This window comes from Ptychodera flava, chromosome 3 (assembly GCF_041260155.1).
Source record: "Ptychodera flava strain L36383 chromosome 3, AS_Pfla_20210202, whole genome shotgun sequence".
Classification (NCBI taxonomy): Eukaryota; Metazoa; Hemichordata; class Enteropneusta; family Ptychoderidae; genus Ptychodera; species Ptychodera flava.
The window spans coordinates 15,853,555-15,925,643 of NC_091930.1; the positions used below are offsets into that span (position 1 = coordinate 15,853,555).

Genomic DNA, 72,089 nt, shown 5'->3' on the forward strand with positions numbered 1-72,089 from the left:
CCATACTGCAAAGTGCCCAGTGTTGTCTGCACCAGATTTCACTTTGCCATTCAAATTAGCTGTAGATGCTAGTGATACGGCTGCTGGTGCTGTTTTATTGCAAGAGGATAGTCATGGTATAGATCATCCTGTTTGCTATTTTTCACGCAAATTTAACAAATCCCAGAGAAACTACTCTACAATTGAAAAGAGTGTTTATCTTTGATATTAGCTTTACAGCATTTTGAAGTTTATGTTACTTCTTCAAATCAGCCAATAGTGGTTTATATTGATCACAACCCTCTTGTTTTTCTGCAGAAATTCAAAGGCAAAAATCGAGATTGCTAAGATGGAGTTTAATGTTACAGGAGTTTAATCTTGACATTAGACATATCAAAGGCAGAGACAATTTAATTGCAGACTGTCTCTCTCGTATTTAGAACTTATTGTTGTTCACACTTTTAAGATTACATTTGTAAAAGAAAGATTTTTCATTGAAAAATTTTCTTTTTTTGAAGAGGGGGTGTGTTATGTAGGTCATTTCCCCACACTCATCATGACCTGAGTTCAATTAGTCTAGAACATTCTCAAGGTCACTGCCCTTGATGACCTCACAACCTTGAATTCAATTAGTCATGTTTGGAATGTTCTGGAAAGTTGATTAGTTGTGTAAGGGAGATAATTTTAGAACAGTAATTAGCATGTCAATAAAAGTTCTAGATTGTTCTTATATGCCTTTATAAAAGGGACGTGCACAGCTTCCAGTCAGACTTTTGGGATCGTGTCTCTTGTGTGTTACTATAAACTCCAGCAGTAGTCATTCTCAAGACTTTTCAAGACCTTCACTGTCAACGCTGGATTTATACTGTGGACTTTGTGTAGCTTCAAGCCTGCAAACCAAAGGACTGTTCATTCATCCGACTGACTGTTACAACTCTGAGACTGGAGCTTTGCCGTCCCAGCTGAGATAAGTAGTCTGTACACTTTAAAGCTTGTATTCTATCCCTAACTTAGCAATTAGTTTTATTTTCGTAATAAATTTTGTTTAAACGTTAACTGCTGAGTTCACCCTTTTGTTCGTTTTCTCTGCACGTAACAACATATATACATACATACATACATACATACATACATACATACATACATACATACATACATACATACATACATACATACATACATACATACATACATACATACATACATACATACATACATACATACATACATACATACATACATACATACATACATACATACATACATACATACATACATACATACAAAGCGACAGAGTTACCTTAAACTGATACTAAAATTGATGTATATTTTCATAAGGGCAACTCAAACTACTACTCCTCATCTATACTTGTAACTGGTATACTCTGATTTGGTTACCACCTGACTCTGTAACAGCTATAGTGAGGTGATCATCGGCTGTTGTAGCATCTCTGACTGCAATACAGTCTACCGAAAAATCTAAATATTCAAACAAGCTACAAACAAATTCTCCATCAGTATTAAACTTCACGATTCGTCTCCAATCACATATGTAAACATTGCCAAGCGAATCAACATCAATATCCTGTATATAATACAACTTACCTCTTACGCTAAAGCACTTTAGAACATTCAGATCAGTATCAAACTCACGAACGACGAGTTCATTACAATATACCACTAAGAGATGATTTTGGGCAGTGGCAACTAAAGGGTACTTCATCCCAAATTTATACTCCATGGTAGCAACAAGTTTTCCATCTTTCGTATCATATTTGTATAAACTACTACTACCATTACAATAGATAAACCCGGACATATACGTCATACCTTTGACATACCAAAATTTAGTATCATGGAAGGTGTGTAGTATTTGTTTCTTTGCATTGCAAATTATAATTTGATAGTTACCATTGTCTCCAATAATGTAATGACCTTCAGGTGTTACTACCACGCTGGCAGGTTTAAATGGTTTAGGAAACTTGCCAACAAACGTTATGACGCTAATGACCTTCATTTTACTACCAAATATTTGTATGCGGTGATTTTTTGGGTCGCAAACCAAAAGCTTTTGACCAAACCATGTAAGATGTTTTGGATTATTGAACATTCCTGGATGTGAGCCAGGCCTAAAAGAACCAAGAACCTGCACAGACCAGTCAGTACCTGAAATGAAAAGTGGTGAAGGGTCAATCTCTTTATAGACTTCGTAACTGTCTCGCGTCTCTCTATAATAACTTTCAAAAATGTAATACTTTGTTCTACTTTTGACATTAAGAGTATGACATTTTGACAGTTTCAAACTATTTCTGTTGATTGTAATGGTCTTAAAATATGCAGTTCATCCGTTGATGAACATGCATTTTATTACATAAAGTTGATTTCATAGAGAATATATAATTCTGCAAAACGATGAAATCCAATCAGACATGGATAAAATTATCGACAACTTAATACCCCGTTATCATAAGTGCCGAGATGTTTGCATCATTCTGAAATTTAATTCCTAGTATGACCTCATGAATTCAACTAGATAAGTAAAACTTTTATTCGTAAAAATGTTGCAGTCGGTTTTTAGGAAATAGAAAGAAATTCTGCTTTAGTAGAACAGCCATCATAAAACCTGGCGTCAGGTTGGACAATATTTTCATTGTCTGTGCAACGGAAAAATACACGAAATGTCAATTCGATGTCAAAGTTGACTTAAGTAATATTGTAGGTCGTTATCAATGATATAGTATGAGGCCGTTTAATATCCACGTGAAAGTGTCGTTTGAACGCGATCTAAGTAGCATTGCTGGTATTGAAGACCTTATTTTTCTCAATATCATTCACATTGACAGATATGTTTCATATCTGCGTCCATCGACTTCTCTATTTTGTAGTTTTTTTTGGCGGACGGACAACGTCCGTGGGTATTTGTAGGTATGGTCATGTCCGTGCGTCCGTCCGTTCACACAGATATCTAGGACATGCCTGATAAAATTACTTTCAAAACCTTGTACAAGGAAAATACAAAGCGACATACATATGCACGTCTACATATTTGGGTGTTACATGCATAATTAGTGCAGATTTGCATAATTAGTGAATCTTTAGAAAGAGCTCTTTCTGATGTAAATATGCAAATGTGATAAAACAGTACAATTGTTTGTCACATAGCTCTAATAGCACACAATGACGCAATGTGAATTAATTGCTTATCTGCATATTTGATTGCTTTCGAGAATTAGGGTGATAAGTCTTAAGGTTCCAAGACAAGAAATCGACCTTTCAAAGCTAACGATTCTCTATAGTTTAATAATCTTAGAACCCCCGTAAATTATATATTTTCTAAAAGTCTAGATATAGGGAACATTTTTGTTACCATAGTGTCACCATTGTTTACTATCATGTGATAGGTAATTTGCATAACCTTTCAAAAATCGGTTTTCCCTGTTTTGTTTCAATGCTTTGAGATATATGCCTGAAATTTGTGTGAATGCAAGCTGTCCCAGTCTTTAAAAGTGTGTCTCAGAATTTTTTAAACCTTCTTAAACATTCTTTATGCAAGAAAACTTCCAGAGCAGCGAATATAACCCTAGTTAATTTCTTTAAAATTGTATTGAAAACAAAACTAAGCAAGATATAAAAAATCTGAGACACACTTTAGAAGAGCGCTGCGACAGTTTGTATTCCAGCAAGTTTGAGTCAGATATTTTGAAGTATTGAAACAAAATATAGAGAAAACAGATTTTTGAAAGGTTATGCAAATTACCTGTCATGTGATAGTTATGTAAACAATGGTGACACTGTGGTAACCAAATTGTTCCCCTATATCTAGGTTTTCAGAAAATGTATAATTTAGGGGTTCTCTGAGCTTATTAACCACCAGAGAATTGTTAGATTAAAAGGGTCAATTTCTTGTCTTGGAACCTTAAAAGAGTGGGAATTTGGCCGAGCGGTTCTGTCTGTTGCTTCTCCGCTAGGTGACTGGGTGCAGTATGTTGTGGGTTCGAACCCCAAATGAAGACATACGGTGGCCCTAAACTACCTGTTCTCCGCATTCAAAGTCTGCGTTCGCATTCAATTGTTTTTCTCTCACATATGTCTCCGCATTCAAAGTCTGCGTCGCATTCAATTGTTTTTCTCTCACATATGTCTCCGCATTCAAAGTCTGCGTCGCAATCAAATGTTTTTCTCTCACATAAGCTTATGTCTCCGCATTCAAAGTCTGCGTCGCAATCAAATGTTTTTCTCTCACATATGTCTCCGCATTCAAAGTCTGCGTCGCATTCAATTGTTTTTCTCTCACATATGTCTCCGCATTCAAAGTCTGCGTCGCAATCAAATGTTTTTCTCTCACATAAGCTTATGTCTCCGCATTCAAAGTCTGCGTCGCAATCAAATGTTTTTCTCTCACATATGTCTCCGCATTCAAAGTCTGCGTCGCAATCAAATGTTTCTCTCTCACATATTGTCTCCGCATTCAAAGTCTGCGTCGCAATCAAATGTTTTCTCTCACATATGTCTCCGCATTCCAAGTCTGCGTCGCATTCAATTGTTTTTCTCTCACATATGTCTCCGAGGTATGCCTCAGTGTACGTTATTCCGCGAAGCATATTTCTATCGAACAGCGCTCTCAGACGGTCGCTATTGACAACGACGAACATTGTATCAAGTATTTTCAATAGATTATCGATCGAAAATTTGTTTGGACGCCGCTTGTGCCGGGCGCTCGTGTGTTGAGGTCACGTCATAAACATTTCCACAATAACCCATATATTGACTTATACACTTAAATATCAACATTGAAGGTATCCGTTGGTTTCCTGTACTGAAATTAAATCGACGACAATTTTTTTAGTTTTGGTGATACTTTTACGTACGTTTCGGCACATTTTGGCGCACCTCGGCGTAGTTTGGCGCCATTGTGAACGGGGGACTACACGCGAGTGAGCGAGACAACAATGTATCAATTTCGGACAAAAGGATATCGATCGATAACGTTCACTGCACGATTACAGTGGAGACTCTACGCCCGTTCGCCTCTGTTCTGTGTTATTCTTGCAGTTTACTGGGATTTTCATAGTTAATATTCGCCAAAATTTGGTATAAATTACAACAACCTGACTGGTATTTGGTCTGTATAATTTAAGAGACGCTAACCGATTAAAATGGGTCAATATTAGACCCTGATTCTGCATATGCAAACGCTGTAAGATCGCCATTTTATTGAGGGCAAGAGCAAAAATTCAGCGATCGGAAAAATAAAATGCAACTAAAACAAGTTTCGTCGAGAAATTCAAAAAACTAAAACGACAGCAATTTTGTATATATATCAAGGAAACACCGTGCCACTTTTCACTATAATTGGTTCAGAATTGAGAAATTTGAACGAGCGATAGTTGTACGGTCTGTTCAGTACATTAAACGCAATTGTTTTCTATGGGAAATCGAGCAGAGTAGACACAACGGTATATAGCGTCCCGAATTTTTGCCACACATACGTGGAGTGCGCGTTCGGAGAGTCAATTTCACCTCCCGCGTCATGTTGAAAATTTCGCCGTATTTCCTTGCTGCACATCTAAATATTAATGAAAGAGCAACAGGTCCTATTTCCCGTATATGCTGCCCTTACAATTATAATATTTTGGGAAGAATTTCACAAGGGAATTCCAAAAATACGTAAGCGATAAGAGACATATGCAAAATCAAGTAAAAACACAGTCAACAGCAAAACGATCTTCAACTCGTCATTTCATAAAAAAAGAGGGAAACTAAAAAAAATAAAACCATAGAGTTTTAGTTACCCTTCATGATATGTGTCATACCAAATATTATAAAAAATAACAGCGAAATGAAAAAGTTAAACCAACGGTTTTTTTCAGATGTATTTTTCATTTTACGATGTGTCTACTCTGCTCGATTTCCCATAGAAAACAATTGCGTTTAATGTACTGAACAGACCGTACAACTATCGCTCGTTCAAATTTCTCAATTCTGAACCAATTATAGTGAAAAGTGGCACGGTGTTTCCTTGATATATATACAAAATTGCTGTCGTTTTAGTTTTTTGAATTTCTCGACGAAACTTGTTTTAGTTGCATTTTATTTTTTCCGATCGCTGAATTTTTGCTCTTGCCCTCAATACCAGATATGAACTGAATATGCTCACGTGTTTTACAACAGGTTCATTAATAGTTGTACGCTTCACAGAACAATGAGATAAAAGTTATCACTGTATGTAGCAGGTTTTTCAACTTCGCACAGTACTCTCAGAGTTTAATCACTAATTACAAAACTTTATTTAATATGCAATTAACTTGACACTGCTCAATGCTTTATTGAACAATTAGATATCCACCAGATCAACATTTGTAGCACGTTTTATTTAATTTAATGCTGTAATTTTAGAGTAATGTCACTAATAACAAAGTTCATTAAATATGCAAATAAACCCTAAATTTACTTGACACTGTTCGATGATTCATAGCACCATTAGATATTTATCAAATCAACATCTGTAGCAAGTTTTATCAAATTTAAGGCTATAATTTTGGAGTTATATACCTAATTAAAAAGTTTATTAATTATGCAAATGAACCCTTAATTAACTTTACATTACTAAATGCTTTACAACACAGTTAGATATCTGTCGTATCAGTATGTGCAGCAGTTTTCATCACATTTGATGCAGTTATTTCGGAGTTATATGACTAATTATAAGACTTCATGAAATATGCAAATGAGCTAATTATTAACTTGATACTGCTCAATGCTACTCAGTACAATGGATATTTATCAGATCAACATCAGTAGCAGGTTTCATCAAATTAAACGCTGTAATTTTGGAGTAATATCACTAATTACAAAGTTCATTAAATATGCAAATGAACCCTTAATTAACTTACCGCAACTAAATGCTCTACGCCACAATTAGATATCTGTCGGATCAATATCTGCAGCAGATTTAATCACATTTAGTGCAGTTATTTTGGAGTTATATCACTAATTACAAAACTTCATAAAATATGCAAATGACCTATTGTTAACTTGACACTGCCAAATGCTTCTCAGTACAATTAGATATTTATCAAAACAATATCTGTACTCAATTTCACTGACCTGGGTGCCGTAATTTCAGAGTTATATACCTAATTACAAAGTTCATTAATATGCAAATGAACCCTTAATTATTTCACACTACTAAATGCTTTACACTACAGTTAGATAAAAATCGGATCAGTATCTGTAGCAGATTTCATCACATTTGGTGAAATTATATCAGAGTTATATGACTAATTACAAACCTTCATAAAATATGCAAATGAGCTATTTATTAATTTGACACTGCCTAATGCTTCTAAGTATAATTAGATATATATCAGATCAATATTTGCTGCAAGTATCATCAAGTTTGGTGCAGGATTTTCAGAGTTATCTCACTTATAACAAAAGTTCATTAAATATGCAAATGAGAAGATAATTGACATGACACTCACAGTATCATCATAATGTTCGTAGATTGTCATGTGTGAAAAGTTTAATGAAATTTTGTGCAGTATTTCTTGATATATGTCTACACTGTCATTACCGTCTCCATAGGGAAACCATTGTAAGGAAAAAAACAATATTGCATAACTTCATTAATATGCAAGCCACACTAACCAAAATCTAATCAGTTCTTGCAAGTAGCATATGGTACCTGTCTACCAAATCTGACTTGAATCCGTTCAGGCGTTTTTGAGTTATCGTGTAAACAGACAGACAGACAGACACACACACACACACACACACACACACACACACACACACACACTAACACACACACACACACACGGACAGACAGACAGACATCGCTATGACAATAGCCCACGTGTTTACACACGTGAGCTAAAAATGGCGATCTTACAGCGTTTGCATATGCAGAATCAGGTCTAATATTGACCCATTTTAATCGGTTAGCGTCTCTTAAATATACAGACCAAATACCAGTCAGGTTGTTGTAATTTATACCAAATTTTGGCGAATATTAACTATGAAAATCCCAGTAAACTGCAAGAATAACACAGAACAGAGGCGAACGGGCGTAGAGTCTCCACTGTAATCGTGCAGTGAACGTTATCGATCGATATCCTTTTGTCCGAAATTGATACATTGTTGTCTCGCTCACTCGCGTGTAGTCCCCCGTTCACAATGGCGCCAAACTACGCCGAGGTGCGCCAAAATGTGCCGAAACGTACGTAAAAGTATCACCAAAACTAAAAAAATTGTCGTCGATTTAATTTCAGTACAGGAAACCAACGGATACCTTCAATGTTGATATTTAAGTGTATAAGTAAATATATGGGTTATTGTGGAAATGTTTATGACGTGACCTCAACACACGAGCGCCCGGCACAAGCGGCGTCCAAACAAATTTTCGATCGATAATCTATTGAAAATAACTTGATACAATGTTCGTCGTTGTCAATAGCGACCGTCTGAGAGCGCTGTTCGATAGAAATTATGCTTCGCGGAATAACGTACACTGAGGCATACCTCGGAGACATATGTGAGAGAAAAACAATTGAATGCGACGCAGACTTGGAATGCGGAGACATATGTGAGAGAAAACATTTGATTGCGACGCAGACTTTGAATGCGGAGACATATGTGAGAGAAAACATTTGATTGCGACGCAGACTTTGAATGCGGAGACATATGTGAGAGAAAAACATTTGATTGCGACGCAGACTTTGAATGCGGAGACATAAGCTTATGTGAGAGAAAAACATTTGATTGCGACGCAGACTTTGAATGCGGAGACATATGTGAGAGAAAAACAATTGAATGCGACGCAGACTTTGAATGCGGAGACATATGTGAGAGAAAAACATTTGATTGCGACGCAGACTTTGAATGCGGAGACATAAGCTTATGTGAGAGAAAAACATTTGATTGCGACGCAGACTTTGAATGCGGAGACATATGTGAGAGAAAAACAATTGAATGCGACGCAGACTTTGAATGCGGAGAACAGGTAGTTTGGGCCACCATAAAGACATATATAGAGAGAGAGCAGAGTATAGAGCAGCAAATTTGATTATTAAACTTGATGCAGATCTTAAGCACACAGTCCTATAATAGTGTACAAATACACGTAATAGTATCAATTAAATTAATTGCAAATTTGTATATTATATGGGAGGTATCATTGGCCAGTGGCTAGAGCAGCAGTGGACTCACGATCACAGGATGGTGAGTTCGAGCCCCGGCATGGCTATGGTGTTGTGTCCTTGAGCAAGGCACTTTATTCCTCATTGCTTCTCCCCGCCCAGGAGTGATGGGTACCTGGTAGGACAGTGGTTGTAATGTATGCCGTGGCGTTTAGCTCTGCTGCGCTTATTGGCTGCACATGTGAGCTGTTGTTTGCTCCCAAGGAGTTGAGCGGTATCATGTGGATATGTGCGCTATATAAGAACTAATTATTATTATTATATGAATTTCAAATTATAATATATGAATTTCAAATTAAGGTAAAGGGCGACGAATTCGGACGCGCACACGCTTTAGAACTTTTCTGCGCAGATTTAACTCCAGCCTGCCGCAATTGGGTTATTTTGTAGCGCATGTATTTAACATCACCTGTCATTGTTTGAAATTGCGCTTTTACCTAATTTTTTGACCCAGTGTCTTAGAAATACATGTGACCTATAATCTTGTCATATTTTGACCCCCCTAGGAAGCTGGTTTTTATTCAATATGAGCGAAAAATTAACATTTCTCTCCCGTTTATATAGCGCAAATTACCCATTCACTTGGAGATATTGTAAAAAGTAGCGTGGTGACAGCCTTTTATTAAAAGTTTAAACTAAATGGTATTATGTATGGAGTTTATTCGCCAAGTTTGGTCAAAATGACACCATTCAAAGGGACAGGAGGAAAGTTCGAAAATTATGTAGTGATATATTTCGATATTGTCATTTTGTAGTCGATACTTATGTTAAAATTTCTTCACAAACATCATGAAAACTATACATTCGATAGATATGGATCTTAAGTCTTAGTATTTATTAAAATTAACTCATTTGCTAAGCGTTTTATAATTGCTTTCTTTAGTTTAAGTGAATTATATCATTTTTATTTATTTCTAACGACGCCATTTTAACGTCCGTTTCCATGGAAACAAGCGTGGTGACCCCCATTTTTTATTTCATTTTTGCACTTTCACAACTTCCAAGAATATTTGTGCAAAGTTTCAAGAAAATTACACCACAACTTAATTTTGACGTAATTCGTAGTACTTCACCTTAAGTGTGATTATCTCGAAATGCTGCATCAATTTTGATGAAACATGGTTCAAAGTCTGGTCTTCGAGAAGTGTAACGGCGTGCAAATATATCTGGCAGTATCTGCTGCTTGCACATTTAATGAATTTCCTTAATTACGCTGATAGTATAGTATAGTTCATCAAATCTTATAAAACTTGATATAGATTTTGAGCTCACATTGCCTTAAGATGAATAACGACGTTTATTGGTGTCATGTAAATATTTTTTTTTAATTTTCATATCTCATAAACTTTCCCAATTAGAGTGCCATGTCGAGAAAAACTGCATCTAATTTGATAAAACTTGAAACAGATATTGATCTCACAGTACTGTAATACAATTCAATGCATATGGCACTCAGCAGTGTCGATTAATAAATTAATTGCTAATTTGTGTCATCAATGATAACTTGTATGTCTAGGATTTGTCTAAACGTTGCTTGTCACGTATAAGTGTCTATAGCTATCTTAACTTTGAACTCCGCGGAAGATCTTACGATTATACATTTGCTGTAATTTAGCATGTTTCCGCTGTTTATATTGTTCTTTGTGAATTGTTTCATTGACTACTTTGTCACAAGATTCGCTGCTGCACTTAGCCAGTGAGAAAGCGCTATTGAACGTCTATGCCAGGGGACTTCCCACAAGTGAAATAATAAATAAATTGCATTACTTTCCATAATTTTATTGCTTTCATATGTATTTATTAAGTTGTAGTGAAACATTTCATTCTTTACAAAATTTTATTTCGAAGGTAGGAGGGATGACTGACATCGAAAAGAACTTTTGCTTAGTAAAATTTAGATATCTAGATATAAAAAACGTATATGCACTAGTACTTACCCCATAGTTTCCTTTTCTGGCTTACATATGGTATTCTTTCAACGCTTGTCTGGTGAGGCTTGCCCATGCCTTTCGTTTGTACTGAATTCCTCTTTGATGACATTGTAGATGACGGTTTTTGTTTTCTTTCTGAATTTTCACTTTCCGATTTCACCCTGGACCTTGCAACTGCGGGTTAGGGATAGAAGCATTTAGAGTAATTATTACAAATTAGAGGTCATAACCTATTATTAAACACCGTCTGCTCCAATTTCGTATCAGCATTAGTGCCGTTTGTGATGCGTCAGACACGACGCTGTGGCGAGTGTCTGACGCAGCAGAAATTACGTGAGTCCCGTCACGCCGTGAGAGCGATATTGCGTAATAACCGTTTTATAATAAACTTACGCCGAGAATTTTACAAATGGTAAAAAACAACGTTTATTTTGGGCATTTACTTTCATTTCACGGCGCACATGAAAATTAGAAATACATGTGTTACCGGTCTTTATTCATTGACTTTATTCACTGACTGAGTCTTTCCATTAGGTATAAACGTTTTCACGGCAGGTGACAATTTCTTCTGTGTCGAGATGTTCGTGATTTACTGTGCAGTTGTAAACGTATTTCCAGAACATTTGAACCATAATGACGTTAAACGTTAGTATATTGACGTTAACCGCTATAAAATATAACGGCTGACATTTTAAGTTAATTTTCACCAAGATGGAATGATATAGGCACGGGTATATGATAATGGAACCAATTTGATATTGTTTGTTATTAATGTTGCACGGTTAAATATGTATTTTTTTATATTTCACTGGTGGTGACGTACTGTTTCAGATGGAAGTAGTTTTATGTGTATTTTGTTCTTCTCTGATCGCCTTCAATCTCTTACCCCAGAATATTAAAGTTTCAAGACAAGTAATATAAGTATCACCTGCATTTCACTTAACGCAGGACAGCACCCAATTTTAGTCACGAAAAATCAACATGATGGTTTACTTGCGAAAGTGTATATGCCTTGCTCTACGTTACTCAACCCCTTCTATGAAAGGCATGACAAAGGGAATCTATTCGCACCTAATGCGGTTAAATGTATAAGCAGCTGTCTAAATATGATATGCAACAATTGGAAAACCCCGGGTCCAAATGGATAGATGGGTCACAATCAGTTATTAATCACACGCTCATTTCTAACGACATTTAAAACTGTATACTCACCTGTTTGCAGGAATGAATCACGATAACGAAAGATCCTTTTAACTAGAAAGTGTTCGATGTCGAAACCATCATGTGATAAGTCTATTGCGTTCAATATATTGACGATATCCATGCCTGTTACACCTTTCCTCCGACAAATCGAAACTGTCAACTCATCAAATCCAAGATCAAGGAGCAAATTGCACAGCCCTTCAATATTCAGGGATGCAAGTACTAAAATTAAAACAAAGAATATATATATATATATATATATATATATATATATATATATATATATATATATATATATATATATATGTATGTATGTATGTATGTATGTATGTATGTGTGTATGTATGTATGTATGTATGTATGTATGTATGTATGTATGTATGTATGTATGTATGTATGTATGTATGTATGTATGTATGTATGTATGTATTGCCTGTCTGAAATATAACGACGATGGCAGTAGTTGTCGTTCTATCAACTGTTCTATCTAAAGTTAAATATTCTGAAGAGATATTTTTATTTGAAGGCACGTGTAGAGAGATTATAAAGCGATTTCAATTATAAAAGATAGGGCTAAAAAGGTAATAGGTTTCTAATACAATTTTTGTTTCATTTTCATCACAAATCTGCGGCCATCAAAAGAATGGGTAGTGAAGGAATCGAACGAAGTAGGGCAACAACTTGACCTACCAGAATTAGGAGAACTTGATAAATCTCTTTGACAATTAGCATCCTTTTTCGATCCAAGTGAAGCCAATTCTCGATCAAGAGCTTCAATGGTTTCAAGGAAATCAACTTCTTCGGACAAATTAAACCATGTCTTGCTCGTCGCAATCTCGCCCACCCAACCGTCTGTGAAAAACAAACAAACCAACAAACAAACATAAACTTTAGTTATTTGACAGATATTTCCCTCAGAGTGTTCGCCAGCTAAATCGCAGACAGGGGACCTTTCACGAGATTTGTCAAAGAACGTGAGAAGTCAATACTGAAATAGTTTGGCGCGTTCAAGACTATTTACACCGTCTGATCCCATTTAAACCTAGCTTTACGGCATCGTAACACTATACACACAATAACTTGTCATGGGAACGTTGACTGTGATTCGCCAAAGAATTCACGAAGCCGTAGGCTGAAGGAAAAAATGTATGTCGATATCAAAATACGGCCAGTCTGGTAAATTCCACACTGAAAAAAGAGATTGAATTTCTTCGCCGACTAGTGCCTTATGTAATGTGAATATGAGTACGTGATGCAACAAACTTGTTCAAATAAGTTGTCCAAACCAAGCAAGCTTTCTGAAAAATATTAGGTTATATATATTATATATATATATATATATATATATATATATATATATATATATATATATATATATAACAGCGTAGATTTGTCAGCATCGATAATGTGTAATTTTTTTCTGATATACAAAGATTACATCGCTTGCTTATGTTAGAGCAACTTGATGCTTTGTCAATAATTGACCACGAAATGTCAAAGACCTGCTGGTTATTTTGTTTCAAGGACCAGACAACAGTCCTTCTATCCACTGTGACCAGACGTACTTGGAAAGCTCCGTGCAGTGCCGATACCTGTCGTTACGGAAGGATTGCATGTGATTAGCGAAGTCTTGAAGGTGTTATCAGTTGGTCCGATGTAGACCTTCTTCCGTATTGTCCCTATGTGATACCTTGGCCTTGTAAACTACACCTTTGACTTGACAGTTACCTTTCAAAGGGCACGTAGACTTGTCCCGGCCATTACAATCAGCTTGCCGATTATGACGTTGGTCCCCGGTGATTACTATCTTATAACATGATTTGATTATACTAATATTCTTCATACAACTGCAACTCACTTTATTTTTATTTCTATTGAAGATCTTATGAAGCTTAGACCTTTTTCGAAAGTGTCTGTGAACAAGTTGAAGGTATTTCTTGCCGATATTAGATTCCACGTTCTTGCTGAAAGGGGGCTGAACCACGTGATGTTACGTTTCCTGTTATTGGTCTTGACATATTCAATTTGGGTCGCGTACCAGCTTGACTTTAACGCTGCGTCGTTGTGACCTTTTTGTTTGTCAAAGATGCCTTTATCACTGGATATCGTTGAGGTGCGTTTGCTTATTGCGCCAGGTATGTGTTTAATTAGAGTTGCGGCGGGTGATTAGACTATTTATGGACATACATTGTTTGGTCGTTTGGTTTACGGTACGGATAGAACTTGCCGTCATTTCGATTAAATGTCACGTCCAAGAAGTTTGTTATTGTCTGGCTAGTCTCCGTCGTGATCTTCAGCTCCATTTCATTTCCTTTTTCATCTTCTCCGCCTTGCTGGCTTTGGTATTCTTGAGTACACCAACCCGTTCGTGCCTGTATAAGCCGATTAGATTCTTATCATATTTCTTTGCAAGTGTGCTGGGGCACACAGACCCATCAATTCGCATATTTTAGCACCGTTGAAGGTACCCACTGCGACATCGAATAAATCCTTATTCTCGCTTTTAATCCAGCGTTTCATGTCGTCAAAAAGAAGAGTCTTTCTTGAGTGCATTATGATATATCAACCACTTCATCTGAAGTCGCAGTGTATTCCCTTGCAAAATCAAGCAAGTTGCGTAAATGTCCGAGATTGGTGGGTAGAAGTTGACAATGTCGAATGTAATGAATCTACATTTTGACTTATTCCGTATTCCCTTAAACAACTCAATGACAGCTGATTGTAATTGCCAGGACAAGTCTATGTGCCCCATGAAGGGTAACTATCAAGTCAAAGATGTGGTTACAAGGCCAAGGTTTCAAAGGGGGACAACACGGAGAAGGTCTAAATCGGACTCACTGATAACACCTTCCAGACGCGCTTCGCTAATCACATGCATTCGTTCCGTAACGACAGGAATCGGAACTGCACGGGGCTTTCCAAGTACGTCTGGTCCTTGAAACAAAAGAACTAGGTCTTTGACATTTCGTGGTCAATTATTGACAGAGCATCAAGTTACGCTAACATAAGCAAACGATGTAATCTTTGTATGTCAGAAAAACTACACATTGTCAATGGTGACAAATCTGCTCTGTTAAACAAACACCCGGAGCTATTTCAAAATGTCGCCACCAAAACAAACATTATTTATCATATTTCAACATCACCTACAAATAGTATTTGTATACTTCGATATATATATATATATATATATATATATATATATATATATATATATATATATATATATATATGTATGTATGTGTGTGTGTGCGTGTGTGTGTCTTAACATTCTTAAAAATACAGTGATAATATCTGTTCCGTTCGTTTCATGCATCATGCAATCTTCAAACGGACAGTGTTGTGACTATCTGTCTGAATGAAGATTGCAGGATTTATGAATTTTGAGTAACAATTATATATATATATATATATATATATATATATATATATATATATATATATATATATATATATATATTTATATATATTAACTACCGATATTGGATGATCGGCTCCTTAAATTAAAGATAAGCTGCTACATTTTTGAGCAAAGTTGTTGCCTATACTAAACTTTTAAGGTTAAGTAAGTAACTACCGTACTTACCCAGCGTCACATTCTTTCCAATTTTTAAAAGGACTACCTCCTTTTCTTTATCCTTCGCACGTTTTGCTTCCTTCCTACAGTTGCGTGATTTCTTATACGCTTCAGATACGCACAGAAGAACAACACTAGCGCTGTCTACTCCCTCAGCAATCATTTGATCGATGTTTGCTTAAAAAAATGAATGATAAATGGAAAATCCTTATATATATATATATATATATATATATATATATATATATATATATATATATATATATATATATATTTACATATATATTATATATATATCCAAGTTCAGAGGTTGCCATAAAGCTATTATGGTGATAACCGGGAGGGCACATTGTATATTATATATATATTATATATATATATATATATATATATATATATATATATATATATATATATATATATATATATATATATATAAATAATAAAAAATTACTTCAAGTACAAAGTAATGAAATTAGTTACGTAGGAGGACATCGCTATACTTCGATATATAATATTATATATAGCTTAATTATGCTGTGCATTTCATAACTTTTACGAAATGTTCTTCCTTAAATTTTAAGGTATTTGATTGTCTATATGCAAGGTTCTGGTTTCAAACTATTATTGTTACCTAATGACTCACTATGTTTTCGGTTATCATTGTTGATAAGGTTTTATTATGGTTGTTCTCACAGCTTTGCAAAGGTAAGTGTAGTAATGTTACTATTTCGATAACAAAACATAGAAATCAAAACTGAACGGTTTTTCAAATGTGCGGTCGTATTTGCTATTCAATTAGGTGGACCGGTTGGCCCAAATGCCCTATCGACAGGTTAATATCTCCATTGATAATAACTGCTTTCTATGAAGTAATTGTGGTGAAAAGCTACCCAACCCAGACGTGAAAAGTTAACAATGTAAACGAAACTGCATCAAATCAAACTCTCGCGGTGATTAAAGTTGATGTTCGCCATATATTTGTTTTCCTTTGCAGACTGCTGTTAACATCACTGATATGCATATATCGAAATTATTACACTGTAAGGAAGTCGTCATTAATGATAACTTTGAGACAAGCTTATTGCTTTCAATTCTCACCTCTGATGTTTTCCAAGTCGATCCACATTTTATAGCCTCTCTCTTCCAAAGCTTTTTTAATTCGTATTACTTTTCGCTGGTGATCCCAGTTGTGCGAAATCATCACGTGTTTGTTCGTTGACTTTTCGGCCATGATGGAATGTTTGATCTTGAAAAATATAATCTAATAATCTAATAGAGAAATGTACATATAGAAACCACTATTATCTGCTCATATGGGTTGTTCACATTAGATGAATTAATTAAGTATTTGAGCTAAGCTAAAGGAAACAGCAAAAACAGTGAATAATTCGAATTCTTTCTTTTCAGATTTAGCTGAGCTTTTTGAATTTGACATCAACTTTGTCGCTTGTTGATTAAGTTCCATGGGCATGGAGTTTGAACGTGATCTACAAACCTACTCAATTTTCTTCCGGGAGTAGAAGTTTTCCTTGTTGACGGTACTTTACCCCTAGATTATCTCAAATACAGTTGAGTGACGCAGCGCATTAATTGCGTTTATGGAGTGTGCTAACAATACATATGCTAGTGTGACTTGTTTGTATTCTCTTTTAAACTCTACAGCTGCCTTGAGGGAGCACAGTCAAAACAAATAGCTTAGTTAGTTATAGAAATGGAGATTTTCCATACTTTTGGTCACTATTGGTCACAATTCGTCAGAAACATGCGGCTCAGTTACCTACATATATTGCGTTTACTGACAGGCTCAATGAGAAATAAAGCCCGGGGCGAAATGGACCGGGATCCGGATTAATGCCAAGTTTGGGTGGGCGTTTTGGGGCATGGCTCTGCATAATGAGTCTGTTGGTAACGGTTGCTATCGTTCGCATTATCTGGGTAATCTGTTTGCTCTCAACTCACGCTCTGACTATAAGCTAAGGTAGAGCCTTCCATTACAACTTCGCCGATGCTAACTAGCCATGTATGCAACCCCGAAATTTCGGGGTTAGTTAATATGCTAAGCCGGTCGGAAGGTGTGAATCACGTACACATCGATAATACCAAAATCAAACGACTCGAACAGCATTTGCATGCAAGGCAGTGTGTGGAAACCGCGACTATTTCTCCTGTAAAGTTTGATTGAATATTATTTTCGTCACAGTCCCTCTACAAGGGACTATGGTTTCGTGGTATTTTCGAATTCTGACACCACATGGCAATTGCGATGCGACATCGGTACAAAAGAACTGAAAAGACGCTTCATTGTACTAACACCTATAGCACAAAAGCTGAAAATGGTCGAACGACGTAAGCACGGTCACTCAACAAAAGCGAGTGGAATGACCGTGGCGTGCAGACTTCGCTCGACTTCTATAGCTTGTAGACTTGACTGCCACTAAAGTTCATATTTTACAAGTATAACTCCTACTTTCTTTCGGTCCGTACTTATGACAACATAGCGGCAGCTGTATACCTTACCTCATCCCACCTCACAAGAAAAAAACAGAGACAATGTCTATGTATTGGACTCGAGTGCATTGCATGCTGATGTAGCCTCGCCAGTCACAATCGTTTTATCAAACATTTTGAATCAGACAAGGACTTCCGTCAGAAGAAAATCGTAATGAAAATTTGTACCATTCTTGAGGTTGCTAATTCAGCAAACAACACAGGCGATAATTGTGATTGTTTCACAGTCTTCAAACGCTCCCAGCAGAACATTTACATCAAGCAGTGGAGAACGAATTCAATTTTAAATAGCCAAGTGCAGGTAAAGCTACATCCGAATCAAAAAATATGAAAATACAAAATTGAGAGTCCCTTGATGACGCCGATTTTTTTTTATGCCGGTGATATTGAGGGGGCCGCGGACCTCGAACGGAATGATGTTAAGTTACAGTCGTAGATAAAGGTTTTCAGTTCGGACTTTGATTTACTTGAATTTGTGGTGATTCGGACTCAGTATTTGCTGCATCAAAGGGTGTAAAGTGTAAGATGAACGCTCATGACTACGGTATTTACATGCTGGTCATTAAACCACGGTGACTTCACCATACTAGTAATTTTGAATCCTATCTGCGGACGGCAGTGGATCACGCGGTCCATGCTGCTTATCTCTCGCCAAATGCCATTGGCGAAAGGTTAGATCATGTTTTGTCTAAATAATGCATCAAAACATTGCAAAATTTGTTGAAACAACATTTAATGGACATTCATGATGGATTCATGGAGCATGAAATGGTAGTGATTCGCATGCTTTTTACAGAACTCGCTGTTATACGTTGCTAGCCTTTTCTATTCAAGTTAGATAAACATAATTATGCCAGCATAAGCCGCATAAACGCTAGAAGCGAGGACTGCGTTCCTTTTTGAACAGAGCTTACAAACTGCAATTTACCGGTGGTACACATTATGTTTGAAAAGTCCCCCTACGATAAAAACACAGTGAGAGTGACAGTCACTGAAGGAAGACAGTTTTCACGAAAACAAGGATATCTCTCACTGCGAGTTGTCGTTGAAAGGCAACCAACGCCAATATCGTAATCCCCATCCTATGTTACTGCAGACATGCCTTCAAAATGACCCAGATGAAACAGTTTTGTGGCTATCGCTGAATTTTTTTTAAAGGGATATATATATGTGTGTGTGTCACTTTAAAATCTTATCATTTAACAACCAAAACAGTGACCATGAAATCTAAATTTCCATTTCCACATAAATGTTGGCATTTTAGTCCTGTTTGTGTAGCGTAGCCTCCGTCGATTTTAAATTTCACTGAACTAACGCGGCGAACAATGATTGCTTCCTTGCTCCCTGTTTCTCTTCGTCTCTTTGACCATCTACATGTATCTTCTTTGTCTGATCACAGTCCCTCTGTGGATAGAGGGACTGTGGTCTGATCTTCATTCACAGTCGCTGTCACAAAGATAATCTATCTATCCACCCACATGATCTATCTATCTAGTTATTTGTCTGTCTGTTTTTTTATTTATGCTAAATGCTATGAAAATACTGGTCGAGAAGTTTTATAGCTTGTTCCTTTGTGAAAATTACACTTTACAATCACTGAAAGAAACTGGATTGCGAAATGAATTGACCGGTCAACTTCCGTTGTCGGACAAACACGATCTCGTTTGTGTGAAACAGAGGACGAGGCGACATTTCACTTTTATATGATATCCGATATTTACGGCTACTAGACTATACAATATCGAAATAAGATTGGCTTAGCCAGATCTATAAATGGCTGAAATCTCCGATATATATCGGATATTTACTTGCGATTTGACTGAATCTAGTATCGTATAGTATCGAAGCTAGAGTCAGTCCTTGGAAGTCGGGTTTGGCCAGAACTGTGAGGTGGTGAAATCTCCGATATATAGCGGATATTGACGCGCCACTTTACTGAATCGTCCTACTGTTCGCCATATCCTTGCCCCGAAATCGACTACGTGGCAGATTATTAGGACGCTCGTTATCGTCTAGTATCGAAGCTAGAGTCAGTCCTTGGAAGTCGGGTTTGACCAGAACTCTGAGATGGTGCAATCTCCGATATATATATAGGATATTTACTTGCGATTTGACTGAATCTAGTACCGTCTAGTATCGATATTAGAGTCACCAAATCGCCGATAAATATCGGGTAAATATCGGAGATTTCACAGATCCGGTGTGCCGAGGCACAGGACAAGTCATTCTAGTATCGTCTAGTATCGATATTAGAGTCCCCAAATCGGCGAAAAATATCGGATATATATCGGAGATTTCACAGATCCGGCGTGCCGTGGCACAAGGCAAGTCATGCAAGTATCATCTAGTATCGATATTAGAGTCCCCAAATCGCCGATAAATTTATCGGGTAAATATCGGATATTTGAAAATTTGAAAAATTGAAATAATCTGCCACGTAGTCGTTTTCGGGGCAAGGATATGGCGAACAGTAGGACGCTCGTTAGCTTCATTGCTTGTCAACAAACAGAGGGTATGCAGGATCAAAATGTCAGAAAATAAAATCTTCCGGGGATGTTACTTTACTACATTGCCAGTTATTGATGCTATGCTCGGGTCTATGGCTCGGAGAAGTGTTTTAGCATTCACAGAAGGTCGATCGACACTCTTTAGCAACAGTAAAATTGCGCACATGCACACGTCACTGATATGAAAACCTGGCTTTAACTAATGTTTTACGGCTGAGAAGTGAGCCTTCACGATAAGTGCAGATATAATGTGATTTCAAAAAAAAAAAAAAAAAAAAAAAAAAAAAAAAAAAAAAAAAAAACGGTATCGATTTATCAACGCGTGACAGTCCCTCCTCCAAGCAAGAGACGTCCTTTTCAGGCTCCCTGGGTCAACCCATGGAGGTAAGGGTCAGCCATAGTCCGTATCGTGTTGAGGACTTGAGGGTGAGCATATCAAGGTCCGCATTGCCATAATGTTGGCCAGAAAATTCATCGTCGATAATCCCCTCATTAACTAATACTGTGAGCAAACTAACTTCATTTCACTTCGCCGCGAAATGCATACGGTGGCGCTTTTCGCATCTGATTAACAGGCGTTAATAGGTGTCAAGTTAGCATCGGGGAAGTTGTAATGGCAATACGCGAAAGAAAACAAAAAGAAGGAAAAAATATCAATTTCATAAAAACAGGAGCGTGCTGAGTTGATCTACTGAAGTTTTTGTTGAGTTGATATACTGAAGTTTCGGGGTCATGTCATCGATATCGTTCGAGAATGATTCGGCTGCTGACCGCCATATCTACATACGGAAATGGCGCCGTACGCTGTGGAAATAATCATCAAGAAAGTAATAAACATAAACATTAAAAATAATCCGAAGCTGGCAATTTCGTATGTTGAAATTACCGATCTAAACATTGACTGAGAAACACGGTAAGGAAAATGGTAGGAAATAGGTGAACGACGCGACGTCATGGCCGATCGCTAAAAATAAAAAAATATGTTCACTACATCACGGAAGGATCGAGATTTCCATGAATCTCGCTACCACGATATCTGTAAGCGATCGAGGTCGGCTGCTCGGTTGCTTTGAGGGTGACCCCGGACAACTAATCACGAGTTATGTTTATTTTCGGAGCAATGGGATGAACCAAGGACTGGGTTCATAGATATCTTCTTATTGAAGAAATTAAAGTCCAGCCTTTGTCGAAATAATACGATGTAGTGCAACTCAATGAGCCGATCTCGGACACACGTATCAATAGGCCTAAGCCTTTCGAAGAAGATCGGGTGACGACGCTCACTTGCTCACCTTGAACTGACATTGACAAATACTGTTTTGATGTCTTTACAAGCTTTGTTTAATTCTCATAACAGAAGTCCCAACGTTACTGGGGCAACCGGTATGTCAAAACCTTACCGACCCTCCGAACACGACATGTCATTACCATGTGTGAAAACACGTTTACATGTACAAACCATACGGCCATTTTCAGGGCCAGTATTTATATCAAAAGCGATTGTATCGTACCGGTACTTTCGGCCGTAGATTGGGGGGGGGGGGGGGGCTGTTTAAAAAAGTGGCTCTCTTTGACCGACTGTAATCAAATTGATCATGGAGGCTACCGCCATGCTTTAATATTTAGTTGTTTTGGATGTCATTGTAAACTATGGACTCTGCCTGCAGTTCTGTAAAATACAGTGTACGCACTTTTCGCAAGGATACATCGTACCGGTACTGACTCATCTTTTGCTAAGTCACGATCGAAAATGGCTCACTTTTGCGATGTCTGTGCATCATAAACGCTTGTTGGTAAAATAGTTTATGACAACCACGAAGTGTTCATCCTGTGCGCACGCCAATATACATATAACTCTAAGCGTACACATGGTTTATTTACATCGTAATTATTCTCGTATGCACAGCAAATGTTTGACCAGTTTACACCTCTGCGCGTCACTGAATGATTGACAATTGTTTGAATCGCGGAACGACTGTTCCCTTGGGGCCATTTCCTTCGTTACGAAAGCGAATTCTCCCCTAGTCGTAATTTTAAAAGGCTATGTGAAACTTTGTGGATACCTGTATGGCCTACGTGTTTATGAAACAGTCTATGTTTATGGTATGCCAATAATGTTCGTTTGAGAATCGCTTCGGCTGATTTTCAGTTGTCACTCAAGCGCCATTATGAATTTTCGATGAGTTAGGGGTCTTTTATACCCCGCACACCGGTTTAAGTCAGGCCGAAATTTGCATTCTCATTGTTCCTATTCAATAGCTTATTGTTAAGTGTACCGTGGCAACAAGGGGTTTACGCACTTTGGTAGACAGTATGCTCTGCATGCTTTGCTAATAACTGTTTTTACTACAAAATTCTCCAATTAACAGCATTGTGTTGCATTTGTAACTTCACACTCAAGGCTTGATATCGACATGACGCATAAACTTTGCATGACTTTGGATTCCGCATTATTTTACAATGTATACCATGTCGAGCAAGGGATATACGAGACACGTCAAGGAGTTGGAAACTGGGATCAAGATACAAAATCGAGGCGGGAACAAATTCGAAAAACATTCGGAATCAGAAAAGTGAAATGTACCATGTTGGGAATGAAACTATACAAACTTGAGCACCAACCATGAGAGCTTCAATTATGAAATATATCTGTCATTCTCACCTTAGAGACTTTGTACGCTCAATGCTCCGTGGACAGTGTGTTTATCGACGGATCGGGAGCTGTGAGGGGTAGATAAGAGCATGGTATGCTTGTCACGTGACTGCTGACCAATCGGAGATAATGCCCATATATATATACTTTACATAGCTGTTGCCATGGCAACGTATCTCCAAGAGTGTTCCCATGTCTTTTAAATCTGCTTTCGTAATGTGTGTGATTATAGAAAAATTACTGAAAATGTTATTTAATCACGGTTACCTACTGAGTTGCCTTTTCTGTGTAGACTTTATACATGTGTACATGACTTTGCATAATCTACAAAATATTTTATATACATAACCTTAGCAAAACTTTTTAAAGTTATCGCGCTCATACATAAATGGACAATCGAGTGACAGTGGAGAAACCCTAAAATGATACGCCCTGATCTCTGTGATGGTGAGGAAATTTTCACTCGTTCTACTGTAATAGAAACTGAGGTTATGACCTAACTGGAGTACTTTGGACTAACAATGTATCTTTTGTCCACACTGGTTTATTGTGTGTTCGAGAATATTGTGTCCCTAAATAGACCACTGTTTGTTTGAGTTATTTCAGCCTAGTTATTGTGCGTACATCTGACGCAGCTTGGATGACAAAGAATTTCGCTGGTTTCATGTATATATTTAATATGTATTTGGAGCGCAAGTCGCTGTTGTTCACTTCAGAGTGTTGGTTATCTGAGTGTCCGAGTTGATGATGATATGCTAATTCACAGGCAAAAATATCTAGCAATATAAACCAGACTTTATGTATCTCTAACTTCTCTATTGCTGACAGTGTCGCAGAGCAATAAGAAGCTGTTACCCAATATCGCCTGCTCCTGCTGTGTAGTATCAGCATAAATGCCATTTGTGCTGTGTCAGACACGAGGCGAAATCGAGTGTCTGACAGAGCACAAATGACACGAATGCAGATACGACGCAAGGAACAGGCGATACTGGGTACTAACCTCTTTATCAAATACTCGTGCCCAGAATTTTACAAATGATAGAAATAAAATTTTCGGACCCTGCTTTCAATCCACCTTTTGCATAAGTACAGAAATATTTGTGTAACCAGTCTGAGTTCACAAGCTGTACGAAGAAGTCAACATCGGGCGGTAAAAAATCCTAATATCCCACTGAAACCAAAAAGAAAAAATACATTTGTTACGGATCATACATTTCGTCTGCTGTAAATCTGACCTGATTTCGATAGCTCTCTATCGTCGTATGGAGCGGAGATCGAGAGAGGCGCCAGTTTTGTTTATTTAGGCCTATACTGAGAATTGTCATATCGACAGGGGCTGTAGCGTGCGATATCAGGTGTCACGTCAGGCACGTACTACCTGTCACGAGGTCGACTGTGCCGTACAAAGGCAGACAATTTACTAGAGTTTGCTTTTAAAATTTCAAGAACTTTTACGAAAGAACAACGGGATAAAATAACAAGATTCAGTATATTATTCCCATATTTAGCTACCCGAAATATTCTCGTTCCTCAAAGCCGTTCAACTTTTTATATCGGCAACATCACATCGTAGTCGCAGAGCGGCAGCCGTTATGTTTGTTTACTTTGTTTACTATCCAGTGCAATGTAGTCCGGGAACTCTCCAGAAATGATGACGTTATTCGTTTATATTTCCACCTTCACCATAAAGTATCACTGCTGATATTTCAAGGTAAACGTCACATGGACGTAGCGATATGGCCATGGGTATATGATAAACGTCATAACAAATCAACCTGGTGAAAAGAAATCAATGAAAATTTCAACCATTCTAGATTTCTTATGAAATCAAAACAACAAAAAATCTGGGGTCACCGTGCAAAGTTTAGAACAAGTGAATCAGACTGCCTAACATTTTTGCGATAAGGGGGAAAATTAACTTTCAGATATTCGAAAAACTTAGACGGTGAAACGTTTTCTTTTTCCAAGAGCCAAATAAAATGAGCCTCCACAAGTAGTGTATCACAAAAAGAATTGTAGAGATTTGAGAGTCCGAATATTTGTCCCCGAGGCGCGTTCTACCTTAAGAAAAACATTTGTTGATCACTCAACTGACACTTATCACCTGCCCTACACCATGGAGCTCAGTGTTTGAATTGGGACAGTCTCCGTCGTCCTGTTGAACGTCTATCACTCTGGACCAAGGCAAAAGCCGACCATAAACAGGAATTCTTTTATTCAAATTCGGCGTGTAAACATGAATTTGTAGAGTCACATGTCATGCTTAAACGGTTTGAATACAGTCGACGTGATCTAAATTTGTTTTCAAGTTGGGTTATATGTGACCTTCCTTCATTAGTTATAGTTTCAACATCTTCGCAAAAACATTTAACTGATAAAAAAGTGTTGGAATAGAATTTTTATGACGACGATACCATACAATACAATAGCTCTTTATTATCCCAAAAATGTGGGCAATTCTTTGTTCGACAGCGGTCAGATTAAAATTTAAAAAGATATACATAAAAACAGATAGAAAGCGAAAACTACCGTATATAACACTATTACAAATATCACAAGAAACATACACAAACACTAGAGTGGTGACGTAGACCCTTAATTTTCTTTTTGTAGTCGTCATAAAACCTTATTTCCTCTGAAGCCTATTTAGTTTGTGTCACACTCTTTCACTTACCTACCTACCTACCTACCTACCTACCTACCTCTCCAACTACCCAACCACCCAATTTACCTAAAGGAAACGAGTCCCACTTACAGGTTCATTAAAAGTCTGAATACATAGATACAACTAAAAGAAAACATTTTGGACATGTACCTTTATATTCAAGGATAAAATATTACAAAGGAACAAGTTACAAGTAAGGTTGTACCTAAAGTGAAGCCATCATTTGTTAAATCTCAGGGGAGAGTTCTGGGTGAAATTTACATGATTAACCAGGATTCTTTAGTTTGGAAAACTCCCTTTTGTTTTTAAGAGCTTTGGTAATACGGTACTGTGCAAGTAACCGAGCGTAAGACAGATTAGACTTTAAACATTACTGTAATAGTAGTTTTGTAGTCAACAGATTGTATCCGTTCGTTATCATGAAGAACGTGAAATCAATGCAGATTTCCTAGCTGTATATTTGTAAAAACCGAATATTTGATTTTTCGCCATATAGTTAACACATTGATGGCAATCACTTTAAATTTCGAGTGCCTGTGGGAAAATATTGATATTTTGTTTTTGCACATGGTTACCCAAAATGATTTTTGCAGTTTCGTTAATGTATATCCCCCGTAAACCCGATGTAAAGTGTGTACAATATTGTCCTTGATTTTTTATACTTCATATTTGTGCCTTTTTGTATTTTGTTCTTACTGTACTCTATTCTGCTCTTCTTTGCAAAAATGATTATAATTCATTCTTATCTTTACCTGTAGATGTATTTTGATCTATTCGTATTTTGATGCTACACTGTTGCAAGGAACATACCAGAACTGAAGCATTCCTTCATGGAATCGGATATAAAAAGATTTCTCTATTCTCTTGGTATCATTTTACTTTATTTTTATTTTAATAAAAATCATCCAACAGGCATTGTGAAATTACAGGATGAGGTACCCATAATCCATTACCCAAGGGAGCAATGAGGTGTAAAGTGCCTTGCTCAAGGGCACAACACTATGTTGGTAGAGTCAGGAACTCCCATCCTCTAACAGTGAGGTCGTTACTCTGGACCTACCGGGTAGTGAGACCGGTACCCTTACCACTGCCCCACGGTGCATACTTTCTGATATCGTAAAATACCGAAATAAAAGAGGGAATCGTCTTAGAACAGTGAAAAATGAAAATAGAACACTATTAAAATACATTGTGCACCTATATAGATAGTTATATGACGGTTAAATTAATTTGCTTAATATGAGAGGGAGATTCCAGATATAGAACTTGGATGAGTAATGTTTATCACCTTGTATGTCAACGGGTTATTGGGAGATCAAGCATACGAAATCAAGATTTTTGAAATAAGATAACTTTAATGTCAAAAGACAGCATAGTTTTAACATAAGTAATGTATAAGTATTTCATTTTCAAAGTATAACGCATTAAGTTATACTGTGAGAGGTTCGATAAAGAAGACAAACTGATTCATCGAGTAATAGCTTATGTATATCTTCGCCACGCCGAACTACAGTACAAAAGGTCATTGTCAAGTTGCTAATGATATGACTTGATAAGTATCTTTTCATTTCTTGGAAACTACTTCGTTCATGTTGCAAAATAAATATCACATTGCAAAAGCAACACAAAGAATACACAATCACTTATTGCGGGAAAATAAAAAAATTAAATGCACGATTCTTGTACTATTCGAGACTGTTATTCTAGATTTTTTGATTTTTTTTCTTTTTCTCGGTGAACATGCACGTGTTTTTTATAATTCACTCCATATTAAGCTGAGCTGACCGAGGTGCGTTTATGAACGCATCGTAGTTACAGCAATGAACATTCTGTAAAATTACGATGTACATCACCTGGTTTTATACTACCCTTTGCTCAATCTGTAAGTGATCAAGAATGTACATCTCTTCGTATGAACTCGTTTTACAGTACATGTCAGTTTGATTTGTGACACGCGGATAGGTCACAAAATGATACGATTTGTGTCATGGAGTTTTCCGCTCTGCTATTAATACTCTATGTTGGCAGAGTGTACACCCTAAGTTGGTGGTAGGACTTCCCACTAAAACCTGGTGTGACAGCAATTGATGTTGTGTTAAAATTATTGACGGCAATCTGGAATGGCCATGCCACGTCACCTTCAAACAAATTACAAACAAACCGCCAATCTGACCCGAATTTAGCAATCCTATGATTCCTGTAGTCACAGATGTAAATGTTTCCATGCGAGTCTACATCAATGCCCCTTGGACACTGCACCTGGCCACTATCTGTACCTTTAGAGCAATGTGATGCATGAAGGTTCAAATCAGCATCCAACACGTGAATGGCATGTTTTTTGTAGTCTGAGACCAGAACACGATTGTTGGCTGTTGCAACCGCCGTGTGAGGCCAACCGAACTGACCTCTGACCTTTGCCATCACTTTTCCATCTTCGATATTGTATTTTAGTACAGCATAACCATTCCAGTCACATCCGTATACAAACCTTCCAATCGCCGTGATGCTTCTAAGATCAACGTCTGCCGTTTGAGGAATTGTTTGTATTATGTCGAGATTTTCGTTGCAAACAAGAATTTGCTGGTTCCCTGCATCAGCAATGATGGGACAGCCTTGAGGTGATATAGTTACGCTGACTGGTTTGAATGGTTGTGGAAACTGACCAAATTGCACGATACCAATGACGACGTTATTCATATTGAGTATCTGTATGCGATGGTTGTTTGTGTCACAAACCAAAAGGCGGTCCCCATGCCACGCGACACCATATGGCTCATTAAACTGCCCCGGTTCTGTACCGCAATCTACTGTACCCAATAACTGGACAGACCAGTCACTGCCTGCATGTGAAGGAGATAAAATGCTTAAACATGAGTCGCTATAAAAACATATCAATGACTTTGTACTTTTCTTTTTACTTTTTAAATGCAATATTTTCAAGCCTTCTGTCACCAGTTTTAGTCAGAGATCAATCTTGGAACAAACATCGTACATGGCTTGAAGACTCAATTTATTATACTTGGAAAAGCCAGCACGACGCAAATACTATCACTAGTATCATATCCATAAGCCATTCTATCAACAAAAGTTTTACACAGTGTAGATAATTTCCGATACTCATTAGTTCACCATTTCCAATGGAGATTCAATAACTATTTCAGTGTTTCTCCTCAAACGATTACTGAGAGTATGGTAGCAACACTTAAATTTTGGAAAACAACCAAAGATCATAAACATAAATCCTGCTTTCGCATATTTGTAAATTAGTCTTATCCGTTTCTTGCGACCAACAGGTCTAATATCCGAGATAACTCTGCTTGGCGACTTCATAACGATTTTCTGAATATTCAAGAGAGCAAATCGATACGGAAAATGAATCGTAAAAGAATGTAAAAGAGCGCTTTCCTATCATATGCTTTAGGTCATGACTGATCGTTTGACAATTGCTGGTAATATGTACAATGAAAAAATATTCGAAATAAATACGAAACAAAGAAAACCTTAAATTTTAAAACTTATTCATATTTTCTATAACAACATACACGGTCTTTTATTTGAAGAATATCATTTCTTTCGTCCTATTGAAAATGCAATCTCTGATTGACTCAATTAATCTTAAGTTTGAAGGAGAAGTATTCGGCACTTTTCAAACGGTGAATTCTCGACAAAACCATAGCTTGGAACCCATATCTAGTGAATTTCAAACTAACTTGGAATTACAACGTGCTTGGGTGATTAGAAAAACGTTTCTGGCGATGGAAAATAACGCCAACTGCATCCATTGCAAACGCTCTCCTTTGATAGATTTTGCAACAATTTAACCCAATAAGACGTCCACTGTTTTCACTTACAGAACGTTCATTTCGAGAAATCCGTTGTGTCGACCCGTACACACTGTATCGAGAAAAAAACTTTCGTTAGCGTTCTGTGCAGTTTCATAGCCGGGAAATGAGATAAAGGCACAGTCGGTGTACATGTGATTGGGACACTGACGATGTTGACTGTGGCACAGTGAACGTCGTATTGGATTAAAGTGTTGCAAAATCTATCACAGGAGAACGTTTGTAATGAACGCAGGTGGCGTTTATTTTCTGTCGCCAGAAATGTTTTTTTCTTCTCACCCAAGCACGTTGTAATTCCAAGCTATTTTGAAATTCACGGTATTACATATTTTCAGAACGAATAGGTTATGACAAATGCTGAGGCTTGTATTCTTAATCATTTACTTTGATGTGTATCATGTGCCTGCGATTACAAAATGCAAATCTCGCGGCATTTTCCAAGATATATAGGCTTTCAAAAAATACATAAATAGGGTCACAGATAATCCATCATCGTTGGCACAATGTTTGGCACGAATCTTACTCACAACTTTTATGGGCGTAGATGTGAGTCTTTTGATATTTTGTTATATCACACAATACCCAGTAGCTATCATATTTTCGAACGGCAGACATTCTTAGTCTTGCATTGATACTGACCTTGTAGCTTGCGCTGCTTTCCAATGAACTTTGTGGTGCCGATAGGCTGTTGCTCCATTCTGGGCCCGGAGTATATGGGCATCGATTCAGACTGTGTAAACTCGGTGTTACTATGTGGGAACGGTTGAATTGGAGCAGTCCAGTTTTGCGGTCCTTGGATTCGGATTTGTTGTTCTTGCGTTGCCCAAGAAGGTTGTTGACCAATTGGCGTAAACGTTTGATTCACGAAAGGCGATATGAATGGAGAACTTTCAACATAAGTTTGGTGACCTGTGTTTTGTAAGAAACCCAATCAGACGAATACTACACACACAAATTCCAATGTTTCTAATGGTAGCAAACACCAACCATCAGCTTTTAACAGCGTAAAATGATTTATAAATTACGTTTTTGATATAACTCTTTCCAAAGGCAAATTAGGTGTTGTTCTTAAGGGCATAAAAGTAGTATGCGCCTAAAAAGTGAAAGACTTAAAATTTTTCTCAAACTTTTCTTAAGGAATCTCGCAACCATTCTCTTTCAAAATCAAAAATAAAAATCAGGGATCACCGAGCAAATATTGGTACTATAGAAACTAACAACCAAAGATTTACCGATATTTAAATATGGCGACATCCCTGTGTTTAATATTTTCGAAATTCGAAAAACTTAGCCTAGGAAAAGTTTTCTTACACCAAGAGCTTCAAAACGAACCCCCACAAGTGGTATATCAGAAAAGAACTGCAAAAAGTTGAGAGTCCGAATATCTGTCCCCGAGGCGCATTCTACCTTAACAACAACTTGCAATCGACGTCATTGTTACTTGTTAAAATGGTTATTTACGGCTGGTGTTTACTCATGTGTACACTATAAATACAGCCGATATTGTTTGAGTGTGTTGTACCTAACGTCATATACTTAAGGCAGTTGTCTCCAGCTAACTGCATCGTCATTCCTCTATCAAAATAGTTTTGAACAAATAATAATGAGATGCATACATACAGAGGAAAAATTTTCTTGTATAGGTATCTTCTGGTATATACTCCTTATGCCATGATACAAAAATATCCTGGCATAACTGAACTGAAACTTCAGATTGAGTCACTTTTTCTAATTGAAGACTTTGTAAGGTAGATACCAGTGCCTTTGGTGGCCGAAAAGGTGCTATAATGCATGTTAAACTTCATATTCAAAAATGACATTTCTGAAATGGTATGTCGCTAAGTGGTGTGTTTGTTTACCTGGTATCAAATAAGGATTCTGCGAGAAAGTTGGCAATTGCTCGATATTGTGATGATATGCCGGTGTTGGTGGTTGACTTCCAAGAAAGCCAGGACTAGAAGTTCCTTGGATAAATTGATTTGTTGGCCACATATTAACATTCTGGGAAGACTGATGGTCTGAGAGTTGTCCCGGCCATTGATATGCTGACGCTTGGGGTTGATAGACTTCTGTGAGAACAAAACATTCAAAAATGAACTTTTTTCAGAACGTGTTGATAAACTATTACTCTCTCCTTTGCAGTCAAACGCACTAGTACAAGGAATCACCTTCCTCTAGGATTAGAAGATACCATGAGAATTTAACGGTGGATTACTGTCTAAACAATTTTAGATCAGATAACTGTTATCTGAAGGACCATAAGTCGTCTCTGTGCCTTGATATAAGACGTAAATATAAGTTCACACAAGTGTTACCGCTGTCGACGCATTCATTGATATTTTAAAATATGTTATCATTAAACTGCCAATCTCTTTCATGTACGAGCTCTGTCTGTATTTTCTTTTGCTAAATCACGTTTATCTCTACAATGAACTCCCATATAAATCAGCCAGACAACAATATTAAGTCAGCAATTTTCTTCTCTGCTTATGAGGTTACCGTTGTACAAGGTAAGAAGTTGTATGTGTGTGTGGTCACAGTCCGTGTAGCCTAAGTAAAATAGGTCAAAACAGCAGTTTAAAAACCCTGCTCCCATTCCATGGTTAGTTAGAGGGATGTACCACAAATTGTACGTACAGGAAAGATTCCTGAAATGTTGTTATCTGGGCGTCTATAAACGGGACTCAATTTTTGTCGTTTGACAACCTAGTAGCATTATTGCGAAAGCAAGGTTTTAATAAAAAATCACATTAAAATGTTATTTTCGCATCGTTAAAAGATAGCACAGTAGGTTTTCTTATGTGTAAAGACATAGTTTTATAAATTACACTTACCTGGAATACGGCCATCATGATCGGAAAATTCTCTTTCATATGACTGTAATTAAATAAGTATATCGCAGGGAGTATCAGTCATTATCTAATGATCAGCCACGAACGAGCTGATACCATAATTGGATGTAATATATTTAATATCACCCAGTGAAACAGTTTCCTCACTTTGATTCAAAACGTTTCTACGTCATCCCTCATTCAATATGCCCAACATATTACATTGCTGTGCGGATGTCAAGTTTACGAAGACATAATTTTGGTAATATATTATCTTACCTCGTGGACGTCTCTGCCGCCCATTGTGTTATCTGTCTCCAGAAGATTATGTAGTTTGTCCAACGTGGATTCGTAGAATATGTTTCATGCGATCCTTGGAGTAGAATGGATGAATTTGGAGAAAAGACAAGTTAATCGCGACTGTCATTTAGAACCAGGGAAGTAATAAATGCCACCTTCAATTAGCATTCCTATTTTGGATAGTTCATTAAATTTGTCTGTTTTCCTTGTAACTACTCTATAATTAAAATTACCACGTTTTGTTAAATTTAACCTTGGACGGTAAGTTACACTTTTAAAAGTTAATCTGAACTATTGATCTGTATCAGTCAAGTCATCAGAAATGCAAGGGTTTGACGTTTTTAGCAAACTATTCATATCCATGCGACGTCTTACCGAGAATTACTCATCGGAACATGTGGCATGCGTTTCGGCATACCACAGTTGTCCCTTTTTGTCGTCTGGCAGTGCTCGACTCATAGTACGTATGAAACGTACAACTATGTTGACCATACTCGATCTCGGATTATAAATCTTTGTTCACCGACCCTCGCCCAATTTAATGTTTCGTGTTTTTCAATTAGAAAACTCAAGTTTTGGAGAGAAGCACCTTAAAGGCCAGAAACAGATATGGTGAAAAACGTAATTACAGTAACTTACACTGAATGTGGATAGACACTCATTTAATGTGTAGTTCATTACAATTAGGACTCGTCAAGTAGCTTGCCGCGCATTGTACATAAATCTTCCGTATACAAGGCCTGCTGCGTCGGGACTATGTGAGAGTCATGGCGTACAAACAATGCGGAAATTACTTACCAAAAATATAAATCGAGAGTCAGGACAATATCTACGGAATATGTAGAACAGGCATTCTGTGACAAAATAACGGCATTTATGTCGAGTAGATTAGAGTTTCATGTCTCACCTTGCCGATTTTCAATGCCAATACGCTGAGTGTTCTGCTAGACGATGAGTCGGGTATACTATTGAGAGATCCGTCTTGTCGTCGTGTTCTGCAGACTCTAGTTATTGTCACGTGACTGTTCTGACCAATCAGATAGGGTCCGATGTTCACATGACATATGATTCACCAGAATATACCTTTGTTCATTTGAACCAGGTCATGCTGGCTGCTACTGCAGCAGACGGCGAGTCACAGTGTTCACAATTTTTTGCTGGCTGTTCCAGTTTCGATAGTATTGGAATTGTAGTCAGGGAGCTCGTTTGGCGACTTGATCACGTGGTACATTTGTTGTTTCATAGTGAATATTTATGCACCGTTACTCATCTGTCTTTGTGTGTCTTTTTAACTTCTCTGATAGTTTTGTAGAATATATTCGATCTACGCTGGTCCTATCATATATTAGCAAGACGGGTATTTCCAAAGTATTGTGTGATCGACTGTAGTAAGTTTCACAAGCAGATTTGTGTTTCGGAACCCCACGCACGCCAACACTCGAGGCCCCCTTATCATTGTCGTTCAAGCTGGTAAAACCCAAGTCACGTGACTTGGATATACTCTTCAATAGTCTAGTGCACCTCCTGACATATATTGATAAGCTAGAACGCGTTTTGACTTTAGGTGCCTCGTCGGTCGACGGTAGCGTACGGGTTTATCCGATAATTTACACGGTTGCTATAACGACCAATTGTCTTTACGAGATATTAAAACTCATATCAAAGTTTGTTCTCAGTCTGAACATTACAGCCTGACCTCGCTTGGTTCGGATTGACCTGAGCTGACCGTAACTCTCTTTGGATTGACCTTTGCCAAGACAGGCTAGCACTGCATAATTCAGAAACCATAGTAAGAGGGCAGCACAAGGCTTGTTCTCCAGCCAAGCGAGGAGTTTACTGCGGTGACGAAAACTTCGTGGCATGTAAAAGTGAAACAGAAATAGTTCGGATTTGACATTTTTGACAGGGTAGAAGAAAATCATAACGCAACGGCCTGTTTAGCAAGTAAAGCCGCCGCCCCCACCACAATGTAGAAAAAACTTACTTGCATAGAGTGGAAAATGTGCAGCATTGCCGTTCTTGCACAGATATTAACATGGCTGAACGGTAAAACAGAGGATGGTTGATTCTGGAATATAAATAAGCAAGCGTGTTCTGCCTGCACCTCAAACATACACTGTTGGAAGATCCCAACACCACTAACCACAATTGAAATGCAGTTTGCGGTGCTTGTTTACGCCATAACAAGTCATGTACCACAAATCTGCCACATCAAAGTCGTATCGTCATAAAATGTATCTCAACAGATATCTTAACAGATTGAAAAGACTCATCGATATCTTAACAGATGCATGATGAATTTAAACTCGAAAAGTTTGTCCAGAATGTGATTATTACACAGTTTTGAAGTCAATGACACTTTATATTCGAAGTATACAGACTCAGTACACATTAAAGGCAACAATAACAGTCCCTATGGCCATTGTACATAATCCTACTTACACGTTTAAAGGGTTGTTTTTTTTTTCTATTCACGACTGAGCAAACGACAGAAGAAGAGGGGCTAAAATTAAGGTAGAACGCACCTCGGGGACAGACATTCGAACTCTCAAACTTTTACAATTCTCTTCTGATATACCACATGTGGGGGTTCATTTTAAAGCTCTTGGTGAAAGAAAACTTTTCACCGGCTTACTTTTTCGAAATTCGATGTTTTTTATTTTTCTCCATAGAAATAACACAGGATTGGCGGCCATTTTGAATTTCTAATATCGGTAAATCTTGGGTAATTTGTTTCTCTAGTACCAAAATTGGCACGGTGACCCCCTATTTTTATTCTTGATTTAGAAAGAGAATGATTGAAAGATTCCTTGAGGAAAGTTAGAGCAAAAGTTTAAGTCTTTCACTTTCGAGGAGCATACTACCTTAAGTGAACAGTCAACGTTAACTAGCACCAATGCGATGACCAGGAATTTGGGACGGCCATTTTAAGGATTCTGTAATCAACATGACATATTTTTGAGGTATATAGTGACAAAAACTGATGATATTTGACAAGCTTATTCATAATTAATTCAGACAAGGGCAGAGAGGCTGTTGTCATTAATTGAGATGAGTTTACTTTTTAGGATAAAACCAGTCTATAAAATTTGCTGGCTGTGGGACCCGGGTCTGTAACGTAGGTAAGCAAGGACAGATCTATAAAAAAAACTAAAAACACTTTTGCACGATTTCATTTTTTTCACGCATGCATGCAAGCTTCCTCGGAAGAATTTATCTCAGACACCGGCGGACTCTTAAAACCCAAATAGGGTAACTCTCTTGCCAAAAAATTAAAAGAATAGCAATCATTCTTAAGCCCAAAATATTGGTCAACTTGTGCCTATATGCTTATTTGGTCGGAGGCACTGTACTGTACTTTTCTCATAGATAAAGAAACCAAACTGTCGGTTTAAGTTCCTGAAGTAGCCTAATAGAAGCAGGAGGTTTTTTTACAGAAAAATCATCTACGGTGTTTTGATTCCTTGCGGGAAGTAAAGAACGTTTTTACTTGGTCTTAACAGAGGTAAGCACTCAGGCCAGTCGGCGTGTAATCTTTCACCCCTCGCCCCTCGACTTATCACAGTCGCCGCGGTTGTGCCCCCTTTAGCCATTCGACGAACGTGCTACTATTGTCTTTCTGGTGCGCACACAACATTGGTTATTCATTATATTCCTCTGTGCAGGAGGATAATTATATGTCAGTCAGTTTCTCCTTTCATGTTGAGGAATGTTCGTGTTTCCACTGAAATGTAGGCATGCACTACGAAATTATAAAGTTCGAAAGGTCATCGTTGGCACGTCAAGCACTTTTCAAGGATATATGGTTCGCCAAGACTTGTCGAAGTCGGTGTAATGTGTCAGTCACAATAGCCGGTATATTGTTGTCCACACCCAATGCAGTGTGAGGACCACAATGCATGCATCTCAGCGTGAGGTCAACATTCAGTGAACTGTACAATCTGCCGAGTCTTGTCAACAGGTGTCTCGGGGCCCAGAGTTACGTAGTTACACCTCGGACAAGGCAGAGCCGGTCTGTTGTAGTTTTAAACTGTGTTTGGCAACGTCGTACTGCCCTCGAGCAAGGAGAAGATATCATCCAATTTTCGTGCAAAAGAGTTTAATACTCCATGGCTGTTAAATGACCAGTGGACGGCGAACAGCGTTAGAACTGGGAAATATCGGAGAAAGCAACGAGTCTGGCAGTGTATTTTGCCAAATACTGGAGTGCGATCTCTGTCGTCGAGTAAAACACTTGGATTTCCGTTCTGAATATTGAATCTGCCGTGTCACTTGGGGGAAAAAAGGAAGAAGAAGCCTGAACGTCGACTATTCTTCAAGTTGATTTCGGAGTCATTAGATCGATCAGGTAGCAAGTTCGACTGAATTCTCCCGATATAGTTGCTGTCATGGTGACCGGCATAATTAAAGGATGATTACACATTAAAAGTCGATTCGGGTTAGTGATTCGCCCTTCTGATTCCGTTCTTGATGGCAAACTCGAAGGTGAGAATCGACAGTACAATTGTACGATCAAGTTCAAGGGTGAGGCGTCTGTTACTAATCTAGGGGTCTCTAAAAGCTACACAAAATGTTGACACAACCCACCGGTTGATCTGAGCAGAGGAACACTGTAACAAAGCTGGCCGTCAATACAGAGGTGAAAATTCACCGCATGAAGCAGACGAGGGTAAGCTGTATGCACTGTGACATAGTGCAGAGTTTAGTCGCTTTGTTTGTAGTGATGGGCTGGCAGCAACATGGTGATTATCCGTTTTATCTCAAAATAAATTGGTTTATTTGATAAACCATTCGAAGAACGGTCTGGCACTGTGTAGATATTGTTTGGCAGCATAACTAATGCGAGCATCTCGGCTTCGGAATATGCCTTAAGATTACGTTGCCTACGTGTTGTGTCGATCAAACCAATTTGCAGAATAAAAAAAAGTATACCGAAGCTATGTTTTCATAATTTATGATGGCGTGTCTTAACTTATACAAGTGTGTTTGTCTTTTAATCCCCATGTATTTCATTATTGCTATCCAGCCGCTCAAACGATCGATTTTCGATATCACAGTTTCGTCAGCTGACACAATTTGCAACCGTTCAAAGTCTGTTGTCATTTTCCTCGTTTGATAAGAGACCGTCAGCCAACACGTCTAAGGGGTTATTTTATCAAGTGTTGCGATCACAGCTGTACATGCAAAACCATGCCGACAAAACGTGTACAAATAATCCACCGTTTGTTAGTTAGTACTGTGTAAAAGGATTATCCTAACCCGGTGACAAGTTCAAGTTCCTAGACGTGCGAACAAATAAAGGTGCTTAATAATAATCTGATAGCTTAAAAGCAACATTTTCAGGAAGAATTTAACACAATCTGCATCCAAACGCAAGTGTTTTTAAATAGCTAAATCGTCACTATATGACGACCATGTCAATTTGTTGATATTCCTAAGGTTACAAGGTTAATAGGGCCTGTACAAAGTCATATTGTGGACTTTTGTCCTTAAATATGCACTGAAAAATCGATGGAGATATAAAGCATCTGAGACCACATATTAAAACCGCTTAAACTGATCCACAAGCTTTCATTTTTACCACTGAGTAATTCTTAGACTTCTAAGTATTCCCTGGGTAATGAAGTACACGTAATGTTCTTTGAGTCGTTGTATGTGTTTGTACTTGCCTCGGGCATCGTCTGAACACACCGAAAACAAATCCGTGTTATGTCGAAAGTCACGACAACATGAATATTCCTAGCCATGATTTTGTAGCCAAGTGCGATTGAGATTCAATTTCTTGCTGTGTTGCAAGTTTCAAAATTGCTATTATTTTATCATATTAGCGAATTATCAAGAACGCTCCTATAAAACTTTCTGAATCTGTTCCTGCTTCAAATTTGAATATTTACATGTAATTGCGTGCTACAAATTAAACTTTACAATCTACCAGTGAACGCCATACCTAAAACCTATCACTGCATAGCTTCACCAGGAATTCATTTCTCACCTTTTTGAACGTTTGACAGTGAGGACAGAATCTTTGGCAATGTTTCAGTGATATCCCCATCGCTCCACATATTTTATCGTCACAGTACAGCACATCTCTGAAATACTTCGATCAGGGGTTAATCATTATTCCTTGTGAAAATTAATCAGGAGAGATAATCCAGCAGATTACTATGATAAGAATGCTTCAAGGGTGCAGTTTCGCAGTAATCCAAGTGTCAGTGGATTTTGAAACTGATAGTGAAGATTTGCATTTCTTCAAACTCCGATGTTTGTTTTCCTCACTGAGCACAGTGAAAATATTCAGTTCTAATGTTTGAACCATGATGTAACCTGTGTCGGCCTTTTCAAAACAAACTGATTGTCGGCATGTCAACTTATGTAACACATTGTCGTCTCCCAAGCACATATTGCTTCCTTGTGGAGGTGAAGTCACAACAATTAGTGGAGAAAGACACCGCAAAACTATAGGGCGTTAAAAAATGCAGTCTCGCAGACTCTGCATTGGTCGGGCTTGTTACCGTAATTTACGAGTACTACATTCTAAAGAATGTAATCCAATTCAATCCAAACTGTACCCTGAAATTTTATGGTGATAATTATCTGAGATGTTGTCAAAATACCTCAAACCCTATGCTACGTGCTCCACTGTCTACGTCAGTACTCGTGGTAAAAGTAGGCGCAGCGGTGATTATGTTTTAAAGTTCAGAAAATTTCAGTGTTTCGGGCATTGGTGACTGATCTGTTTGAACGTTGCCAAACAGTTGCTGCTCATGTGATAATATTCAAACAATTGCCATGAAATGCATGAACCAGTGTACCCTACTTCGGGACAAGTGAGTGACGTCATAAGACTTATTGCCAACACTTAACTTGAAAATTACAACTACTGTGCAAGCATGCGTGCAATGTTTGTTGACGAAAGGTCAATCAATATAGGAGTAAATATTTTAGGTATATATTTACTAATACTATTTTATAGTCTCTAGCCAGTACTTGCTGACGTGAAGTACCACCTCAAGTCTGGGTGTCAGCCACAAAACACAAACACAAAAAAAACAGTCGGTAAAGTCTACAGCGGATAATTGGTCCCAAAATACACGACTCCGATCCGCCTCAACCTCTTAAGACAATTACGACGTTAATATACACCGGATACACTGTATTGACGACGAGTAATGAATACACATGTTGCTCATTTGATCACTTTAAATGCAAAGTTTAGTCGACGTTGCCATAGGAACAATGTCAGACAATAGCGAAACACTTCGGGCCCAGTGGAGAATGTCTATTCATTTTGGAGTTCTGAAGTCACGCTGTGCTGCTTGCTCTATTGTCAGACAACGATAGCTTACAAAGGACAGGGAACCTGCGACTGCCCCGGGGTTAAGACGTTACCTTCGCAGACATGCTGCGCTTATTTCGGTGCGAAACGTTTAACTCGAGAGAGATTGTTGTTGTTGTTATTTTGTTGTTGTCTTTTTTCAATCGAATTCGTGAACTCTTACCATTATATGTCGTGAAATCCGCATTTATTTATCACGTAGCACACGTATTCACAGGACGGTGATGGAATGTGGGTAAGGAGGACTTGCACTATATATCTCTAGAGATCGATCGATAAAAAACATGTTTTATTGCTCAGCATATACAACAAGGATTAGGTTGAAATTAAAGTTGTTTTGAGTATTACCCATGGCTTTCTAACAGTCTGAAAAGCCTATAGACACCCAATCTGCCTGCAACGTATATGGTCATCGACATTTGATAGAATAGTAAAGCCTAATAATAAAGTATATACTGGTCAGACCCGTTCGTCTACGTGTATTTCACATTCGATAACTTGCCGATGACTTGCACAACGGTGTTTGTCAGTCAATGTTTCAGACGCATTAACTCCATCACGAAAGTTATTAGCTCGACACACTCGGTTTGTTGTGGCAACACTGCGTAAACATATCTGTAACGACTTGGTAAAAATCACCGTGAACACTACAAGCGGTCTCTCTCGGGCCTCGTATCGGTGTGTACGGCACGTTTTCCGAAATAAATACCGATGTTGATAAGGAGACAGCAGCTCGCAATGACATCTTGTGTACAATCACTGACATCATTAGCCCCTCATTACAGTGAAAGAGTCGATGATCAGAAGGAGCTTGTTTAATCTATCTGTCACGTGATTACAACACAATGAAGAAAGGAATTTGGCGGAGCAAATGAAAAGCGTGCCCTTTGGAGTTTAGAGATCATAAGGAATTTTAAGTAGGCGTCGGAGTGTAAATAACGTTTGATATATATGGAGCAAGGGTTGGGATACAACGCCAATGAACTGTATGGCTGAGATGTACCTGTACATGTCAAACAGTAACACTCTAGTGACAAGTCACAGCATTGTTTTACATTGAACAAACTAGTCATTTCTTTTTCGAAAAAAATATCGGACAGGCTCTCTATTGCAATTTACCTTGGAAGGCCGCAACCAATGGCATTTCTTAGAGGTCAAAAACTCCTTCCACACCTCTCTGTACAATCCCTTTAGTTTTTTTTAAAAAAAATGCTGCCCTTTTATATTCTTCAGGCACACTAAAAATTCATCAGGTCAGAGTAATTTATTTATTATTTATTTTTTTTTTTTGAGTCTGCTTGAAATTCCCAAAGGTAGGTGGCGGGTAAGCAGTCAGTGCTTTCGACTCGGACTATTAGTTTTGTTAGTTTTGTGAGTGTTAACAAGTCTCCAAATATTACGGTATCTTTGGCAATAGTGAGTTTTTCACAATTTTTATAATGTATTATTTATACCGTTTGCATATTTTGTTTGTTTTAGCAGGTCTAAAAAACCATGACAACAGAAGTAGCTGGGTCAAAGATCACGCAGGAACAGAAAGTGAAACGGAAGATTGTCAGCGGGTTCAATGTCAAAACCAACTCCATCGGCTCGGTGCTGACCTCAAACAACCCTGCCGAAGAGAGAAGACTGACAAGGCAGCTGACGCTGATAGAAAATGAGAGGAAAAGACGAGAAAACGTGCTAACGTGGAACCAGCGAAATTTCTTTATCAGCCAAGTGTTTGATCAAGATGATGAACTCAGGTTCCCGAAGGCCGAGGAGCGGCCATCTTACTTGTCCGAGGAATTGCCCGAGTCCAACGGCGATACTCACAAAAAACCGGGGGAAGAAACGTCGCATCCTTCGGAAAAGGAAGAGTCCCCAGACTCAGAAAAGACTAAATCGCGTTTTCCTAAAATCAAGCTACGGGCTCTAGGAATATTCGCCAGTGGATCAAAGCGTCACGATGATACCGACCAATCATTGCTTGGCAAAGTCAAACCCTTGACCCGAAGTTTGACAAATGTAACCGGTATGAAGGCGCGACGCGGTAAAGAGGGCGACGCGCACGAGGAGGCGCCAATCAGAAGGGAAAAGACTGAAGTAAATATGCAAGATGAGAAAACAGGCGCGACTGCAGAGGTTGGAGCAGACGACGCAATTCGCCATACACAAGAACTGACAACTCGAGGCGCCAAAACAAAGACAAGAGACACGCAGCCTGTTGAAACTGGGTCCAAAAGACAATCATATCGCAAAGAAAACATATTCTGACAGAAATGACGAACAGCCGGCTGAAAACGAGTCAAACACAAAATACAGTGCCGTAGTGGAAAGCAAAAATCCTGCCACTTTCATGACAATTCCACTGTCAGATATGTCCGGACGTCGGCATAATTCAAGCGTGCAGAAATCATTCCAGTCAACAGAAGCGGAGAAAAATAAAACAAGTGAGGACACACTGCTTTATGAAGGCAAAGAACGTGAGCTTTCCCGCTCAAATCTCGCCATCAACAAGGACGGAAGATTTTTGCCAGAAATTCTCCGTGAGGGGACGATCCTGGACATGCAGGCGCTGCTTCAAGAGGAGTCAGCCCGTGGCACTGCGGAAGCGACTGTCGGAAAACGGCGAAAAACCAGGAAGAAAAAGAAAGACAAAAAGTCAAAGAACTTGCATAAAGGTGTTGGGGAACACAGGTCGGAAGTCACTGAAAACGATGAACAGTTTGAAGTTGAACTGACCGAGGAGGAGAAAGAGCGAGACAAGCTGTTTCGTCGAATCACACGAACTTTGCCGACCCATCTTCTATTGAAAGCGCACGAGCGAGAGAACCAAGCCGGTGCCGACATGTCCGCGGCGACAAAGAAGCAACAGTTACTGCAACGAATGAAAGACAGTAGCAGTAGCGGCGAGGTATTGAAGGACCCCAGGTTTACAAACATTCTGAGGGCGCTGTCGCACAACAAGCTCTAAAACCACAACTTAAACAGTTCAACATTTGCAGAAAATCTCATCTATTATCAGGTCAAGAAGAACATCAAATGCAATCTTCTTGCTTTGTCTTTTTGTTTGGTTGAATACATTTACTTGTGTGTGCTTGTTTCAGATTTAACAATGCATTTGAAGTGAGACTTATGTTAGCCTCGCAATACGAAGTTTGAACGAAAGGGCGCCTCCGTACAAAGCAAGAAATACAATATCTGCCATTGAGGGCGCTAACATTTGAAGCTTGCCATCCATCAGTTTTTAACAGTTTTCCCTAGCCTTGGAAATGGTCAAAGTATACGATTCGCAGTATCTTTGATAAAAGCGGTAACGTGACAACACAGAACAATTAAATAAATATATAGCATGAAACAAACCGTGCCGTTAGCATATTGCGTGCGTTGCTGTTGAAGATTTACGGCCGTGTCCTTTTCGTTTGTTTGTGTGGTTTTCATCATTGCACAGAAATGTAATTTTCATTTCTCTTATTATTAGTTACTGAAGTTTTCAAGTCACTGAATGTCAAGGTGATAAAAACTCCATACTTATTGTACAAACATTGTTACACCCGTTGTGAAGTTTCGCTTGCTTTTTATTTGTTGACGATGATGCAAAATAATAAAAAAAAATCTAACAAAGACAATATTAATGTCATTTGTATGAAGTGATGAATGGTTCGTTATTATCTTATGTGCTAGTAGAAATGTAAGTCAACATGTCAGTTACCAGAGATGGAGGGCTTGAGATTTGAGGGCCATGCTTATTCGGAATAATTTAACTCAATCTCGACAGCCTCCTGTTGGTGGTGAGTGAACGAAAACCATAATCATACTCCTTCAAGTTCGTGATCATGTCTGTACGAATATTGAATTTCACTGTGTGCGCGATAGGCTGTCTATGATTTCTCAGCTCCAATCCCATGGAAAGAGACATTCTTTTGACGACAAAGTACGTGCTGCGGGCAGGCGTCTTGTTCGTCGTCTTCAATACCGCCCTCCAGCGGTGGTTCCGCGGTATGGATTTGCGTCAATCCTGCTGTTCAATTTTACAGGCAAAAGGGGAAAAATCATCAGGCGTCTCCAATGTGTAGTTAATCAGCGTTCATTATTTTTGATAAAGCTTGAAAAAAAATTGATCAACTAGTGATGAAGGCTGTATCTGCACCTTTACTTAAAATTTCAATAATCCGATAAACTTTCAATATATCAATATAAACATTTAAATTTGCTGTAGTAATGACTTTACTTGTGCCGTAGGGTGCTGTAATTTCACACACGGACCAATAATTTTAAGTTCTGCCAACATTTCCAAAACCAGTTACTTACTGCGAGGGCGAATACGTCAACAAATGTTCTGCACACGGTACTCTGCGCCCTTAATTGCATGTCAAATTTGTCAGTTATTGAGGCGACAAAAATGGCTACATCATAAAATGTATTAATATTTACAATCATAACATTTAATAAATTATTAAATTGATTAACGGTCTTTACTTGTTCAGTACAAGCGCATTTGAACGGAATTCTAAAGGCCCGTGGTTGTGGTTTGTGTCTATTAACTATCTTACAATACTTATCAACGTGACATGCAGTACAGATACTCCCTGTTGAAGTTGAGCCTGTGATAACACGAGTCACCTTAGTTTGTGACAATGGGTTTCAACATATGCCCTGGAAGACTGCGCACGCAAATATCGTGTTTGTGTCCATTGTTTCGGCATGGGCCATTGATGTCTATTTTGCAAAGGGTCTCAGAGGTGACCCCCTTCCCTCCCCCGCTCTCCCCCACGAAGTTGGCGAGTCTTTTCATCTCTGTTGTGTCTGCTCTTTTCACAACCATTCGCGCCGGAGTACTGACAGATGTCTTCTACAACGCAACAGTGAAGATACCGCCATCACGCTACACGCACCGTTGATAATTTTATAGTTTTTTTTTTTAAACTGCTCATCGACTTCTAATTACTCTAAAATGCCTTAAGCTTGTTGTTTGTATTACAGTGCGCATATAAAACCGTTAGGCTAGTGTGCCAGTTATGCTAGCGCTCAGAGTGTAGGAATGCGATGCACTCAGTCGTTTGAATGCTATGAAAAGACAGTTGTCGTACAGATGTTGACACAGCACAAACAAAGCACCATTGACTTGTACTCTCTCCCGTTTTCCTCGGTGACAACGTTTGAAAGTGTCGGCGTGGCCTCGTTTTAGAGAAGGGGGAAAGCGACCTCCTTACGGGCCACTCTTCAACACTGTCTTATCCGTTCTTCCCCTATGCATTATTTGATATGAATCCTCTTTCATCTACGTGGTCCTACCACCATGACCACAGAGGTTGTAAAGTGAAGACTTTGAATCCCCCTCCATTGAATGGTACGGCTTGCTAATTGGACATTTCCGGTGTGCGTAACAACAGTAGTGGGTGGAGGGACTGTGGCCTTACTCTATATTTGAGAAGGAGACTTTTGCATGGCTCCACTAGGGGGACATAGCAGGCAGCAATTGGTCATCTTGATGAAGAAGCAGGACTCCAGGAGGCTCGTTTTAGCACCGATATTGTCAAAATTAGAGGTTTTCTTCGTCCCTTACATTGAAATTCCGAGCGTACCGTGTAAAATATCGGGGCAGAGGCATTTTGAACTCTACGTTTTCTTTGCGTTCCCGAAGTCTGAACCAACGACATAATGTCGAGTCTGCAGGATTCGACATATTATGGTGAGCTATATGTAAGAAGAGACAAGGCCGACAATTTTTATCACACTCAAAAAAACTCAGTATTCTAGATAATGTCGACCTCAACTGCTTCGTAAATTTGTCAAGTCATTATTTTCCAGACAATCTAAAAATTCTTATTTGAAGTCAAGGCAAGTACAATGGATCACCGCTAGGAGGAAGAATGACTTCTCAGTGTAGTTTTATCAAGGCACGTCGTCTGTCATAGCTTGTATCACCCTTCAAGTCGAGCTCAAAATATGAATATTTATACTTACAGATGTCTAGAGGATGCACGCTTCAAGGAGATTTTTGTAATAAATTTTACTTGTAACGTACAATGCGCCTCGGGTGACCATATATTAGGACTCTTAAACTTTTACAATTCTTTTCTGATTTACCACGTGGGGGCTCACTTTAAAGCTTTTGGCAAGAGAAAATTTGTCACCTTCTTAGTTTTTCGAAAGTTAAACATTTTATTTTTCCCAGTAGAGTTCGCACAGGGATGGTGGCCATTTTGAGTTTGAAATAACGGCAAGGCTTCGGTAATTTGTGTCACTGGTACCAAAATTAGCAATGTGACTCCGAATTTTTATTTTTGATTTTGAAAGAGAATAGTTGAAATATTCACTGAGGTAAGTTTTAGCAAACGAGTAAGTCTTTCTCTATCGAGGCGCATACTACCTTAATGGTATTATGTTATTGTAACTATTGACTCAACCAAGTGCTCTGGTCATTGTTACTTGGTACTTGTTGACATTATATACAACCAATGCCTTGGCACAATAGTGAGCGAAGGCCGAATGACATCGCACATCCTCCGGCACGTCGTGTTGGTTGAAACCACCGATGCTGCAACCTCGTTTTGTGGAGGAACCGTGTTTTGAACTGAGTTAACAGCCTAGCCAAGAGACACTGCGGCCCTGGCGTGTACCAATTGATGTCCACGCCCCTACAATACATCACTCCCTGGTGCGCCCTCTGGTGCTTCTAGACATGATACATCCCGAAGCGTAAAATCCAAATAGTCGCCAGAAAAGAAACAAAACAGGAGCTCGTTTCATACAAGTTTTGTTGAAATTAGTGTAGCATGATTGCCAGTGGCGTTTCTATTGCAACTCCTGTCCTCTTTCAAAGCCATTGTGTACGTCCAATACACCACATACCTATTCAAATGTCTTTCATCAAAACATTGTGTCAAGAGGTTATCCTTTTACGCTTGCTTTATCCCGTCCTGGTTCAGTACACCACTTTCTCTAGCTATTTACATACCGTCCGGCCAAATACTCCTGACACGGACCGCGTTTTTTTTTTCTTTCAAGCCCAGTCACCGATTTCCACGGCACAGTCCAGTTTTAATTGCCGAGGAAACACACACACACGCCACCTTCGATTCAAGAGCGAGGGTGTCATCTTTGGACAGATCCAGTGACGTCATCAAAGGATAACAAGACTGGGTGTCAGCTATTTACTTTTCCAGTCGAGTAGACCTTCGTTCCGTGGCAGAGTTATTGGAGGGTATACTCAGTATCACAAACTAGCAGTTGGTGAGACGACGTTGCAGCGCTCGACTCCGTCCGTCGGTCAATTCGCATGGCAAATTGAATCTTAGCAAAAACCTTAAGTTAGAAAACTGTGTCATCCGATGCCAATGGTGGAGGTCGTCGTCTGGAAGTGAACCGTGGCCGCCATCCCTTGTCAGACAGGTAAGTTAACATGGTCCATCCGTCGACTAATTTGACTAATTCCCACTTAACTGGTGTCTTTCAACTTTATAGACTTTAGCTTCATGGAAATCCAAGCACGGTACCTGGATGGTTCAGCAAATATCACGCTACCCCATCCCCCGTGTTCGCTAAACTTCCTTTTGTGACAGACCGAACTAGTCGTGGCGTTTGGGGTGGAAATGTGACTTCAACGTTGCTGAACAACTAAATGTGAGCAGGCATGAAAGCAAAACTGACTTGACATGTCGTTGGACAAAAACCAAAATATTAAACGTTGTGGGAGTTCCCAAAGCCTACAACCCCAGGGGCAACCTCTCTCTTCATTCAGATCCAAATGCCAATATCGTGCAATTCAAGGTGTCGCTCTCAACTCAAGGCCTTGCAACGCCAGAGCATTCACGTGACGCCATGGCGACTGAAAATTAACTGAGTCTAGACACAATGGTTGCATCCCCTATTTATCATATGGTGACCATCGACACTGAGAATGGCCGCCACACTATATCCATGGCCATGCCATTGAATACACCGACCCATCGCCAGGTCACTCAACACTTCCGGCGCCTTCAGTGATCCCAAGCAGCTTCTTGTACACCGTGGGAACTCCGGAGGCCTGCCGTACTTATATCGTGAACCGGGCCATTTTGTCTTTCTGATAGCGGAGATGGACGGTACCGTGCAAGCAAGTGGGCGTAACGCAAAGTCCGGAATACACATGTAAAAGCAAAATATAAAGTTTGCAATTTTGACGACATAATTTTGCAAGGTAGAAAGTCCAAAATCCCTTGTATAAAGTCATCTGAAAATCATTCGATATATACACGTCATCAATGTCGACATAGGAGCATCATACGAGTGCATATCATAGTACAGACTCTGACAATCTCCTTAAAATATAACGCCCCTTGGCCGATACTTAAAATGAATATCTTGAGATCACTGAACGCTGAATGATCGCCGATTGTTTGTTTAACTGATTTACCTCTTTTTGCCGTCGCACGCTTGATGTACTGAGAAAATGAGACATTCTCTGCGTTGCTTGTAGTCCATCGGAGTATGACGAGAAACGACATAATAGCAAGTGTAATGCATTGATCTCAAATTGTCGTTCATTGAAATCCTATAGAATCCGCATATCATTGCCCGAACTTCTTGGCTTTCTTCTATCACTGAGGAGACAATGAGCATGTCATCATTTGGGAGAGAACGTTGGAGTCGAGTCATCGAATTTAGAATAACTCCCCGGAGACAGCTGCCTGTCACGTGATCATCTTGATTGTTCGCAAGAAACTTTTCATTCAGAAGCACATGAACCACGAAATACCCTGAAACCTTAATAAAATAAATTCATTTGACAATCTCAAACACAGCCTAGCATTGTGTTACATGTGATCTTGCTATGCGAGACACTTTACGCGTGACCCGCCACACTAACATCGACTAATTATTGTGTAGCCCGTTATTTGTATGGCAAGCTCAGTCTTGATATTTCGTGACGGGCATATTCTCATCACCGACATCTGTCGCCAAAGAAACGCAGGTCATACATAGCCCTCACGGCTCGCAAGTTAAAGCGCAGACTACTTGGGTCTACAGTATTCAATGGATGCTATGTTGTTAAATACGTGTTGTCAAATGTTTTGAACAATAGTTGGATGATTTGATTGATAGCACAGCTAGCGTTCCCAGCCCAAGGCCGTCTAGAAAACCCCGGAGTCCGTGGCACAACTCACCCTACAATTATTTCTACACGGAACGATAACTTCGGTAGTGATTGCTTAAAAAATTAGTTGTCCGAAATAGGGGTCAGTGAACTTTAAGAAGGCGTACCCGCAGCTGGTGATCAACAAGTGGTCGAAGACGGTATGTGTGACAAATAGACGTTTTCGATTGTTAAAAGCGCGCGCGTGTAAGTTTGGGTGTAGTTTTTTACCCATGTACGAAGAATTTTGGTTCAGTCACCACATCAAAATATACGGTGCTTGGCATTTTTCACGCTGTGTCTCAGAACTAGACAAATCCACTCTTCTTATTTATGTTATCAACTTCGGCTGCTCAACCTTGTTTGTTGATGTCAAGCTCTGTGTTTAACGACAGCCGACCAAAACTAAGGTCACTTTCGCCAACCCCCTTCTAAACTTCATGATAAGTGCATTTCGACTGATGTATATGTTCATCTATCTCTTTGTCTGCCACCCTCTCTCTACTTGTCTTTTTATTCTCCATCTTTTCTATTTTGCTGTTTTCACTTTCGTTGATTCAGGATAATGGACGTGGAGGAGGTGGAACTGACGAACAGTGTGGAGCAATTGTTTCTATCTGCCATCGAACGTGGAGACGTGCATGCTGTCAAGCACGCCTTGGAACACCGCAGTTTCTCTAATAACGCCCTGAGCGACGCCAGCAGTGGACAAGATGCTATGCAAATAGCCCTTGAAAATGGACATATAGGTAGGTCAGGTGTGAAAATATCACCTATCATATCATACCAGTATATTGACAGCGCAAATACAGCGATCTGATAGGTCGAGGCGCGAAAAGAACCGTGCCACGGCTGGCATACGCGCGAGTTCTCAGCTTGAGGAAAAATCCGTTTTTGACATTCCATGCCAGAATTTCAATATACTGTTATGATACAATAGCAATAAATCACACCCAGCGACGGTATACCACTCGATTTTGACCAGTTCACTCCATATGTGCACTCGCTATCGCTCGTGCATATATGTCGTGAACTGGTCAAAATCTCGTGGTATACCGTCGCTGGGTGTGCTTTATTGCTTAATTGTAAGCTACTGTGCACATATACACGACAAGGCTATAGCTGCGAGTTCAAGCAACCTACAACGCTGCATTTAGGTGTCACTTGTATCATATCAGGCGAAACAAGTCAATTTTATGTCATATTTTATTGTTTTACAATTTAATCATTTCATAACTATTGCTCTTATAAGACTGTACTACGTTGAAAGATACATGTACTCATGCCATATATCTTGTATGAAATTACGGTAATGAGCACGTATAAAGGGCAAATTTACAACTTTTGCCTTTAATGCCTTTTAGGCCTGACTTACTAGCATCTTACGACAGCCCTCTGTCTGTCAGTCAGTCTGTCAGTCAGTCTGTCTGTCTGTCTGTCTGTCTGTCTGTCTGTCTGTCTGGTCTCTCTCTCTCTCTCTCTCTCTCTCTCTCTCTCTCTCTCTCTCTCTCTCTCTCTCTCTCTCTCTCTCTCTCTCTCTCTCTCTCTCTCTCTCTCTCTCTCTCTCTAAGAGTTAGGCTTAAAAAAGATTAATGTGTTTTGGTGAAACATTTTATCTATTTTCTTTCATAACAGATAATCGAAACGCAGCATCGCAGTCAAGTTTACTGCCTAGGAGGAGCTCATATATATATATATATATATATATATATATATATATATATATATATATATATATATCAGTGAATTTAACGCATATTTTGTAATTCCAAATTTCACTAATCTTATATACACAAGCTAATTTTTCGAGTTTCTAAAAAGAGGTGGCCGGAAGTAAATACTGTCACTGCAATTTTAAAAACGAATGCGACTTTCAAGGCCATAATATCTATCTACCTCTATGCATGGAGGTAGCTCCTTGGGGAAAATTGACGTCAAAGCTTTCTAGCAAATGTAAAGCTGCACTCTGTGACTTTCAACGCTCCAGTAGAGAATCACAGGGGTGGGGCATTTAAATGCTATAGTACGCGGCTAGTGTGGCCTGACACCAATATTTTACACACATTAAGTAAGCCAACGTTTTTCAGTTCTAAGAAGGAGCGTGATCGGACCTCTACAACTGGACAGAACTCTACTGTGTCCCAATTATTTTGCATGCAAACCATTGTGTAGTACCCGCATCGTACAAGCGGAGTCATACGTCACTGCGACGAGAGTACCCGGATGTTGGCATAACTTGTGACCATAGAGTGTTGATGATTGATCGTGGAGGGACTATGTGGCTCGTCTTTCTTTTGGATAAAAATAACCGGTACCCGGATGTTGTTGGCACAACTCATGACCATTGAGTGATGATGATCGATCGTGCTTCTTTTGAAAAATCAATATCCCGTGTTTCATATGTACATGAAATACAAATATCAGATGAATTCAACCTTTGGTGATCCCATAATGACTGTCATTGTAAATGTCTTCGTTTTAATTTGCTTAATGTGTTTTAACTATATTTCATTACAGAAATTGTGAAAGTCTTACTGCATCACGACGTGTGTGTCAAAGACTCATTGCTACGCGCTGTTGATCTCCAGTTTTACAAAGCCGTGGAGGTGATATGCAATTTTTCAAAGACACTGATGAAGGTTTGCTTCTCTTCCTTTTCTTTCCTGAGTTCTTGTTATCTATTAAGGTAGTATGCGCCTCGAAAGTGAAAGACTTAAACTTTTGCTCAAACTTTCCTTAGGGAATCTTTCAACCACTTCATTTCAAAATCAAGAATAAAAGCCGGGGGTCACCGTGCAAATTTTGGTACTACAAGAACAAATAATCCAAGATTTGCCGATTTGTAAAATTCAAAATGGCCGCCATCCCTGTGTCAAGTCTTTGGAGAAAAATAAAATGTTCGACTTTCAAAAAAAAAAAACAAACAAAGCTGGTAAAAAGTTTTCTTACACCAAGTAAAGCAGAAAAGAATTGAAAAAAATGAAATTCCTATTGTCTCTCCCCGAGGCGCGTTCTACCTTAATACCCAGTGGTAATAACATAAAAGTTGAAGAGAAACAAATTTTACTCTAGGTTTATGTAGAATACATGATGTCCATGTTTTTGAAATTGTTCCCTTTCACTGCATTAGACGGCATTTGGTGATATTTGAATGGCATTTGGCATGGACAAGGAAAAGGAGAATGAAAGATGGTTTTAGCAGTCATCACGTGGGTTGGTACATGCGTTGCGTGCTTTTGATATGAAATACCAATCACTTTAATTGGTTTGCCATTAAACTGATCAAATATTGTCGTGGCGCACATTGAATGCCACACTCCGAACAGTGGTGGCGCTATAACAAGGGCTCACACCAGACACATGAATCCCCTCTCAAGTCACGATGAGTTGCAATCATCAGTGATCGAAAATTCAGGGCTAGCTAGATTAACCCTATCTCGCTCTGTGTCTCACCATTGCAGAGGAAGGGTTTGGATATCATCAACTCACGTTCAGATAACGAGGACTTCCACCCTGTGATGACACCCGTCATGTTGGCCGCTCACCACAATGACTATGATATCATCAAAGTAAGTGCACACGAATAAGTGATGTAATTGATAATGTTTATTCACGTTGACCGGGTTTCCATAACCAAAAAAAGAACTGTATTTATTCCTCGTTCACTACCACTTTGTTCAATTTTTCTAACACGTTCGATGCACTCTTAGGGAAAACGGTTGTTAAAAATATTAGTTTGTGTAATCTTTTGAAATAATGTTCATCACATTTGCTCCTTTTCCAGCTTCTCTTGTCGTATGGTGCGACACTTGAAGACCCAGAAACAGCGACCGTAGACGTCACAGAGAAACGCACACTACAGCACTCCGTGGGGACACTTCTCGTCTATAGAGCCCTCGCTAGTGAAGCCTTTATCACGTTGACCGAGGCTGACCCCATCAACAGGGCGTTCCTGCTCTGCGAGAAACTGCGAAAGCTAGGGGAGAGGGAGGTCGAGTTCGGGGACGATTTCACAGCCCTGCAGAAACAGTGTGAGGTGTTCGCCGCCGAGCTCTTGGCCCAGGCACGTAACAGCGATGAGACCACGGCCATCCTGACGTACAACCCGAAGGAACTGGCAAATACAGGGAAAGTCAATGTTGACATCCCTCATAAATGCTTTGAAGCGGTTATTTACCAGCAGAAGAAAGTAAATAAAATACCAATCGCATTTCGCATACCTTTTCGCATACGGTGGCCTTTAAAAGCATATTTCTATATTCCGTCGGTCTTGAATTATAACACTTACCAACAAAAATGTTGAATGAATATACCTGAAAGAAGTGTAATGTTGCAGTAGATTTATTTCATGACAGGATTTTCCTTACTCTAATTTGTATTTTTTTTCTTTTTTCAAGTTCATGGCGCATCCATACTGCCAACAGTTCTTGATAGAACGATGGTATCATGGCCTGGCAGACTGGAGGGAGAGAGGGTTGTTCCTGAAACTGTTACTAAGCAACGTCATCATGTTGTTCTGTCCAATCCTGTCGCTGGTCTACATTCTGTGTCCGCACGAGAGGATCATCAAGTTTTTCCGAATAGCGTGAGTATAGTAAATGAAAACAAAATGCGCAAAAGTATTTGCTGAACAAGAAAGACTTGCCCATTTCAGCGATATCCCGGATGCCTAGCTCTTTGAATTCTTATCCAGCGCAGTAAATGAAAACGAAAATCTTTTTGGCGCCGTTGACCCAGCCTGACCTGACGTTTGGATAATTTTTTGCAAAGCGCGGGAAACTACAGCACAGACTCGGATGTCTTTTGTAAATGTTGCTTGCATGTTACAATAAACACGATTGGAAATATTTTGGGTTTATAGGATTTTGAAAAGTTTGTCAAAAATTATTGAAAAATAAGGCACCAGACCATAATTTGTCGCTACAGACTAAGGTTTTAACCACTACTTTGTTTGACTGCTGATAGTACATAGTAAACTCTCCTATTTTGCTAAACTGTCATTTTCATTGTGTGGTAGATGTTCAGGAAACTAAGGTATTTCATACTTTTGAAGTTAGTACCTCAATAAGGCAAAGTAAAATAGTTAAAATTGTATTTTTTTATTCTATCTACTTAAAAAATACAAGGAGTTCAAGTAGCTGGTGAAATATTTGTATTAAAAAGATATTTTGAAATTGAAAAGTTGAAAATGTCTAAAAATTGTTCATGACAACACTACCTTATATTTTCAAGGCCACCTTGACATGACCCTCTATTTTTCAAGGCCACCTTGGACATGACCCTCTATTTTTCAGGGCCACCTTGGACATGACCCTCTATTTTTCAAGGCCATCTTGAACATGACCCTCTATTTTTCAAGGCCACCTTGGACATGACCCTCTATTTTTCAGGGCCACCTTGGACATGACCCTCTATTTTTCAGGGCCACCTTGGACATGACCCTCTATTTTCTCAAATTACCAAAACTTGGGGAATTGACAAAACAATAATGACAATTTCAAAGAAAACAATAGGATCTGTCATTTTGAAATGGTAGAAATCTATTTATTGTGCAAATTTATCAAAAGTGTCGGGTACCCTATAGCTGAAAGTTACAATACTACAGATTACCCTCAAAAATATGTGAATTGCAAAAACAGAAGAGTAGATGAGCTTAAATTTACTGAATAAACCAATATTACTACAATATCCTATTATCCCAAAACATTTCCAATCGTGTTAATATTTGACTCAATGTCCTAGATCTTCAACGTCCCGTTATTTTTCAATCCAGTTCTGACATAGTAATCTAGTTTTCCTTTCCTTTTCCATAGATACGTGAAATTCTTGATGCACACAGGATCGTCGATTTGGTTTGTCCTTCTGATATTCATATCGTTATTTCGAATCGACGACCTGATCACTAGGGGGCAGTCTTCAAATCCCATAGATCCGTTGGAAAACGCCGTCATCAGGGACAGCACACGTGGTAGGACCCCGACAGTAATTGAATGGATCATGTTGGCTTGGATTATTGGTAAGTGATGGGCTCGGTTGATTCGGAGATGTATTCTAGACTGTTACAATGCATCATAGTTTAACATTGATGAATTTCTACAGAGACCTCCAACCTCCGCTTATTCCTTTCTGAGGACACTTTAACTTGGCCAAGTTGTGTATTTTTTTCATAACATTTGCCTGTCCGATATTGCATCGAGGGACTTCTTAAGAAATGTGTTAATATGACTTTTGTCTAAAGTGTAAGCGTCGTAATAATATCAGCAATACGACATCAAAACTAGTCCAATAATGAGTGTCATTCAAGGTGAATAAATAATTTACAGGTCCAAAGAGTAAATAGAAAATGACAATGGCCACGAAGCACGTACTCAACGTTGTCTAAGCAAAAAAATTAACATGAAAAATTATGCGATTTTTATTTCCTTGGTAATTGAGAGCATTCGGCATAGTGTAGGCATGCCTACTACTTTATGTTCCAACTCATTTCAGCAGAAAAGAAGGTAGTTGGCTTTTTAAACGAGAATATAAAAAAGATTATTAATGTTTGATGCTGCCATTGTCGTTTCAAAAAGAAGCCGACAGTTTCAAAAGCAGTAAAACTTGTTATGGATGTTCAGCGTTTGTTTTACAAGATTGAATCCGTTTTTACAGGAATGACGTGGCGGGAAATTAAACAAGTGTGGAATGAAGGCCTGAAGAAATATTTGACCGACTCGTGGAACTTCATGGATTTTTTGTCACTCGCCTTGTACTGGATGTCCTACACGTTGATGCTGATTTCATGGCTCAGGGTGAGTACCTGCCAATTCTATTATCCTTGTTCTTTGGCGCCATATTCAAACGAACCTCCTTTTGGTCGCAGCGGGAACGAAAGTCCCGACTTTGGTTACTGCACAGTCTGTGGTTACTGATTACCATACAAACTGTTGCCTGCCACGTCCGAATCAGCAGTTTGTCGTCCTTGTGTACAATCGTAGAAAAATAATATTTGCGCATAATGTTGTTTTTTGTTCTTAACTACAGTATAACTCAGCAGTTTGATAAAATCGCGCGTGAAATTAAAGTGTTTCCGATTCAAAAAATGTCGCTTTTTGTGTGTATACTTGATTGGGGCTGTGCATCTGCTTAAAACCAACGTAAACATCTGGAAGTGGAGTTTAAAACAGACGGTCGAGGTTTACACGAACTCTTTCGCCATCAAAATAAAAATAAATCTGGGTTTACCGTTTAAACTTGTATTATAAGAGAAAGAAATTGCCTAAAATTCCTTTTATTTACAATTATAATTTCTCATTTCAATTCTATGGGAAAAGCTATCAATATTCGATCACTATAAAAACCAGACGGTGAAAATTATATTGCTGCACGAGCTTCAAAATTTATCCGCACTCTGTATATGTAGAAAAATTGTACACTCAATCGTAAACATTTGAGAGTCCGACTATTACAGTGTGCTCGTTTTACCTGCACGGGAGGGGGGGGGGGGGGCGTCAGAACTCTGCTCAAGGTTGCCATAGACTAGACCCCTGCCAGCGATGTAAACACTGTATCTATGGCATACGTTGGCGACTAGTGAAAGTAAAAACATGTTTGTTAACAATGAATATTATGAAATGTAATGTTGCAGCTACGTTGACGTACTGCGTTATGCATGAAATGAATTTTTTGTAAAAGAGAAAGTCGCACACGCGCAGTTGCGATGACGCCTACCCCATAATCAAGAAACGGAAGGGGGACACACAACACGTATACATCGCTCAGACTCACAACTAATTTTTTCTGATTCTCCAGTGGCGCCAAGCCTACCAAGAACTTGCGTTCGGTGGCGGATCGACAAGAAACAAGAGGATGGTTGACTACGACGAGAATCCGGCAGCCAACAATACAGTTCAAGAGCTGAAGCAGTACATCGATCTCGCAGTCAGCGAGATCTTGCAGAACACCAGCGCCATACACGGCGGGCAGCTGCGCAAATTCGCTGAGAAGATAATAGAGACGATGGATAGCCTTTCGCCGGACGACAGCAGCACGAACGATCTGCTCTCGGAAACCGACACAGTAGCCGACATATTGTCCAAATTCCAAAATGAAAACACCATCGTTGAATCCCGCCTGTACTGGAATTCTTACGATCCGGACTTGGTGGTCGAAGCTCTCTTCTCAGTAGCCAACATACTGACTGTACTGCGCTTGATAAACATTGTCGTCATCAGTAAACAGGTCGGGCCGCTTCACGTCTCGCTCTGGGGGATGTTCAACGACATTGCCAAGTTCTTGGCCATCTTCTGCTTCGTCCTGATGGCCTTCACCATGGGCATCACCCAGCTGTATAAATTCTACTCCACCTTGAGAATCATTGAATGCAATAAAAGTGGCGGTGAAAGTTCGTGTCAAAGAGGTTTCACAAGGTCAGTATGATGGTTGATTAAACTAGACTGGAAGATCCGTCGCTCGAGGGCGCTCTCTACGCTCCCCATCTGGAGCGTCCTCGAGCGACGGGATCTTTCTCAGACTATGTTTAGGTCAAAAAATAAATTGTGCTGTTCCGATAACATGGTTTTCAAAAAAAGGGTGGGTAGGTCGGCCGGATTTTTTTTCCCAAATTATTTTTAGTTTTAAATATGCATTTTCATGGGTTCAGGGGAGTCAAACACTGGCCACAACATTTCCAGAAAAATGTATCATCATGTAAAAGGGAAAAAAAACATTAAAGACATCCTCGTTCAAGCAAAATCAAATACCAAATAACGAACTCGTGATTTTACGGGTTTTTTTCTTTCCTTTTTTTACTTCCGTGTTTACATAGTTCTAAAAACGATTAGTGTCGGCACGTCAAAAACAGGGTAGGTTGGGTTATTGAAACAGCACATTTTTTGTTCGGCCTTACACCTGCTGGCATATTTCGAAGGGCTTGGTTGACTCACTTGGACCGGGGAATCATGGGGAATGGCATGTGCAGGAAAATAAGAGAAATCACCGTTTATGAACAGAAGCAAACCTATAATCAAAGCATGATATCTGTAGCGAAAACGCAACCTACATTATTTTGCTGTTGTATTGAAAATCCTCGAGTCAGCCTCTGAAACTTTAGGGATAATTACAGTCGTGATTTTACAGAGAAAAATATCAGACATCAAAGCATTGATTTTGAAACGAACGATCCAATAAAAGTCAGGCTAACTTCAACACAAGGGCAATAAACTGGTATTTTGACGTGTACACAAAATAATTTTCCTTCGGGAACTTTGCTAAAATCGGCCAAAAACTATTTTACAGTTTCACCAACACTCTTCGAGCGCTCTTTTGGAATCTGTTCGGATACATACAACTCAACGATCTGGAGACGAACGCTAATCACGTGCTCACCGAGGGAATTGGCGAATTTGCCTTCGCTATGTACCACGTCCTTGGCATTATCATCTTGCTCAATGCTTTGATAGCTATGATGAGTAACACCTATACCAGGATAGAGGTAAGGGAAGGTTGATGTCCTAAACGCGCACATGACAAACAAAACTCATTATAATTTGGAGAGGGTAGGGTTTTGGATTTTCGTTGTCAAAGTCTCACTGACTACCTGCAACGGTAACGCCATGGAAACTGTCACGGTGCGTCACATGCCCCAGACGACGACGAGAGAGATTATAAACAATCACCATTTACATGATGCTCTGATATGTTTGGTGCTCAAAAAGCTGCAAGGTGCTTCATCTTAAGCTTCGAAACAAAAATCATATTCGTATTTTGGCCTTTTCTCATCATTGGAGCTGGAGAGAAAGGTGTTAGGTCAAGTCATGACGAGTTTCGTCCTGCAGTGGGACTTCGAGGTGAGAGCTTCAGGGCGCCCTCACAGTTCATGTGATGATCTCTCTTGTTTAATAAATTGCATGGCTTCATCGAGTAGGGATGTTTTCAGTTATGTTTCATACAATTAGCGCATGATGTTCATTCGCATTATATGATTTCTGAATTACTTAAGTACTGACTTTTACGCATTTATGCAAAACCATTCAAAGCTAAATACTACAGGGTTACATAATATTTATTTCGTTAACCCTTTGAGCGCCAACGTCAATTTTTCTCACCTTTATAAAATATACCACAGTCAATTTGCCAAAATTTTGATAAAAACCTGGAGCCAATAAGAGATGGTGTCCATTTGGTTTAAATTATAAAAAAATCAGAAAAAATCATACAAGATGGGTAAAATGTGACAGTAAAATTTCGGTAGGAAAAATTACAGCACTTAAAAGGGTTAACGTTGGAGAAATATGACCTTTTTGGGGGAAGCGTACGTATAAGGCCTTTGCGGCTGCTAGTTCACCTATTGACACACTAAATTATTACCAACTTACTTCCTTTTAACTATCTTTCTTGATCATGCTACGAGTAACTCAGCTCCTATCACAAATAAGTGCCGTAATTTTCAGCTAAATTCCGACATGGTCAAAGACAGTAGAAGCAAAACGCTTTCGTAATTTCCATGGAATGGTATGGCATGTATCGGCTCCCTCTATTGTGCCTATTCAATGATTCAATGTAATAAAAGCGTATCAGACATTATCGGCTTGGCTTGCGAACATGGACCGCCAAATCTTACAATTTCGCGAGGTTTAGTTTTCGTCTTATGTGAAGTGAAAGTCGGGTAAGGAAATAGATCTCTGTGTTGTAGCCTAGGGACAACGAAATGCGGTCTGAAATCTGAATGAGTAAAACGTCAGTGTCACGGTCGTCATGATTGAAACTGTCCGATTTGAACGTCATTCATGGGAACTAATTGTGAAAGTGCCACCCTTCGCTATATTCCGAATTTCCGTACCAACATTATAATCTTTTCCCGCGTTCCAGGAAAATTCTGACATGGAATGGAAATTTTCCAGAGCCCAGCTGTGGCTTAGCTACATCGAGAAGGGGACCACAGCGCCGCCACCGTTCAACGTCATCCCGAGTGTGAAAACTGTCTGGCGTTTCTTGGTTCAGCTGAAGTATATACTGTGTCCAAGCCAGCGAAAGAGGAGAAGCAAGGTAACCAAAAAATATGAGCCGACTCTGCGTATAACCACGGTCCCTCCACGTGGAGGGACCGTGGTATAACATGCAGCATCATACACATAGTGGTACTTGTGGGTAACTCGTTGTACCTGTACATGTATATTGATTATTTAAAAACTTATTCGCTATTGAAACTTTACTTCCTTTCTGAAATTTCGCCTTCTTCCAAATGTATTTTGCCTGGCAAACATAAGTCCCCGTACTTTCGCTTATGCAGGCTAATTGTTCCGAGTCCCATGCAGTCACCATAATCAAAAACATTCTTACAATGATTGGTTTGTGAAGTGAGCATAACCATACGTGACATACCTGTGTCATCCACTGAGTTATAGTGCTGGTGCACGCGTGAACTAACGGTCGCTCGTAAGAGACAAGACACATGAAATTGGATGTCTGCTGACAGCGTAGAGTTTACTTAAAATACATAGTTTTACTGTAAATTATTGTAACGAGACCTCAGCACAGTAGATTCGTCTACAGAGACTGGGCGCAATACTTCAATATCAGTACGGCTCGCCTGAGTGTTTCTTGTTTGTCATTTATTTAGAAAAGGAGAATTGAAAGAGAGAAAATAGAAGACAATTATGTGGTAAGTATCTAGACTTGCTCCAAGTCTGTGGCTTTATTAATATCAAAACATAATAAATTGAAGGAATAAACTTCAGCAGACTGTCAGGCTAGGTGGTAGAAGAGAAAGCAGAAAAAGTTAACAAGAATCTTGCAGGCTGTATCGATAGCATTGGTGCTGACACATTGTATGTTATGGTATACACGGTGTGAAAAATGCTGGTTCATTCCTATGTGCAGATCATTTTGGGTCAATATAGCGCCCTCATACGTCTGGAGGGCCACAGGAAGAGAAAGGGAAAAATCACCGTTTGTTTACTTTTTTTAAAAATGCGTTCAGATCAATACTAATTCAACGAAAGCATTGTATTTTCAACTGTTTCTGAAATCTAATAAACAAACTGATCCATGCGCCAATATCTCTGTCTGTCTGTCTCTGTCTGTCTGTCTGTATGTCTGTCTGTCTCTGTCTCTGTCTCTCTGTCTATGTCTGTCTGTCTGTCTCTCTCCCTCCTCTCTCTCTCTCTCTCTCTCTCTCTCTCTCTCTCTCTCTCTCTCTCTCTCTCTCTCTCTCTCTCTCTCTCTCTCTCTCTCAAAGACGATTTGTCACCAATTGGTAGTACGATACTGGGCAGAGCGAAGATCAGCGTCCAAGGAAGGAGAGAAATCAGTAACGCAAGCAGACATAATGAGACTCAAACAGGACATCTCCAGTCTCAGGTCAGAGATGATTTCTTTGTTGTTACCTTTGAAATACAAGTGAATGAAAATGCCCGCTATATATAAAGTACTTACTTTTACAGTAAAAATGTCAGGACAAAATTGGAGCGAAATGATTAGGCAAAGCGTCACATGAAGACTATATTACTTCGTACGTTGCCATGGGAAATATCGTTTTGCAAATGTTTGGGTAATTAACCTTGCTAATTGCTGCTTGTGCATTTGACGATTAAGATCTGTGCGTGTCACTTGATCAGGACACAAGGCCTAATGGATTGCTCGTTTGTGGTTTCATCTTTTCAGGCCTTTCTAGTAAACATAATTGTCGAAAGCATAGGTCATATATTTGCGCTCTATTTGAATTGAAAAAAAAAAACTGGAATGTAAATGAATGCCGATCTAAATTCTTTTAATTCATTTGACAACAACCATTATCGGTGCTGATATTTCCAAAGAGTCTAACGATGTTGCTAATCCCTAGATCAATATCTTCTCTGATATTCTAACAGATACGAGTTGTTGTCTGGTCAGCGCATGAACGAGAGATCATTCGTGGGTGTGGTGGACACTACAAAACAAACGTTGGGCAAGATACAGGATATCGAAACTGCTCTCGAAGAACGTCCTGTGCGAGAAAGAAAGTGCGTTGCCACGGAGGCAAATATCGGCGACGTCACAGAAACCGTCGACGTCGACGTACACAGTGACGACGCTGAGGGCGTCAGCGAAATGCCGACCGAGGGCGCCACTCCGGCTAATCAAGGGCCTGAAGAAGGCCCCGCTACAGCTGTAGTTCCTCTAGAGAGCAAGGTTGAATCTCAGGTGACAACGGAAGGTTTACTACCGGGGAATGAAGTAGGGGATACAGCAGAGAACGGTCTGGAGCATGAATCGGTTGAAGACGCAGATTATGTGCCACGCGAAGACGCAAATCTTACTTCGGATTCGGAATCCGAATCCGAATCTGGTTCTGACAATTTCTACGAGGTTTCAGCCGTGAGGAAGATTGATAAGTTTAAATACCCAATATGGTCTAGCATGTTTAAATAATGCCACAATACAATACAATACAATACAATACAATACAATACAATACAATACAATACAATACAATACAATACAATACAATACAATACAATACGGTACAATACGATACAATACAATACAATGCAAATACAATACTAACATAACAGTACTCTTAAGATTGGCCAAAATAGTGAGTTAGATCTGACCCATAGACTTTGTAATATCCAGTGTAATTTCTCTTTTCTATCTTGGTATAAAACTTAATAATATACATGTATTAAGTTTGGGTCAACTTTAACAAACCATGTAAGTTCAGTTTCACTGATCAAGAGATGTAATGTAAATTATTTTTAGCGTTTGTATTCGACAATCTTGCCAAGTTTACACCAAAATGTCAGAAATATTAAGTATGAACAATGATTAATTCATTTCCTATCTCGTAATATTTGACAGCATTGATGATTCAAAATTTGACTTCTTGTGTTTGTGTGTGTGTGTGTGTGTGTGAGAGAGAGAGAGAGAGAGAGAGAGAGAGAGAGAGAGAGAGAGAGAGAGAGAGAGAGAGAGAGAGAGAGAGAGAGAGAGAGAGGAGAGAGAGAGAGAGAGAGAGAGAGAGAGAGAGAGATGTGTACCGTTAACCTTGCTGGTATTACCACCAGATGTGGCGTACCGAAGTCATCCTAGCTAACCTGCCGAGTCGTGGCATCAAGCACACCGAGTCGTGTGGCCGTGCAGACGGCATCGGTGTAGCAAAACTGCCAAACAAACAAACACTGACAGATTGCTGGTCTCAGCAGATCTCAAAGGAAAATGAATAACATGATAGCCTCGTGGATATTGGATATTTGAAGTCCTATACAGATCAAATATTGGCATTTGCAATGTGATATTTGACTGACTATTTGTCAAGGACGGCAGTAGCTCGCCGTCAGCAACCAATCAGCATTAGCCTTCTGATAGACCCCAAATAGCAAATAAAATGTTTTTAAAGATTTTCTGCAATTTTTACGCACCAAATTAAACTCTTTTGTTTTATGCCCAAAGGATGTTTTTTAATTAATCTTCATTTCAACAATGAGAACTAACATAGTTTAATATTGTTACTAAAACAATCTGTAATTATTTCATTTTAGTGCGTCTCTTTGCCTATCTCTTTTTGGTATGTATGTATGGATGGATGGATGCATACATAATAAGCATGCATACATAAGATTATTATGCGTACTTAATAATCTTGAAACAGCATGACAGTAGTCACATTCAAAACTGAACCAAAGATGTAACTATAACAACCAGCTTTTTATACATACATATATACATGCATGCCGTGCGGATGCCCGCACGAGTAATGGTAGAAAGTGTGTGTATGCTTGCCATACGGGGCATGAAGCCCAAGCCTTGTTTACCACTGGACGGTCGTGCGTACCGTATATCTGAAGACCACGCGCCGCTTGAGGTGATATAATTCCTGTAAAGAGTTTTGAAGACTCTCAACTCTTATCACTTTTCAATATTGTGTAATGCTCTCCGTACATTAAATACCTACTATGCCGGTGTTTAACTTTCAAATGTCTGCTCGTGTAAACAGAACAGCTGGCGTAAAGCAAACAATATTATGTTTAATTTACTGGAGTTCCTACGGCGAGCAAACACATTACAAACAGTGAAGTGAAAGGTGGGTAAGCCGTCAGCAATCACAATTTCACGGTGTAACCGTGCAACGGTCTCTGTCATAAATTCTGATATTTTGTACATCACCCTCAGAGGAAGGTAAGTTCAGTTGTATCTAGATCGTGCTTGATGAGTAGCTACAGGTTTGCTATCGTTTTCCACCGTGGAAAATTATGGTACTTAAAGACGACACGCCCGGACAAAATTATACTGAAAATCAGGATTTCATGTGATTGAAACAGAAATGTATTGGTAGTGCCGACAAGAATCTTTAAATGAACTTATTGGTATAATTCGAATCGGGAGACGACTTTTACAAGACATACTGAATTACATATCAAGCAGTATTTTGAATATTGTACAAGTGCTTCGAGATATGATATTACGCGGGACAAGTTGAGAACGTAGAAATATAATATACTGTCGCATGTTGTGCATATTGTTATGCCTGCTTGACCGCTATGCCGTTTCAGAAAGTTATTTTTGCCGTAAAAGACTCACTTTCAGGCCTGTTATCCTTGCATAAAAGCAAAACGCCGAATGTTGCATTCCACATGTCGTCATTTTACCACCGAGCAGGCAATATTGACTTTCACTTAAAAACCTTCCAATGCTTGGTGGGTCAACATCGCTTGGAAAGCACAAACATGTCCATGTGTGCGTTCAGCATTATCAGCAAGAGCCACTTGTTGCAACTGCGCATGTCGGTATTTAGACTACGAGGTTAACATCGACTACAGCATTGTATGTCAAATTCTTATTGGCACTTGTTTATGTATATCCGAATGTTCTGTTTGTGGGTAAAATGTACCCAACGACAGAGAAACAGCAACACAGATCAACATAACGCTGTTATACCTGCAGGAATCACAGTACAAAAGTTCACTGATTCCGCTGTAGTTCATATTATCGAAGCTGACGCCCAAAATCTCCTACTAAAACTGAAAATGTAGGGTTGCATTCCTCAAAGTGATGGCCCTGTTTTCTCAAGCGCTTTAAGACTATTTATGAACGTCATATTATGCAGTTCTAGACTCGAAGCAATACTGGATTGATTTTATAAAGTAGTATATTTACTTAAATTATCGACTATTCAATTTTTACACCGTGACTGCAATTCCTCTCTCCGGACAAACCTTCTACGCCGCAAATGTAATGGCCAACCATTCTTTGTAAACAATACACTCACAATTGTTTTTGTCAGGAGCCATGGATTCTGATATGGAATCAGAAAGTCTAGAACAGCTATATCTGGCGGCCGTTGAGAAGGGAGACGTCCCTGCCGTGGAGTACGCAATGAAACACCAACATCTCATTAATGTGAACGTAAAAGACAGCAGTGGACGGAACGCCATGCAGATCGCTCTAGCCCACGGACATATTGGTAATATGAGAGAGAGAGAGAGAGAGAGAGAGAGAGAGAGAGAGAGAGAGAGAGAGAGAGGTAACCCCAGTCTGCTAGGTATTGATGGGGTCTCGGATGTGTACAAGGCTTAGGTATTTTAATCACTCACCATACCGTGTCATTACGTCAATTCAGGCTCATTACAGAAGCCCTGGTTCCAAACCTTTTAAGTTGCCGCACCACGTATTCTTGCTGAGTTTTATCTATTTATTTGTATTTCGTACGCATAATATGTAAAGTTATATAATTTTTAGTGCGAACGGATTTTTGCACTTCTCAAAAATTTAGTGATCGCTTCCTACCATCAAATAACTCACAAGATTATGTTTCCGAGATAGACCTAATATATATTCTCGTTAGAAGATAGTAAAACCTATAATATTGCTTCTGTACATTCATTGATTTGACTCTCGATGATACATAGACTATTTTATATAACGCAATATTGTTTAAAGTTCACCTGAGCGAATCAATAGGATAATCCAACAATGTGCATTTTTACCCTTTTAGAAATTTTGAAGATATTGTTGCTGTATAAAGTTCAAGTTAGCGATGCGCTGCTCCGTGCAGTAGATTTACAATTTCACAAAGCCGTGGAGATTCTGTGCGAACATTCCAAACGTTTACTGGTAAGTTGAATGTGCATGAATGTTTATATTATTCCTTGAATTATTCGAGTGTAGATTAATATTAAACTTGTCGTTGAATTCTGACATCACAGGCTCTATTCATCTGTGACGTAAAATACTAACACAAATATCAGTAATTTGTGCATTGCGGAATATGTGTCATTGAACGTGACGGTTGCTCATTAGCATATACAACACAGCAATACATTCCCTACGCAAGTTGAATTTGCTAGTGTCGTAAGAACGTCAAAAGTTCCATGTGTACCCTGACATTACACTGATCACGCGTCGCAGCACATGGCATTAATAGATGGATACTAATATCATGAAAATTCATAGCGCAACCGATAAGTGACGAAACCTAAAAAGCTTCTCCTTTCACTTTGCAGAAACATGGCATCGACGTCATCAACGCTCGGTCAGACAACGAGGATTTCCACCCAGTCATTACCCCGATAATGCTAGCAGCACATCACAATAACTACGACATTATAAAGGTATGATGAGAATGGATAATGACGATTAGGACATGTCACTGCCTTTAGGTCCAATACATGCATGACGTCATGATAATTACATGTTCAGTAATCAAAACTGACAGTGAAATCAACTGAAAGATATCATGAATAATAAAGGAGAGAAATAAATTAGGTAGATGAATATAGATAGTTAGACAGACAGGCAGATGTACAGACAGATAGAGAGATAGTAGGTAGATAAGTAGACAGGCATAGGTATAGGTTGATAGAATAGATAGGTGTATAGACAGATAGGTAGATAGGTGGATAGATGAATGGATGGCTCGATAGATAGATAGATAGGTAGATGGATAGATCAGTAGATCGATAGATAGGTAGGTAGTCAGCTATGTCGGTAGATGGGTCCACGAGATCGATAAATAGATAATTGGAAAAGGGTTGATGGACAGAAATGCAAATGTATGGAGAGGCAAATCTGCTGACAGACGAACAAATACGCAAACAAAGAAAGAGACAGACAAACTGGCAGACAGAGAGCTAGATAAGACCAAAAAAATTGTTTCTGGTCATCGCGCGCGTCACGTCTTTTTTCGGGGGAGGGGTACGTACATACTCATCAGTACAGGTATCCTCGATATCCCTGTTTGCATGTCCAAAATGCTAAAAAGAAAACGGAAGTATTATGCAGTCAATGATAAAAGACAATGACTGTTGCATCAATAGTGTCCAAACAGCATTGTTAGGAATTAATAAAAAAGAAATAAAATTTAAAAAGGAAATCGCGTCCTCGCAACACATTTGCTAAATTACAAGAACCAGAAGCAATTTTGCGGGGTCTAAGAATACCTTGATAAATACACGTATAAAATCACAATAACAATTACAATGGTCGTTTTTCAGATCTTACTGAGTTACGGAGCAAGCATAGACGACCCGGAATCTGAAAATTACGTTGACATTACAGCTAAACACACGTTGCAACATTCGTTGGGTACGCTACAAGTTTACAAAGCTTTGTGCAGCGAGGCCTACATCACTCTGACCAGCGTTGACCCGATTGATAGAGCTTTCGAGTTGAGTGACAAGCTGCGGTCGATTGGTCAGCGTGACACGGAGTTCAACGATGAATATGGTAATTTGGAAGACCAGTGCCAGAGCTTTGCTGCCGATTTACTGGCGCAGACGCGGAATAGCACGGAAACCAACACGGTTTTGACGTACAATCCAGAGCAGTGGAAAGACGCTGAAAAGATCGACGCGGACACGCCGCACAAAGCTTACATGGCCGTCAAATACCGACAAAAGAAGGTGAGACTACATCTCTCTAACGTGTCTTTATGTTGCTTTTGAAAGGTTATTCAGAAGTTGGTTTACACCAAAGTGTCGCAAAGGAATTAGAGTGTAAGAGAGTTAGGGATTGATATCTAAGCCATTAAAATAAGGCACAAGCGATACAACAGCAATCAGTGACCAAGCTGTTGACAAAATTTTTATTTTTGGCGAAAATGTTTTGTTTTGCAACCTGCCAGGAACTGATATATTTTTTAGCAGTTTCAAAGATACACAATGTCTAACGGCTAGTATAAGTATTGCGTTTTACAAAAATCAGCCGTATCGTAGTCTAAACAATTAATACCATTGACATTAAAACATGTTATTGATGGCGAGAGTTGTTAAGGTAGTGTGTGGCTTGAAACTGAAAGACTGAAAAAATTTGCCAAAACTTTCCTAAGGGAAACTTCAAATCATTCCGCTTCAAAACCAAGAATGAAAATCAGGGGTGTTCGTTTAAAATTTACCACCGGAGAAAAAAGTCACCCGATATTTACTGACTCTTGAAATTTAAAATGGCCGCTATCCATATCTTAGCTCTTAGGACAAAATATATATTTTTGATTTTCACAAGATAATACGGTGAAAACATAAGGTTACTCAAAATGAACACTCATAAATTGTGAAAGAAAACATTTGTATTGTAGAAGTTTGAGGTCTCGAATATCTTTCCCTAAGAGCAAATTGTACCTCGATATTTCAATATCTATATTGCTTGTGACTTTCTGCTTCGAAAGGCTGTATCAGCAGACATCACACGCATTCTCGTCAAAATAAGCGACATTTCTCTAGTTATGCCAATTTCTGTAACATGTATTTCTTGTACCACAGTTTGTGGCCCATGCGCACTGCCAACAGTTCCTGACACAGCGTTGGTACCGTGGACTTGATGACTGGAGACAGAGGAGCAGTCTCTCTCGAATTGTAATCAGTCTGCTCGTCATGCTGTCATTTCCGATTCTCTCACTGGCCTACATCTTGATTCCAAGCAAGAGAATTGTCAACTTCCTTAGAGTACCGTAAGTGTGTAATGGTTAACTGTCTTGCGATCGGGAGAATCACAATATAATGGAATTCATCAAATACAGCTTTTATGATAAAAAAATATATTCTGATATAAAATGATTGGATGAATCAAATGATACAGACTTTAATTAAGAAAGAGCTAATAGTCAGAATCATGCTAATTAATCCTGCATTCACCACAGCCGTTCTGAAGCTTATTAATTAGATTATACGACATTTCGATGGTTCACAGCTACATCAAGTTCCTCATCCACACGGCATCCGCGCTGGCGTTTGGTCTGTTGATATTCCTCTCGCTCATGCGCATTGAAGACTGGATTGCCACCGGCAGATCAGTGGATTCCACCGAGTCACTGCAGAACACCATCATCAGTGACAGCAGACGGGGTCATCCACCGACTGTCATTGAAATGATTATGTTTACCTGGATCGTAGGTACAGTGTTTATTCTACTGTAGTTTGCAACCAGCCGGTGTTTTTGTTTTCGTCTACCCGTCTCTTTGCCCGCCTGTCTGTTCGTCCTTTGATCTGCCATCTGTCCAACTCTTTCTATTTGTATCTCTCAATTAAATGTCTGCCTGTCTCCTAACCCTCTCTCCTTCTCTCTCCCTCCCTCCAACTCTCTGTCTGTCTGTCTGTCTGTCTGTCTGTCTGTCTGTCTGTCTGTCTCTCTCTCTCTCTCTCTCTCTCTCTCTCTCTCTCTCTCTCTCTCTCTCTCTCTCTCTCTCTCTCTCTCTCTCTCTCTCTCTCTCTTTCTCTCATAGTGTTATGGCGACTTAGATGGCTCGCACAACATAAAAAATCGACTCTTTCACTTAATGTGCAGTATTCTTGTTTGATCTGTTTGAACCCTATTTGACTGTGTGGCATCACAGAAATCGGCTATTAGAGAATATATTCAGCATGTAAGGTAAAGTGTCTATGCGTTGCAATGCCTGACCTAGCGTGTCTTAACAAAACTTAGTTGTACAATGATCATACACCAAGTTAGCCATTGCCGTCCAACAAACTACAACTTAACCAGCACGCATGACGTCATGATCATCGGGGATTGATCGGGTGCCTGAAAATAGTGTATGTCTTCATATTCCTTTGTCAATTTTCACACTGCAGGCATGACTTGGCGGGAGATCAAGGAAATTTGGTCGCATGGCGCCGCGGACTTCACAGTGGACAGTTGGAATATCATGGATTTCATACAGCTGTCTCTTTATTGGATGTCGTATGCACTGATATTGATTTCTTGGATTACGGTAAGAACCAATCATTACAATCGTTGAGCGAGCATGTGCATGACGTAATCATATGCAAGTGCATATCTTATGACAGTGCTAGGAAATGCAAGAGACAACACATTGAAATCTTTTATTCTGGTTTATAAAAGACTTGGTTCGAAGAGAAACATTCCTGGTGGCGTAAAGCCGAGGGCAGATTTTCGACGGGTCAATTTTGTAGTAGAAAGTGAAAAATACCCAAGAGTGAGTTAGGTTTGGACACAAATAACAACAGAAGAATCGGGTCAATGAACGTTATTTTGGAAGTGTTACTTCACTGAAAGAAAGGAAACGGGATTCTGAGTGTATAAGTAGAATGTACGATGCGCTGACACCACGTACGGTGAACACGACACTCATAGAACATCACTGGCCAGTATTTCACGACCAGTATAGTGAGCTTTACATACACCAGTCTCGCCAATTTTCCTTGACGAATCTTTATCGCAAAGTCAGTCCAAATCGTGAGCATACTCAGTAGAAAGTGATACATACAAAATTTGTATCTATTTGACGATAGCAAAATTTTGGAAGAGCGTACCCGACATGTGTTAGTGTGGTATCACGAATTTACATTTATCTTCTTTGAGAAAAGCATCGCCTATAATATTATGCTAGTGGTTTCAGTTGTCATCATCATCATCATCGTCATCATCATCGTCATTATCATCATCATCAAACCATCATCATCATCATCATCATCATCATCATCATCATCATCATTCACAAATATTATTGACAAATGTTCATTTCGCGACATAGAACGAGTCACTCAGGCTGGATTGTAGTACAAAAAACATTTTTTTTATTTTGCTCCGCAGTGGCGCACGACTTACAGCCACCTGAGCGAGACGGGTGAACTTCAACGTTCAAAACGACAAACAGGTGACGAATTGGAAATATACATGACCACGAACGTCGTCTCAGATCTACAAAGTTATATCGACATCGCAGTGCAGAACATTACCTCTCACACGGTAGATATACACCGATCACAGCTCGACCTCTTCATCAACACTCTGGTGAACAACTTCAGCTGCTTGGCCAGTGCGAATGTCGGCAACCACGAGACAGAAAACGGAATTCAGGACTTTTTGGAAGAATTCACGCAGGGTAATTACGTCATCGAGTCGAGACTATTATGGGATGCATTCGACCCGGAACTCGTATCGGAAGGTATCTTTGCACTGGCTAACATCATCAGCTTTCTGCGTCTGATCAACATCGTTATAGTCAGCAAGCAAGTTGGCCCGCTGCAGATTTCTTTGTGGGG

At 39.1% G+C, this 72,089-nt stretch overlaps 5 protein-coding genes across 6 annotated transcripts in view; 3 read left to right on the plus strand and 2 right to left on the minus strand.

The window, feature by feature from the left end:
• Positions 1-1,180: 1,180 nt before the first annotated feature.
• LOC139129620 (uncharacterized) lies at positions 1,181-23,636 on the minus strand. The gene is made up of 7 exons (XM_070695281.1): positions 23,571-23,636; positions 16,992-17,162; positions 15,900-16,067; positions 13,004-13,165; positions 12,323-12,535; positions 11,117-11,284; positions 1,181-2,145 (listed from the first exon to the last, which is right to left on the minus strand). Exons 2-7 carry the CDS (start codon positions 17,122-17,124, stop codon positions 1,343-1,345), a joined length of 1,647 nt encoding a protein of 548 aa, XP_070551382.1. The 5' UTR covers positions 17,125-17,162; positions 23,571-23,636; the 3' UTR covers positions 1,181-1,342.
• A 3,931-nt stretch (positions 23,637-27,567) lies between these two features.
• LOC139129621 (uncharacterized) lies at positions 27,568-34,215 on the minus strand. The gene is made up of 6 exons (XM_070695282.1): positions 34,107-34,215; positions 33,179-33,272; positions 32,903-32,945; positions 31,928-32,137; positions 30,708-30,977; positions 27,568-29,066 (listed from the first exon to the last, which is right to left on the minus strand). Exons 2-6 carry the CDS (start codon positions 33,200-33,202, stop codon positions 28,243-28,245), a joined length of 1,371 nt encoding a protein of 456 aa, XP_070551383.1. The 5' UTR covers positions 33,203-33,272; positions 34,107-34,215; the 3' UTR covers positions 27,568-28,242.
• Positions 34,216-35,708: 1,493 nt separating this feature from the next.
• LOC139129628 (uncharacterized) lies at positions 35,709-44,126 on the plus strand. 2 transcript variants are annotated; one of them, XM_070695290.1, is made up of 2 exons: positions 35,709-37,868; positions 42,018-43,158. In XM_070695290.1, the coding sequence occupies exon 2, from the start codon at positions 42,030-42,032 to the stop codon at positions 42,789-42,791; it is 762 nt and encodes a 253-aa protein (XP_070551391.1). In that variant the 5' UTR covers positions 35,709-37,868; positions 42,018-42,029; the 3' UTR covers positions 42,792-43,158. The 2 variants fall into 2 exon arrangements, with proteins under 2 accessions (XP_070551391.1, XP_070551392.1); XM_070695291.1 differs by having other exon boundaries at positions 37,175-37,868; positions 42,018-44,126.
• Positions 44,127-47,446: 3,320 nt separating this feature from the next.
• LOC139129622 (short transient receptor potential channel 4-like) lies at positions 47,447-63,112 on the plus strand. Its single transcript, XM_070695283.1, has 14 exons — positions 47,447-47,912; positions 50,197-50,384; positions 52,153-52,274; positions 53,097-53,204; positions 53,420-53,824; positions 54,033-54,220; positions 55,449-55,651; positions 56,287-56,426; positions 57,427-58,043; positions 58,912-59,107; positions 60,484-60,660; positions 61,235-61,276; positions 61,853-61,974; positions 62,484-63,112. Exons 2-14 carry the CDS (start codon positions 50,201-50,203, stop codon positions 63,022-63,024), a joined length of 3,045 nt encoding a protein of 1,014 aa, XP_070551384.1. The 5' UTR covers positions 47,447-47,912; positions 50,197-50,200; the 3' UTR covers positions 63,025-63,112.
• Positions 63,113-64,647: 1,535 nt separating this feature from the next.
• LOC139129623 (short transient receptor potential channel 4-like) overlaps positions 64,648-72,089 on the plus strand; it is an 11,911-nt gene continuing 4,469 nt past the window's right edge. Inside the window, exons 1-9 of the mRNA XM_070695285.1 lie at positions 64,648-64,770; positions 65,876-66,055; positions 66,587-66,705; positions 67,095-67,202; positions 68,085-68,492; positions 69,348-69,535; positions 69,775-69,977; positions 70,656-70,795; positions 71,638-72,089. The exon at positions 71,638-72,089 is cut by the window's right edge and continues 162 nt beyond it. Of these exons, the coding sequence (XP_070551386.1) occupies positions 65,881-66,055; positions 66,587-66,705; positions 67,095-67,202; positions 68,085-68,492; positions 69,348-69,535; positions 69,775-69,977; positions 70,656-70,795; positions 71,638-72,089 (1,793 nt within the window). The 5' untranslated portion in view covers positions 64,648-64,770; positions 65,876-65,880. The remainder of the gene's footprint in view (positions 64,771-65,875; positions 66,056-66,586; positions 66,706-67,094; positions 67,203-68,084; positions 68,493-69,347; positions 69,536-69,774; positions 69,978-70,655; positions 70,796-71,637) is intronic.

Bases quoted from the DNA above. Each gene is read 5' to 3' on its own strand.
- LOC139129620 (XM_070695281.1), bottom strand. From the start codon at position 17,124: ATGGCCGAAAAGTCAACGAACAAACACGTGATGATTTCGCACAACTGG. The intron at 16,068-16,991 runs GTGAGAATTGAA...CATTTTTTTAAG, and splicing joins CGACTTGGAAAACATCAGAG to CAAACATCGATCAAATGATT. The intron at 11,285-12,322 runs GTGAGTATACAG...CCTAACCCGCAG, and splicing joins TGATTCATTCCTGCAAACAG to TTGCAAGGTCCAGGGTGAAA.
- LOC139129621 (XM_070695282.1), bottom strand. From the start codon at position 33,202: ATGGGCGGCAGAGACGTCCACGAG. The intron at 30,978-31,927 runs GTAAACAAACAC...TACAAAACACAG, and splicing joins GAATCCTTATTTGATACCAG to GTCACCAAACTTATGTTGAA. The intron at 29,067-30,707 runs GTCAGTATCAAT...CTTCACATGCAG, and splicing joins AAAGCAGCGCAAGCTACAAG to GCAGTGACTGGTCTGTCCAG.
- LOC139129628 (XM_070695290.1), top strand. From the start codon at position 42,030: ATGACAACAGAAGTAGCTGGGTCAAAGATCACGCAGGAACAGAAAGTG.
- LOC139129622 (XM_070695283.1), top strand. From the start codon at position 50,201: ATGGACGTGGAGGAGGTGGAACTGACGAACAGTGTGGAGCAATTGTTT. The intron at 50,385-52,152 runs GTAGGTCAGGTG...ATTTCATTACAG, and splicing joins CCTTGAAAATGGACATATAG to AAATTGTGAAAGTCTTACTG. The intron at 60,661-61,234 runs GTAACCAAAAAA...TCATTTATTTAG, and splicing joins AGCGAAAGAGGAGAAGCAAG to AAAAGGAGAATTGAAAGAGA.